The sequence below is a fragment of the Haliotis rufescens genome, unplaced genomic scaffold (assembly GCF_023055435.1).
Source record: "Haliotis rufescens isolate VD_foot unplaced genomic scaffold, xgHalRufe1.0.p SCAF_7, whole genome shotgun sequence".
Taxonomy (NCBI): Eukaryota; Metazoa; Mollusca; class Gastropoda; order Lepetellida; family Haliotidae; genus Haliotis; species Haliotis rufescens.
The window spans coordinates 24,158,906-24,230,994 of record NW_025964361.1 but is presented as its reverse complement, the minus strand read 5'-3'; the positions used below and the strand labels follow the sequence as shown (position 1 = coordinate 24,230,994).

The 72,089-nt window shown below is 39.0% G+C and overlaps 1 protein-coding gene across 1 annotated transcript; it reads left to right on the top strand.

The window, feature by feature from the left end:
• The first annotated feature begins 61,052 nt into the window (after positions 1–61,052).
• LOC124137472 (mannan endo-1,4-beta-mannosidase-like) lies at positions 61,053–71,709 on the top strand. Its single transcript, XM_046503783.2, has 8 exons — positions 61,053–61,153; positions 61,532–61,589; positions 61,973–62,164; positions 63,412–63,671; positions 64,058–64,224; positions 68,364–68,517; positions 68,896–68,967; positions 71,388–71,709. The coding sequence occupies exons 2-8, from the start codon at positions 61,544–61,546 to the stop codon at positions 71,628–71,630; spliced, it is 1,134 nt and encodes a 377-aa protein (XP_046359739.2). The 5' UTR covers positions 61,053–61,153; positions 61,532–61,543; the 3' UTR covers positions 71,631–71,709.
• The last annotated feature ends 380 nt before the right edge of the window (positions 71,710–72,089 follow it).

Here is a 72,089-nt window from a genome sequence, read left to right as displayed (position 1 = left end):
TGTTTGGTAAACAAACGATTCGTGATTTGTACACATCTAACCGGACTTACACGTCATAATGATAAATACCTCGTTTGAAAGCGAATGAAAACTCTGTAATGTGTAAACCGACGTGAGTGGAATCTCTGGTTATAGGGATGTACATTCAACTTGAAGCTGATTAATATTGACTTAGTTTTCTGGAAGCGTGTACCTAAATGGGTTCAACTCCATCGGGAGTTTTCGCTCTGTTAGTAACAGGCAGAGGCTGTACCCATCTGCACCAAATCATCTTCTGGTCAACGCCATTGGATAATCAGCTTTGATCGTCTCATTTTACAAGTAATAAACAGAGATATGAGACAATTTGAACAGGGAAAAGTCGTTAGAACTGACCGAGCGATAATTGTATCTGTCTGGTTTTAAGAATAGACTGCGCATGCGTTCGAAATGGAAATCATTCTGTACAATGAGTGAAAAAGTGCACATTCTTCTGTTGGCGAATATTAATGTTTGATGCTTAAAAGGGATGTGGACTAGCCATGGGTCTAGATTGATAGAGAAATACCCCAAACCTACCCTCTCGGATATAACAGGATTGACAAATGTTTTTGAGATCCTATTTTATAAACAATTCGCCTGCACAATCCCATTTGGCACATGGAAGGGAATATGTGCCACAATTACATGATGATATATGCTGCACACATATATCCACGTCACATTTGCCATTATGTTATAAGGTGTCCTCAGATATCATGTATTTATTAACTTGATCAAACTGATAAAGAAGATCACAGCTTGACCTTATTAAATATCTTAACACTTGTCATGGTTTAAGAAAATGTCTTCTTAAAAAAATGAAGCATGCATCGAGTTATTATTTGAATAATTCTAATCTTTATGACAGCTCTGTTCATTTTTACTGCTTTTTTAATAGCAAACCACATTCCATTGCTCTAAATGTTGTAGCGCACCTACATGACTCGTGTGTAGGATAACGCTGTCCTGATATGTTACCATGCAAATGAAGGGATGCAAAGTCATTTTCAGTCTTTACTCTTTACTTTAATATTAATATTCACATGCCGACTTGATATATCTGTACCATTGGCGTAAATCAACATTTATTGTCTCACCCACAGGACACTAGTGAAGTTAGGAAAGAAGACATATCCGTTATTAGAATGATTAAAAGTTCTTATCCAATTGATATCTGTCTAAGGATATGAATGGTATTATATGAAAATCACTATGAAACAAGACTATAACATTTCAAATCATATTTGAATCAATTAACGGCCCACCGTCCGTTTAGAATATATTTAACATACATAGTATATGCACTGTTGCATGTGTCATATTTTCTATGTCAAACATGCACGTTAACGAAACTCGAAACCGATGTAGAAAGGGTTATTGAATCACGAGTATGATAATACTAAATTGTGTCTCATTTATAATGTAAATTCAAGTAAACTTAAAGGAAGTAGATTTCCCGCTTGAAGACCATTGATGCGCATGTGACATTTGAAAACAGAGCGGTACCAGTTTTAAATGTTGGTCAATACAATGTTCAAAATGTTGAATGACGTAAGAATGAATTAAGCAAAATCCAGTTTCGAATTACAAAAGAGACATGACACATTATATAATTGTGCAACCAACAATACATTCTTGAATAGTTTTTAAGTCTAATTTAGATCTTACATAGCTGTATGGTGTTACTAAGAGACAATCGGAAAACGTTAGTATCGTACATGTAGGATCTATATGTGTTAACTGTGTGGGAAGTGACAAAATATTGTATCGGTGATTTCGACTGAGTGCTTCAACGTTTAGGTGATGCTATTATTTTGTACATACTGATATCTATTCCTGCTTTATACCTTTCCCTCGAGCGATCTTAGCGCTAAGACTTTCGTAAGCCTAGTATGTTAAAGTATGTGAATTACGATCATCTTAGCGCTGAGATCGCTTTGTGCAGTTTGGCCCTGGTTGTTCAATAATAGGAACGTGTTACAGAACGTGGACATGGCAGCTCATGATGCAAAGTCCAGTACTTGTGGCTGCCAAATGTCATCATACTGCTAATCAACATGCAGGTCACAGGTAACATTTGGGTGTAAGAGATTTAGGCAAGAAGTAGGCATCCCTAAGTCTTGACTATAACATTTGTGAAAACGCTGCTCACATGTAAATTGCTACAGGAAACAATGATAATATTGAGCTGCGATCGCAATTTTATGTTTGGAAGAGTTTCATAACAGCGTTACAGAAATGTTACTCACTGATGATACCATGTTGAGCTACAATCTCAATGTTAATTTTAAGAATTTTGTCTTTCATATAAAATCGTTGTCATATTGCTTTGTAATTCATTTCACATAGCCAGAAACGTGTAACTATCTGTAATTAGGTAAAACCCATACTTTCAAAATATCAGTCGACATTAGTAATCATTTATGTTACCAGTTGCACTGCCAGTGTCATAAATGAAGCCTTGCACCACACTGGAAATAGCTTTCATATTCTCTTCCAATACTGAGGTGGCTTTATCCTCATATTCACCTTATCCCATCCCATTAAAACATACTCGTTGTTCTAAGACTTGTGAATGTTTAGCTTGTCAATACTATCCATCGCCAGAATACACAAGGTTAGCCCTTCAGACAACAGACAAACCTATCACCTCAGTTTCACTAATATCATTTCAAATTGTATTTCATACATGATAAACAGCAGGGGGACACATAGAACAGTTGATTTCACTGGCATATTTGAATTATTTGCTAGTTCTTGCGAAGGGAAAAATCCAATTGCAATCTTATTATTTTTCGTCGCTCATACTTGGTTTTGCTATGAATCCCTTGTTGATCTTTAACTTCTATTACAAAAAGCACAGTGTGAAATTATTTCGAACTACTTAATCGATATATTACGGCACATTTGTTATATTTACCCTACAATGGCAGCCTCTGAGGTCAGAAGGTGTTGATCACCTGCACATGAGCCTTGAACAAAAGATTTCTCTTGGAGTTTAACTGTTTGAAGTGGTTATTGACGCGTAGTAGCTCTCAGCAGGCTTGTGCTTTCCCCTTCCAATGATCACTGAAGTGATGTTTATCGACCAGTAGTTCCTGTTATGAAGTTTGTTTGAAGGACATTTGAATAACGTCCTTTTCAAAGTTACAAGAATGTCCAATGTATTTGTGTGTTTTATTGCTTGATTAACATAACGTCAGCAAGGCGGAACACTATCAAATGGTTGATGTAAGTAGACATTATCTATGTACGAGTGCTGGTCAGAAGGTTCTAAGCCTGACTAACCTTCAACTATAGGCCATAACAAAGTAAACTAGCCAGTCTCGTACATTGTTTGAGTAGTTCATTGCAAGTGTGTTTGGTCTGTTGGCATTATATCTCAGTTGGGTAGCACTATAAAATCGGCATTAGTCTAGCACACACACACACACACACACACACACACACACACACACACACACACACCTACACACACACACACACACACACACACACACACACACACACACACACCTACACACACACACACCTACACACACACACACACACACACACACACACACACACACACACACACACACACACACACAAACACACCTGTATGCTATATAAGGGCAATACTCTCTTGGACACGACTTTAAACACCATTTCACCACACCTCCAACACTGATTAGACAGTCAGCTACAGAAGCTACAATGCGTCACGAAGAAAATCCTTCATGTTAAAAGTACCCTCTGTTGTACCAACTCACTTTGGACTTTAGATGACATACTCTCAGACACAATTTCTTCTGTATGATCAGAATGGCTAAGCTTCACTGAGAACGTTGTCCAACCTTTCATTGTTCCACGAAAGATAATGATGCTATCGATCAAACTGTTCAGGGAATTATACATTCGCTTTTGCAAGAAACCGATAATTGCATTCATGATGTTTCCCATGGTACGTGTCGATTCCCAAATTGAAACAAGTTAACAAACAACCAACAAACAGTATACAATCAACAATTGTATTACAAAATTAACTAGGTGTACAAATCAATAGGAAATGATGGCAGTGGTGATAGCTAAACGTTCAGTGATCATATCATTTACCTATCCGCAACAGTGGTCAAGCTTCCGAGATAGGCCTAGGTTGGGAATGCGAAGTGATGAGGCATCTTCACGCAACCACAGGTCTCGATGTTATGTCAGATGAAATGTGAAATGAGACTGGCACGCCCCCGCTCAACTTATATAGTCTAACTAGCTTCCAGCATGTTTTCACACTGTCAGACCAGCCCAGTGTCATTCGAACATCACAGAATATTCAAAATGTTTCTTTGACGCTCGACATCCATCCATGCTATTGCGGAAGTTTACAGATAATTCTAGCATCTGAATGTAATAACTTCCTCGCCACTGCTTACATTAAATAGTACAACTAAAACTTTTCCAGATACAATGCAATAAACGTCCACTGAATCTCAACAGAAAGAATGTAATACAGTTACAATCATTGTTTAACAATTTATTACACCGTCATAAAACACCCAACAGAAACTTCTTCCAAAAATCAAAAGATCACGTGACATCATGTTGCACATGTACAATCATGGGCATATACAATGCAAAAGTTGAATTTTCTCTTCTATTAATATTTAGTTTCCAACATAATAAATAGACTACTTTGAGAATCTTAAATTCGGGTGAAACTGATTTTTTTTTAAATCCACATTTCAACCATGTTTGCTCTTGATCATTAACGTCAAGCAAGACGTGATCAGGCAGCATTACATTTACGCAGACAATCTCCATACCGAGTCCAGCCACGTCCTTCACAGATCGATGCAAGCAGTGACGTACCATCTCCACAGTAACCCGGGAGTAATGAGCCGAGCAAGTACTACACTTACTACAGTCCGGTGAAATTAGATAAACATTCTAAATACCAAGGATTACGTCTTCACACCGTATTATGCTTCAGACTGTTACCGTTACCAAACACAATTACTTTAAACAGCGAAATCGTGTTGACTAAAGTGGTAAATAATATGTGTGAGAGCAGGAAAAGTTCAAAAGTAGATGAAAGGAAATGCTATGGTTGATATCTAATTCGCGGTCACCCAACTGATAACAAATCAATGAATGAGTATTCAAGATACGAAAGGACATGGAGAATCAAGAGCGAATGATTCAATCTTCCGACTTAGATTATAGGTTCCCGTCTCTTATAATCACACGTTTCGTATCACTCTTTCATTCCAGCATGCAGAGTGCACATCAGGTCCTGTGATGGTGCATTGTATGATGGTAATTGTCAATCACCAGCATACATGATGCTATCTAATGTTAGTGCTGGGGGATTAATCAGAGTGCTAAGTGTGATCAGTTTCTGATGTTCTATGTATACTTTTCTTATGACGTGTCAAGTTGTGATGTTATCATTTCACAACTAAGCCACACAGTCACATTGTCCTCATATTTAGACTGCGTGGCGATAACAGGTAGGCGCTATATGTTGACACGAGGTACATATGTATACTGACAAATGATAGACTACATAACTTTACGATTGGCAGACTTTGACTTTTGACAATGATAGACGATAATTGACGACACTTGAGAGACGAATCGCGAGAAATACAGTACGATGAAATATACTCTACAGTGACATCGAATAGGCAAGTGTGATGATAACACATATACATATTGTACGATGACAATCAACAGATGTTATGTGAATATATGTGTAATTACATTGGGGAGTTGCTGCATAACGACATGAGGTATATAAGTAGGTGATATTTGACAATAATTGATAGACGTTGACTGACAACACGCGGAAGACGCTATGATGTGTCTGTGACGATAGATGTACATGTATACTGTGAAGCTAAAATTGAAAGACGATGTATGACAACAATTGGTACACTGAAGCAGAACAATGCGTAGATACTCTGTGACAATGGGTAGACATTGACATGGAGCTACGATAAGTTTAAAGATTTGATTGACTGTTGTACGGCTGTAATATCATGAGCCAAGTTGGTTACATAGAAACTAAGTTACATTACAAGCTATATGCTTCAGACTATAGACCTATTTTCATATTCAAATGCATTTCATTATCCGGAAAGAATCATTTCAAACAAATGTAGCATCTGGGCTTATTTAATCATTAAAAAATATAGAATCCACAGATGGGTGAATATATCATTTTTACAAATTGATTTGGTAAACCGAGGGAGATCTGCTCTAAGATCAGATACATTTGTTGGTGGTGTACTGTGGGAACACTGGAAAGGTATTATACATTTCGGAAATGGACAACGGTTTGCAAAGAAAACACACTAAGTAATTTCGTTTCTTGTAGGCATTATCATGCCAGTAACGCGTCTTATACAGCCGCTGTTTGTCTAAAAGGGCTTCATATATTCAGTACATTATACTAACATCATCAGTCTAAAATGTTCCCCCAGCTGACTAGGTTTATTGAGTACTAAAGCAATAACAGCATTGGTCTAAACTAACCATATCATGCAAGCTTTGTAAAGGGAGTCATTTAAACAAAGTTCCTAAAAGGTACTATAGGTCGATAAATATCATTTCAGCATTCACCGGAAGGAAAACGCTCCGATAACCACTTCAAACTGTTTAGTTCCAACTGAAATATATTGTTCTCATCAACAGGACACAAAGCTGCAGGCGATCTCATCCTTCTAACATTTTATGCTGTCATTGTAAAGTAAATATACCTTATACCTTACGCTATATAGATATATTGATTACAGAAAGGTAATGATTTACATTGAGCTGTTGGTAATAGAGTAAACGATAAACAAAGAAGTGATAGCAATCGTTTCTTATAAGGTTATTAATAAACAAATTCGTTACGCAAAGCGACATTTGTACAGAAAAGCAATTTGACAGCATAAAGCTAACCAACTATAATTAAGAATTAGCGGTAGTTACTAAGTGACTTACTTTTGTCAAATGCCATAGTCAGTAATATTCTAGCTAAATTAGACAGTCCGTATATAATCGCGTCTGGACCAGGCAAACCATTTTCTGAAACCACACAATCAGTCAAGCCACAAAGCTATCATCACCCGATCCAATTAGTGGACTCTTATGACAGGCATGTATTATTGGAGACTTATTCTCCCAATTCTACTAAGTTAAGGTGAAAAGGGTTGGAGGCAGCCAGTCGTTATAACTAACTTTTACATAGGATTAATGAAAACAATCGTCATTGTGGCGATTCGAACACTCAATTGCTTATTCCATGTTCAAAATTAGTACTGGCTTTTTCTAATTATCCTTATTTCCCTTTGTGTCACTTTCATTTGGGACCGGTCGTCTTTTATCAGGCTTACCCAGTCAACTCTGGCGACCAAATTCTACGTGCAGAGTTGCGCCCCTTAGGTGTGTCAGAAACCAAGCTCCTTCCCAGCGCGTGACACCTTCGTTACACTCTCGGTAACGTCGCTGCCACCAGTGTGGGTGCGGCCATTACAAGAATCTTGAATTTTGCCCTCTCACCCAAAATGTAGTCATGTTTATACTTTTGTTTATGTGTTTGGGAATGCCATCATAGTTCATTTTGAAAAGGTTTACGACTGACCATGTTTTCCAGATTAATTTACTTTAATGTTTGTATAATCAGATTGGTTCGAGATTGCAGACTAACGGAAAATCAACCAACTTCTCCCTTACATTCTCACTAAATCAATTACATGATAGTTTTAATGAAATAGAAATTCAAATTGATTAACAAAGAAAGTAATTTAGCATGGGTAAGTGTTTCGGCGTCACGACAGTCGTCACTTGTTTGTAAACATAACGGTCAATCGGTTGCGAGTTCAACTCCAAGCATGGCTGTGGTCATCTATTACTGTGGGGAGTTTTGACTGGTGGCAGCGATAGTATAGAGAGCTCCGCGAACGGATTATCGCTGTGAGGAGCTTGTGTCAGAAACCTGTGATGGAGAGTTCGCATCCGAGTTCGCTTTGATTCAGTTTCTAATTTAGTCAGTAAGATATATTCTATCCCGTGGGTTTCAGTGATGCGTACACCTTAGACCTGCGTCACATCGGGCATTACTCCCACGTCAACCTGACATGCTGTGAGATAATTGAAAAACTGTTCACAGCGGCATTAAACCATACTCACTCACTCCGGGCAATGTTCACGGATAGACTTGATTTGACGACTTTGATGTATTTGATGGATGACATTTCAATGAGACAGTGACATATAAGCTTGTAGGAATAAATGAGAATTGGGAATTATTTATTCTGCTTCCAATGACATATTATCGCAGAAGAGAACCAGGTAGGGGTGTTGCTCGTCTCCTTAATTAGTCACATCTACAATTTCTAAATAAGACGTGACTTGCTTGCATCAGTCTAGACCAACATCATCATCATCATCCTCGTAATCATTCCTCTATGGCTGTGGTAACGGTTTTGTCGCTTTTATTTACAAATTACTCTTACTTCTATTTCCAGACAAACAACATTTTATTCAGTTGTTCAACAAATTGCGCAAGATAAACATTATATTTTTCAACAAATCATGTGAGCTCCATTTAACTCATCGTCATGAAACGCGAGTGACTGCGACACACGCATGCTCACCCCGAAACATCTGGAACGTCATGGAATGTTGCTACACCACCGTTAACTCTTCGAGAAACTGTAATTTTACTGCTAATCCAATTGACATGATGTCAAAGCAGAATTTCCCCGAGCTATTTGCTTCTTATTTTAGCATTACCCAAGGTCAGGTCTCCTTCAGATCCGACAGCTGAAACAGAAATATACCTACCAAATCCATATACACATTTGCGGCAGTTCTTAGAGGGGTTTTTTTCTATTAGAGGATACTATAGCTAGGAACTAAATTATTGATTCCTGATAAAACATCTGTTCACATCAAACCAGATGTCTTTACAGATCTATTCCTGAAACCCCCCGACAAGAAAAAAGCAAATGTCAAATGCCATGTCAAGGTTAACTAACTTTATTCATTTGGCAATCAGCCTCTTCTATACACAATGTAAATACTACCGCTAACTCGAATCTTTCTTGACGTTAATTTCATACGTAAACGTCTGTGCAACTCCTTGCTTCAATTACGTCTTTAGATTTGATTAGTTTTTCGCAGTCAGGGTAAATTTTACAACAGTTCGGAAGTTCAGAACTCAATTAAATATCAAATTCTATTACAAAAATGGCTGTATAAAGTCGATTGAGACGGGTTTGATGCTAGTGAGTTAGCGTGAGTGTAACAGCTTGATTTCAGCCATTATCAAGTTAGGCACAGTCTGAGGAGCCTGGCGCCAAATCTTTAACAATCAAGACATGATTGACGAGTGTCCTTGCAAAGATAAGCTCATTTAGATTTCCGTAGAAACAGGCTAATAAAAAATTAATCAATCCATGAAACTTAAGATTAGCATCATCAACAGTAAAGCATGTATTGTATTATTTTAATCAGCTTCTGAAAAAGAAATGTTATGTTTTATATTAGCACCGTGAATTTAATAAAATATCCAGGGAAAGGTATTGAGTGACGGTAATCGTCCCGAATAGGGCGTGGCCAGACTAGCGGAGTGATTCTATCAGTTTTGGTCATATATGTATTTGAAACTTTAAGTCAATGAGTGAAATGAATTAAAAACAAGCATTACTGTTCTTATGCATTGATAATGCAGGAACAGAATGAGACGTAGATTCGGGGACACCGTGTGTTCAGCGACAGATAATGACTTTTAAGGTTTAAAGGCCTTCATCGATAACAGTCTGTTAGATGACAAGACTGAATGACGCGTGCTTGTGTACGTTAAATATCATAATGGTTTCGAGTCAGAGTTTCTTAACACATAACGTTGTAATTAAAACCTTATATTTGTGTCCCTCAAGTTACGTAATTATTATCATAAATGTATGTATTGGACGGGTAGTCTTACAATGACCAGTGGCCATATGCACTGTTTTGTCCAGAATCTATCATGCATCCACTTTACATGATTTAGCCAATTCTTGCTATTATCTGTTAATAATATATAAATGCGACAAAACACTTTCCATCTTCATAAGAAGTCTGCCAATAGCAGCGTCGAATGTGCGATCCGACTTTATCATGAGCATGTGTTCATGAATCACTTTCTAATAATGACACCAGGTGTTGATAAACACAACCCCATGAGTTTGTGTCAACCTGGCGCCAGGACGATGGTTGTGAATTCGAATCGGAATATTTATGCTGAAAGCTTAGGTCCTATATTCGGGAGCACAGGCTGGCCTGTCGTCTAAGGTTCTGAGTCCCGTTGTCTGTGCGTGCTGGCAAAGGCTGATCTGGGCTGAAATCTCCTACACCTGATTATGAACTTGTCAGTCCCATAGCCCTGCTCGTGGGTTTCTAAAGCTGGTCAACGTCCCTGACCTATATCAACTTGGTATTTCTGTCAACTTCAGGCAGTTATGGTGTGGGTAAAGGGAAATTCGTTACTTTAACCCATTCAACTGACGAATATATGTTTCTGGCTAATAAAATGAACATTGTCAACCACAATGAACTACATTAGAACAAATATATTACGATTGCATGCAATGGACATGACAAATGAACACACTAGAGCCCTCAGATTTTTAAGGGACAGGTGAACGCGTTTCTTAATATACCAACCATTTGATTTTAATGAAAAATAATTAGTTAATTAATAATGAATATCCAGGTTGCGATATAAACTAATGAGAAAGAACGCCTGGCACTGATAAACGGGTTGACAAACACATGATATTTCACACGAGTTTTCAAGAACACTACGAGATTAGTACGTAGTTCCATCAAAACATTGCTGTGTCAGCAGATCACTACATACTATACAAATCACCGAAAATCACTACACAGTCCTATACCACGATGTTTTTAATTGCTTAATGAGAATCGTTTGTAAATTATACGCTGTTCAACAGTATTGTATGGCATGAGTTGATATATGTTTGGAAAAGCCTCAATTACTGCCTAACATGGCGACACAGCAGGACGAAGGGATGATGTTTGTTATCTACTTGAAGAATCACTCTTTCGAGTTATTGGCAAACATCGCGGGCAATTACCTTCAAAGCTTCCATCAAATACCAATTGTTTTACTTTTTGGCTAAAACGCTTAATAAACATTCTCAAAGGGGACAAAAGCACGAAACCGTCGCCATATTTTATACAAGACATGAATCGTCAAATTGTCCAGATAACAACGTTTCCATTAAGCTCTTTTCAAATCCATTCATGCGTTGTAAAAAGTTGATTTTCTCTTGCCATTCACTCCCTGTATGGACATCCAAATGGCGTAGCCGGACGCATTGGGGCGCCAGTGAATGGTCAGGCAGGACGTCTGAGATCGATTGTTTGCGGCCATCACTGCTGGGGTCCAGCTGGCGTTGTATCATTATTGTCTTTTTACATGCAATCATTGTAAATTTAACTTGACATGTGTGATACAGATGTCTTGGTTTTGATCCCAATGGGGAAAGGTACGACACATTTCAGCTAGTTTACCGCTTGTTAACGCCATAACTTGATTTAAGGAACATGACAGAGCCTCGCCTCTACATGTGGGGAGCAGTAATTGTAGGATTGTTGATAGGGAACCAAAGATTGTTATAAAAAAATATCCACCTCATTTTCTTGAATCATTCGGGAAGCGTTCCAAACAGACGCATTGCGGGAACTGACTTTCTCTATTCTGCAGGGTTATGCATGGGTGAAGATCCTGATGCCTTGTTTGGCCAAAAAAAAGAATCGTGATGTTTACACATCTAGTTAGTGAAGATGTTTAGTCACATCGGCAATATTTCATCCATATCTAACTTAACTTACACATCATAATAAATACCTCGTTTGAAGGCGAATGAAAACTCTGTGATGCGTAAACCGATGTGAGTGGAATCTCTGGTTATAGGGATGTACATTCAACATGAAGCCGATTAATATTGACTTAGTTTTCTGGAAGCGTGTACCTAAATGGTTTCAACCCCATCGAGAGTTTTCGCTCTGTTAGTAACAGACAGAGGCTGTACCCATCTGAACCAACTCCTCTTCTGGTCAACGCCGATGGATTATCAGGCTTTGAGCGTCTCATTTTACTGGTAATAAACGGAGATATGGGGATAATTTGAACAATAAAATGTCGTTAGAAGTGAGCCGGCTATAATTATATTTGTCTGGTAGGAGGAGGAGACTGGAAAATGGAAATTATTCTGTACAATGAGTACAAACGTGCATTTTCTTCTGAAGGCGAATGTTTAACGTTAGTGTTCAAACATGCTTGCAAACGGAAACGGACTAGACACGGGTCCAGGTTGATAAAGAAATACTGAAAACATACTGACACAGAGATAAACGCATTCAAGAATGTTTTTTAATTAGTTCCTTCTGTATAAACAAGTAGTCTACGAAATCCCATTTGCCATATGGAAGGGTATGTGTGCCAAATTTACATGATGATATATGCAACTCACATATTTCCGCGTTGTCGAGTGCACTCATATACTTTGTATATATTAAGTTGTTCTAAATGACATTGAAGATCAGTTAGAGATTAGTGTTTACCGAATTAGATAAATTATAATCTAAAACAACTTAAGCGTTCTAAACAGACTTTGCGGGAACTGACGTTTTTATTCTGCAGGGTAATGCATAGGTGAATATCCTGATGCCTTGTTTGGCATAAAAGGAATCGTGATTTTTACACATCTAACGAGTGAACGTGTGAATGAAGGCATAGTCATTATGGCGAATTATTGAACAAATACCTGTTTTAATTGTTACCGAAGTATAGATACGAATTATATAATAATGACTAAGAAATAAAGCTAAAACAGTTCACATTATATTTTAATCGAATACTAATAATGCATGTATATATATCATATACCATGTGCACTGTACATAACTGGCAGTGTGAAGTTGGCAGTCATACATTTTGTGTCAAACATGTCTGTTTACGAAACATGGGTGTTGCGGAAAGAGTTGAATCACGAGTCAGACAATTTTTAATTGTGTTTCATTCACAATTTAAACTAAAAGGAAGTAGATGTCCAGCTTGACAAACACTAATTAGCATGTGACATTTGACAAGAGGGCGGTTTTAGGTGTGAATGTTGGTCAAGACAATGTGAAAGAGGTTGCATAACGGTAGACTGAATTTACCAAATCCAATATCGAAATATGAAAGTGACATGAAACATAATGTAATTGTGCAACACATACGTTCTTGCATAGTTTTATATAGATCTAAAAAATCCTGTATGGTATTATTAAGCGACAATCTGATGAAAGTGATCACAGTACAAGGTCGTGTGAGTAGGATCTCTATTTATTGACGTTATAGTTCGTAATGCAGTATAACCTCGGTGCTTTCGAATCAGTGATTCGTGATTAAAGTGTTGCTATTATTGTGTACTCACTGTGATCTATTCCTGATTTATATAAGCAGGTGGAAGCTTGTTTGCTGACGGTAGACTGATGTTTGAAATAATGTTACAATATCAGAGAACCACACATGATCACATTTATACAAAAGCTACAAAAGAATTTTCCATAATCATATGAAATGGTTGCTTGTATTTATGAATCCCTTTCAGATAGTGATGATACCAGGTGTTAGCGAGTCTATACTGCCACACCAGTGGCCCCTGTCACAACAATATGCAAACGCAAGTCAATTGTTTACGTAAAAAACACGAGAACAAATGACACAAGTCAAAATGGATCTCACACCTAGATAACATCCATCATATACCCTGGTCACATTTATCACACACAGATAACGTTCATCATATACCCTAGTCACATTTATCACACATACAGATAACATTCGTCATATATCCTAGTCACATTTATCACACATACAGATAACGTACACGAATATCACATTCATCTCATATTCGGGTTATATTCATCTCACGTACATATTTTATTCATCACACACCCATTGTTACATTCATCTTACAACCATAACACATACATTTCACACTCAGGTTATATCCATCTCACACACATATCACATTTATCTCGCATCCGCATTCAAATCATCTTACAGCCATATCACATTCAGCAAACACCCATGTCACACTCATCACACACACACAGGTTGCATTCACCACACACACAGCGTTCACAATGCAAATAGACTGTCCATTTCCTGTCTCAAGGGAGTTAATTGATCGGCTAATTACACTGGCATCATCTGTAACGTTTCCCTTGTTGACTTCCAGTTTATAGGGTACAAAGGCAATAACAACATTGGTCTGACCTCAACTGTTTCATGTTATCCAAATGTCCTTCAAACACAATAAAGGGTCTTGCTGATCGATCAGTGATCGCCGGAAGGTCAAAGCACACGCCTGCTAGCCCACAACTACTTCAGACAGTTTACGTTCAACAGATATATATTGTTCTAATCCACAATGCCCATGCCCACAGTCGTATTTCTTACCTTTGATGCTTTCATTTGACGCAACTGTAAACAATACTGATGAAATGATATTGTGGGTAAAGCCTCTTCCCTCCTTACATTTAATGTCAACAGTTGCTCATTTACTGTGTTTGTGAAAAAGGAACGAAGAAAGCTGATGTTCTTTATTTATTTAACAGGATACTGTTAGACATACCATTACAATTACAATTCAAAATTCTAAAATGAAGTTTTCAGTTTTACTTCACAATAACAACCTCTAATATAAACAGAAGATTTGACGGCCGCATCACCACAAAATTTGCTTTTTTTGTCAATCCCTCCACTTTATGGAAATACATATGTTTATGTCACATCAACAAGGCTTCAAAATGTCTAAGTTGTGATTCCAACAATAGTCAAATAATGTGCGGCAATACATTTTAGCACAAATCACAACTTAGAGTAAGGGAGTAATCTCGAAATATAATGAGGACGAAACTGGGATTTCAATCATAGCGTTCTTCCATGTCATCTGGCCGACTCGTTCCCAATATACTGATTTTCAAGTTCACACACACCAAAGACAACTCGCAAACACGACATTGCTATTATAACTCAGTTTTAACCACAGTTATTCCCTCAACGACTTACACGACAGAAGCTATTTTATGTCATGGAAATATACAAAATGTATTTTATTGAGTAAGGCATATTGCATTACCATGCCTTTGATGGTTTAAATTGTTCAAGTTCCTTTCAATTTACAGAATTTACAACTGGATTCAGAAACCAAGAATGTTGGAGGCAACAAAATCCTGTCTACCAACAACTACAACTGGCGACAAAGAAAACTAGAAGAAGCCATTGACATCGGGAGACACAAGACAACCATGAACCGTCACTCGAGAACCTATCTGCCCAGTGCTTGGGACTTATTTGATTATTGTCTGTGCTAATTATCTGTCTGGCTTCCTTTGCCTATTGCCATTTTCCATTGCTAATACCTACCACTTCTAATTAGCCCCTGCCTCCCATTTGCCCATTGCCCAATGACCATTGTCAATCGGTGATACTTTAAGTCATGCTATCACCTATTACCGCTAATTAAATGTTAAAAGTAATGGCTTCCATTTGTCCATTGCTAACCAGCGTCATTTAAGTGTTAGCTTCCCTTACTAAGTTTCCACCGTTATCTTATTACTTTTGTTGTTCTTACACGTACATGTATATGTACTTAATAGCATCAGTTCACCTGATGAAGAGTAAGGATATTTATCATCGTCTTCATATAGCAATTACCAGGTGAGTAGCGTTTTTACAACTGTTATATAAATGTGTCAAATTGATATGTAATTGAGTAACAAAATATCTCCGGGGCATTTTACATCAATCCTTTCTCTGATGAAAGTGTAAATTTGCTGTTTTATCATTAGGTAATTCACGTGTGGAAATTTCACTAACACAGTATTGGTACATAAAATAAAGTCTGAATGTACCCAAACTGGACATTAACAGCATACCTGTGATAACCCAAAGCATAACTAAGACATGATTGCAGGCATTAAAAGAATACATGTTGTTAAACGAGGCAGTCAACAATCTTCAAGCTATAACTGGGCGGAATGTAAATAGTCTGGATCGAGCAAGCCAATGATTGCACCACTGGACCTGTGAACTGTATCCAAAACTAAAACAATGATGCAGCAAAAGGATATTATCAAACTGAAAATAAATGTTTCACAAAATGAATGATTCACTACTTAAGCATCAAGTCATAAACAGGAATTCTCTATGTCTCCCTTTAAACTAATCTTTCAAGCAAACCCTTGCACTAAGAAAAAAGTCTAGTGAATTCTACTAATTTAATTAGTGACAGCGGCAGAAGTTTCGTAACAGTGAATCTACTATCCTGCCTGGTAGATTGCACGAGGCATCGGTGAACAGAAGGGAGACGGGGTATCTCATTTAGAGGGGAATGTCGGAGTAACTGTCCTTTCCTTCAAAATAATTGAGCCGATCTTATATATGTTGTGTTACAGCAGGTTACTATACAGATGTTGATATTTAAAGCAGTTAGAGTAATATTTGAAGAGACAAAATCATGTAAACATAAATATCCATGTTCCGGTCTCAATATTTCCTATAATCCCCGTCAGCATGTGTTTACGACGTGCAAACGATTGATAAAATCCTACTTTTCGGACCCAACGAAATTATGAAGAGCCGTGAACCACGCATTGTATTGATCAGCTTGTGACGGAGCCTGGTGCACATGCAACAGCGACGGAGAACGTATTCCTCGTGCATCACACAAGGGCGACTCAAACAGAATAAAAACAGGCTGCAAAGTTCTGGGTGCCGTTGTAAAAACCAATCTTAGCGTTACGCCTGTCGTAATTCCACGTTAAGGTAAAAGAGTTACGATAACCTTAGCGCTAAGATCGCTTTATACAATATTTTCCACAAGACAGCCTTTCGTCAAAGTGTTAAACTTGGGATGTGTTTCAAGTGGGGTCTCCACTATTTTTCAGGAATGAAGAGAATGAAGTCACAGACGTGTTTTAATTCAGTTTCGGCGTCAAGACCACGTGACATTCCTCACTTTCGCCTTGGTTTGTGCCCGGCTCGCCATTTTGAGACAAGTAGATAAGTAGTAAGGGTGTTTGGTATATGCTATTAGCCTAGTTGTTATTGTATTTTTGTCATCACTGATAGAATGTAGAACTCAATAGCTTGTGCTCAATGAAGAAGCGAGTTTTGTTTAGTTGCCAGTGTAAAACAGCATTTGTTCATTTTATTTACTTGTCAATTACTTTTTAGTAGTATTGTGTAAATAAACTTAAATGCCACTGAAAATCATTAGATGTTATCGTTCACCTGTATTGTTTATGTTATTTACTAGGGGTTTTTTTTGCAGCAAATTGTATTGAAACATGAACAGCTTACGTCAACCAAAACGGAATTTGCATTCGTGAATGTTTTGGGGCAGAAACGTATTCTTGCAATGTGTATGTGGCCTTTATTCATGTTGTTTGATATATAATTAATGTGCTGCCTTCGTAATGACAGGGGCTTGACGTCATATGAAGTTACAAGAATATGACTGCAGCATACAATCGCACTTACATGGATGAAGTATTAATTCTGTTACAAAATACATAATTCATGGCGTATCATTTCTTTCTTCTATCATTACATACTTTTAAACATCACGAGAATACTTATACGAGTACTTAAGCAACAATATTATAATGTGCGCTACACACACAAAGTGTACATGGCGTTTCCGTTTGGGGAAAAGTGTTGGTTTCATTATTAGTTTTTGTTGTTCCACGGTAAACAAACTGTTTTTGGATACCGGGTATAAACAATCTTGATGTACAACATGTATACACACATTTAAGATAGCCATGTGATAAATTACAAAGATCAATGACGAACGTTGTTTATTTCACGATAAATCATTGTTCTATCATGACGTCATTTCTGGAGATTCGAATATGCGTTTGCAACTTGATGACGTCAGATATTGGACGACGTTATTTTTCAGAGGTAACTGTTTAGTGAGTTGTTCCTCCATAGATATAGCTGGTCTACGCATCCAAAAGTGGGAGAGATATGATAATCGGTATTAGGTTCAGATAATCGACGTGAGGATTTCTGAGAATACGCGGGAAATACCAAACTTAATCCACCTGTCCGTAAAATGGACTTGTCTGACATTTCCGAGGTCTGATGCTATTCAAGTTGTCATCATTATTTAACTTTGGGTAAATATTTTTAAAGCTTGTACTGTTATCAACATGTTTAAAGAGGCTGTACATAATGTTGATATCTCAATATAAGAAATAAACGACGAGGGGGGGTGTTTCTTCTTAATTACAGTCCGCGATCAGTGTGGGTAGGCGATGCGACTTGATGTCTCTGATATATACGTTAGATATCAGTTTAGACTGTGTTGGGTTAGATACTCACTTGTAGATACTTGTAGTTTCCATCCATTTAACTCAACAGAAATTTATTGTTCCAATCAACAAGCATCGTTGCTGCAGGTGATCTCATCCTTCTAACCATTAGTGGTAAATATATGAAACAAGACGTACGTATACGAACTATGGCGTTCGAAATTATACAAATTGTAATGTGTGTGTGAAATAAAATAAAGAATCAAAAATAAAAATCAAGCGTGAGCAACAGAAGGTGTGACAGATAAGAGCTGGATACAAACCTTAATGAGAACAGCCATAAAGTAACATCTGCCAGTGATACCAACTGTTTTATGTTTCTATGTGCTTTGAACGATTCATACCTCAAATGAGACAAAAATCATGACATATGAAGCACCAACTCGGTCAGCCCGTCGCTCGACATTTACCCTCCACTCCGCTTATTCAATGAAATCATTTAGTCGAGGACAAGTTGTTATCATGTGCATAATACAATTCGAAGGTTATCAGTGAAAATTACGAGTGAGGTGTCTGGCGATGAATAATACTGACACATTCAATAATCGTTAAATTGAGAACAGCGCGCATGTCTTAACGAAATGGAATACCACAATAATGAGAAATAAGACACAGCAGTCATGAAGTACATTAAGGGAAAATAAAACCGGGCACAGTAGTATGTCAAATGTGATTTCATGGCCTCAGTTTTCAACTTTGCCCTTCTATTGCGATGTGGTGTGTCTTATATAATTGCTGATGCAAAAGATATAACTTTTAAAAAAACATCTTCGATCATAATATCTGTTTATTAAGAAGTAAAGATTTATGAAAGCATTGCCATTTATTTCCTTTTCCCCTAAATATTTTGTTTTGCTAAACCAGAGTTAATTGTATGATGAGAGATTTTCTTAGTGATTAGTGGTTGTTGAGATTTATCGTGTGGATTCTGATACTATTCCACTTGAGCATTAGTGAATTAGTATATGATGTGGTCCATTGTGAGCTTAATGATGTCGGGTTCTGCGCGCACGGTGTTGGGGTCTGCGGATGCCAGGGCCGTAATGAGGGGGTAATGACTGAATATCCCTTTAATCTTGGACTTAAAACCCCTTCTTACAATCTTTTATAATACGTAGTGAGTGAGTGAATATGGATTTATGCTGTATTTTTACAGTCCCAAAGGTAAATGGTAACATCTACCAATTTATTGTCAACACTTTCGTGTCAGTTACACGACTGCGTTATCTCTAAATGACTTGCACAGTATGTCTATGTATCATCTGTAACACGAACGGCTAAATGGCGTTTAAAGGTGGGCCAGTTATGCAGTTCTACGACAAGGTTTACAGGACCGAAAGATGGAGTTTGCGTCATAGCAACGGGGAGCGGATTCGACAGATACATGTGCAAGTGTTTACAAAAGGATTTGAGTTTCTGTTTCGGCACTGTTAGTAGTTGATAACAGGTTTCTTGCAGGCGTGTAATCACTGATCAGATCAGAGTCAGATTTTGCTCCACTTATGCGCTGGTGGTTAAGCATAAGGATCGTGTTCTCAATTCCTGCTCCTATTGGTAACCAGTGTAGGGCTTTTAGACCCGGGGCCTTGTAACTAAGATTAGGTTTTTAGATCTAGGTTGATGTGCTGTCTCCTTCATTGAGGCAAGGGAGATGATACAAGTTGCAGTCTTTTGGAAATCTTTTGCTACTTTCGAATTAGCACAGTGCTGAGGCCAAAGGTGAGGAGACTCTGCACAAGTGTTGGAATCGTCGGTTGGTATCTTGTGGCAGATGTTTCCTATTGCGAGGTGATAAAAGTAGCAGGTCTTGGATAGGGCTTGAACCTGCAGTACCACTGACATTTAGTTCAACATAAACAACAAGAGTCTTCACAGATATTGCATTTGTGCATCTCCCACTGTCTGTTGGCTGTGCTGTTGGATTGTCATTGAGCCTCTGATTACTTCCAGCTACCATAATCTCTGTCTTCTCTTCCTCAACTTGAGCATTTGGGCAGTCATCCAGTGTTTTGGGAAGATGCTGAAATCTCTGAAGGTATGAATTGGTGTACTGACTGAGAATTCAACATGTAAGCATAGTGGCTGATGTCATGATATCAGAAACAAATTTTGTCCGAGAACTCGTGGGACAGTTCCTTTTGAAGTTTCCATTCTCACTGTAACAGATAGAGATCTTCCAGTCAGGTAGGAAATGAACCAGCCAAGTGCAATTCCATCGATTCTCATTTGCTCCTTCAGTTCAGAGAGTAGTGTGTCATGTTCTGAAGTATCAAAGGCTGCACTCAGTCCTAGCATCACATGTGACGCCATCTTATCTTAACCAACTGCATATCTGAGGTCATTTCATATCCTCAGCAGCCCTGGCTGACAGAAATTTGTCAAGAAGTTGATGTTTGGAGAGATGATCTATCAGTCGAATATTGACTGCTCTCTGTCCAGGATGTTTTAAAGAAAGCTTCAATTGGAAACAGACCTGTAGTGTTTAAGATGTTCGTGGTAAAGATTGGATTTCACCAAGTATTGTTTTATGACCGCATTCTTAAACTTATCTGAAATACTAGACTGCCATTTCTTATCTGTTTAATGTCCGGGAGCAAAAAGACGACGGTGTCCTGTATCATCTCGGACGGGACGGGTCCAGCTGAAAGATGGATTCTTGCAGGATTTGAAATCAATTTCTACCCGAGTAAAAGGTTCAAAGCGTTCTAACGTCACACCTTTACAAAGCTTGGACGATTTGTGAAATGGATCAATATCCATGTCCTATGCAACGGATACTATAGATAAACCAGTTCAGATCACATTCAATCACTCTTATTCATAATGAAGAAAAGCGGGATGCATTAGCTTAACCGAAAACGGAAATTGCACTCGTGTATCGTTTTCAACAGAAACGTGATCCAGCAATCTACATGTCGCCATAAATCACTTCGATTGAAGTAATTATTAATGTGGCATTTGCTTATGCCACACTATTACGTCATATCAAGTTACAAGAAATATTACTGTAGGTTACAATCACACCTACGCAGATTGTATTCGTTCGTCAACAAAATACATAATCCATGGCATATCACTTTTCTCTCCCATCAATACTGTTCTCCTCAATGAATGGTGAGAGCACCTCAATTTCACGTCCATATGTAGTTTGTCTCTTGAGATGAAGCGTCTACAAAGCTTGTTTTCTCGGGAAGGAAGAATTATTTCATAATTGTTTTTGCATGTTCAGTGTCCTCGATATAAACCAAATAATTGGCAACATGGGCATTAATGGGTTCTTGTCATGACTTGACACGAGGGTTGGCCAAGTTAGAACATTGAAGGCCTTAATAAAGCTTTCAAAACGTTTTGTGATGAACATGTGGATGGTTTTTCCTAATTTGAAGAATCAGTGACAATACATATGTATGTTGCAACTCTCTGTTTTGATTTGTATCATATTATAGGTGCCACTGATGGGACAGGATACGCTCATCATTTGCTTCTGTTTTCAAAATCCATTGTAAACTTCCGATTGTATCATAAGCATATGTTTGTAAATCACTATCAAAGATTTAAAACACTGTGTGTTTGCGAAAAGGTGAGAGTTTCCTCCCCCACCCGCTGCACCCGTCACCAATGCAAAGTCAAGTAATGATGTGGGATATTTTCAACAAAATTAAAATTTCAAATGTTTTGACATAACTGAAGTTGATTCTTTTCTGATATTGCAAAATTTCAAGCAAACGTTTGTGTTTTAATCGTCGTTTCTGCCACAACGATTTACATAGCAGAAACAGTGTTTGTATGTTATAACATATACAAACTTGATACTTTATCAAGTAGAAATAACAGCTTCAGGACATTTCACATTAATCCTGCCTGATGATGACTTAAATTACAATGTTCTTTACCAGTATGTAGCACTGGATTCATGGGCCCTTACCAAATGTGTGCTTAAAAAGAAATTTTACATCAATACGAAATAGTGGAATTATATTATATTTGTTTTAGATATATCTAATAATGATTAATCACGGTATAAATAGGTCCCCAGTATCTCAAGCATGTCAGACGAGTCACGTTCATTTTCCGGTTGTCAGGTTCGACTGTGTATAATTGTAGTTCTGCACTCCGTTGTGTTGATCATGCTATCAACCACTGTTTTACATTGGCCAGATTCGATTACTTACATGCTGCACCGACAGAGCTTACCTATGCTAACTACAGTGAAACTCAAACAAATAATCAATGAAATCGTCATAATATCATTCGTAAAAATGGCTTCAAAAAGGTCGTCGTGGAGTTATCTCCTTGAATGGGACTTTATTTCGTTCCAGAACAATGTTTGAAGCCCATTTCTGGTGTCCCCCGCCATGACATTGCTGGAATATTGCTAAAAGGGGCGTAAAACCATACTCACTCACTCCACGTTTTTGTCAGGTGAACAGTTGATTTGCCTTTGCATGTCTTTGCATGACGTGTGCTAACGGTGGGACAGGATACGCTCAACTTTTTGCAAACTCCTGGTATCATCACTATTTGATTTTTGCATTCATGATACAGTCGGAATCGTACACTGCTTTTAGAAGAGATATCTGGTGGCCGTGGAAAAGGTTTTGTCGGTTTTATTTACAAATTACTCTTACTTCTATTTATAGTCAAAGACCTAAAATACTTTTCATTTTTTGTGTGCAATACAATGGAATGTTTTTCCATTAGATGATACTAGGAACTGATCCGTTCACATCAAGACAGACAGCCTCCTTGGTCTACTGGTAGAGCGTCCGCCCGGTTCGGTGCCAGGCCGCTTCATACCAAGAGATGTTAAAAGATGGTACTTGTTGTTATCCTGCCTGGCGTTCGGCATTAAGGGGCTAAAACAAGGACGTGTCGACTCCGAGTCAGTATACTGTGTCTGGGTTGGGCATTCATGTTTAACTGCGGCGTGGTATCACAGTGGGCTAGCATCGACACTTGTTCGGACTAGTACAAACAGCCACACACACGTGCATGCATGCACCATAAGTGCAATAATCCTTTACGCGACGATAAACCCCATTTTACCTCACCTCAAACCAAGACCAGATGTCTTCATAGATATATTCGTGAAGCCCCCGACAGACAAACCAAATGTCAAATGTTATGTCAAGGTCAACTACGAGGGCTGGTTATAACGTTCTAAGCCTAACAAACAAAACCAACAATTGTGAAGGTGTTTTGTATTTCATTTTTCAACATTATTTCCCCGCTTTTCAATACACTTCTCATATCGATAGTGAATCTTTTCAATTCGAGCCAGGAAGAACTTTTCTAACGCCACCCCCAAAAGGTTGTTCTCCCAGCTTTAAACATAGCTGCCCAACGTTTAACAGTGGAATATAGCACTTATGCCCATACACTTGTGACACGCGGTCATGATTTTACGGGGTAGTACTTTCCTCTAAAGTAAAAAACCTGATGACTGTTCGGTACTCGTTCTTTTCCATTTCTGTGTCCATTTGGACCCCTATCACGCTCAACTGCCACTAACTCCAATCTCCCTTCACGTCAGTTTCCAACGTAAACGTCTGTGCAAGCCCTTGCTTCAATAATATCTTTAGATTTTATTTGCTTTTTGCAGTCAGGCTAAATTTCATAACAGTTCGGAAGTGAAGCATGTCCTTTTTCAGCAAAACTCAATTAAATCCCAAATGCTTTTAAGAAAACTGGCTGTATAAAGTAGATTGAGAACGATTTGATGCCAGTGAGTTAGCGTGCATGAGTCTAACAGGTTGATTTCAGCCATTATGAAATTAGGCACACCCTGAGGAGCCTGGCGCCAAATCTTTTACCATCAAGACAGGATTGACGAGTGTGCTTGTAAAGATAAGGTAATTCAAAATTCCTAAAAATTGAATCAAACAATGACACTTGTGATTAGCATTATCAACATTAAAGTTATTTTAATATAAAAGTCGACATGCATTGTAGGAATTTAATCAGCTTCTGAAAAGTGATGCGGACAATGGGTTATTATTTTACAAATATTATGTTATATTAGCACCTTGAAGTTGCTAAATATCCAGGGAAAGGTATTGAATGACCCCGTATATCTGGACGATATCGTCTTAAGGAATTACTGCTGAAATTCTGGATCGATAACCGGTGGTGAGGAAGACGTTCACACGGTAATCGTCCCGAATAGGGCGTTCCAAGACAAAAGGTGTTACACTATCAGCTTTGATCATGTATGTATTTGAAACTTTAACTGAATGAGTTCACTGAATTAAAATCAAACATTACTCTTCTTATGCGTTGATTATAAAGGAACAGAATGAGACGTAGATTCGGAGACACTATGTGTTCAGCGACAGCTAATGACTTGATAGGATTGTTAACACAGGTAGTTTAACCATCACCAATGACCATGTGTACTGCTATCTGTCCTGCATCTGTAAAGGCGACAGATCTTTACATATTCATAAGAAATCTCTGCCAAAAGCAGTGTCGATTGTACGATTCCGACTACAACATGAGCATGTGTTTATGAATCACTATCAAATAATGATGACACCAGGTGTTGATAAACACAACTCCAGAGACATTTTGTGATCCTGGCCGCCAGGATGATGGTTGTAAATTCGAATCCAATATGCGCGTTCTTATTATCAACAACTGTGCTGAAAGCTTAGGTCTCAAATTCGGGATCACTAGTGGTCCTGTCGTCAAATGTGTGGAGATTCCGTGGGAGAGCTGGTATCAGCTGATCTGGGATTGTAATCTACTTCTGATTATGAACTTATGTTTTTCAGCCCGATGAATTGGAATTGGAATTTCACAACTGTCGAATTTTGATCAATAATGAATACCAAGCTGGCGATATCAACTAATGATATGAGAAAGAACGTTCAGAAATTTGATCGGGTTGACAAACACATGATACTTCACACCAGTTCTCAAGAACATTACGTTGAATGATACTGTGTCAGCAGATTACTACATGGCTACATAACGACTACCCAATTCTGACATCCTAAACTACGATGCATACTGAGCTTAATGAGAAACCTGTGTGAATGAACCACACGTCAACAGTATCGTATGACATGACTTGAAATATGTTAGGAATAGGCTTACTACTTAACATGGCGACACAGCAGGGCGGGATGATGTTTGTTATCTATTTGTAGAATCTCTCGTTCGAGTTATTGGCAAACATCGCGGGCAATTACCTTCAAAGATTCCATCAAATACCAAGTGTTTTACTTGTTGGCTAAACGTCACATAACTGTTCGGAATAGGGACTAAAACACGAAACCGTCGCCATTATTCATACAATACAGGAATCGTCATATTATCACTATCACAACGATTCCATTAAGCTCTTACCAAAACCATTCATGCGTTGTTTTGAGTCCATTCTCTCTTGCTTTTCAGTCCTTATGTGGACATGCAAATGGCGTAGCCGGACGCATTGAGGCGCCAGTGAATGGTCACTCAGGACGTCTGAGATCGATTGTCTGCGGCCATCACTGCTGGGGTCAAGTTGGCTTTGTATCATTATTGTCTTTTTACATGCAATCGTGGTATATTTAACTTGACATGTGTGGTAAAATGGTTAGGTTTTGATCCCGATGGGGAAAGGTACGACACATTTCAGTTAGTTTACCGCATGTTAACGCCATAACTTGATTTGAGGGACATGACAGAGCCGCGCGTGGACATGCTGAAAACACTTATTGCAGGAACGTTGTTGATACGGAACGAAAGATTGTTATCAAATAATATCACCCTCGCGTGCTTGTATCATAATTCGTTTCAGGAAGCATTTCAAACATACTCGTTGCGGGAACTAAGGCTTTTTAATTTTGCAGATTTATGTATAGCTGAAGAATCAGATGCCTTGTTTGGCAAACAAACGATTCGTGATTGTTTAATACCTAACCGAACTTACACGTCATAATGATAAATACCTCGTTTGAAGGCGAATGAGAAATCTGTGATGTGTAAACCGACGTGAGTGGAATCTCTGATTATAGGGATGTACATTTCAACATGAAGCTGATTAATATTGACTTTGTTTTCTGGAAGCGTGTACCTAAATGGTTTCAACTCCATCGGGAATTTTCGCTCTGTTAGTAACAGACAGAGGTTGTACCCATCTGAACCAAATCATCTTCTGGTCAACGCCATTGGGTCATCAGCTTTGAGCGTCTCATTTTACTGGTAATAAACAGAGATATGGCGATCATGTGAACAGGAAAATGTCGTTAGAACTGCAACAGCGATAATTGTGTCTGTCTGGAAGGAAGAAGAGCCTGCGTTCGAAATGGAAAAGAGGAGACTGGAAAATGGAAATCATTCTGTACAATGAGTATAAAATGCATTTTTCTGTAGGCGAATATTTAAAGTTAGTGTTCATATGTACACATGCTAACAGAAGAAAAGGGAATAGAGACGGGTCTTGGTTGATAGAGAATACTCAAAACCTATTGTCTCAGATACAGACGAACTCAAGAAAGTTTTTGAGATCCTGTTATATAAATAATTAGTCGACGAAATAGCAATTTGATGTGAAGGTACATGGGCCAAAATTACATGATGATAATTATATGCTACTCACATATTTCAACGTTCAATTGTGCTTTGTGCAATAGGATTGATTCATAATACCATGTATTCATTACATTGATAATTGGAATGGACGATCACAAATAAGTGATTGGTATTTACCGGATTAAATATCTTATATTAACAACTGTTGTTTAAGAAAATATATCCACAAAATGTGAAGCATGTGTCGAACTATACTTATCAATTTGACAGAGCTGTGACTATTTTTGCTCCATTTGTAATATCAAAACAAATTCACGTGCTCTAACGGTTGTAGCGCACCTGCATGACTCGTGTGGGTAACGCTGTCTTGATATGTTACCATGTATGTGAAGGGGTGTAAAGTCATTCAGTCTTTACTTTCAATATTCACAGGCGGACTTGATATACCTGTAACATTGTCGATTGACGTGTAAAACAACACTTACTCACTCACCCACGGGAAACGAGTGAAGTTAGGAAAGAAGGCATAACCTATATTTAGAATGATTAAAACTTCTGTTCTTGATATCTGAGGATATGAATTATATTATTAGAAAATCACTACTAAATTAAAAAAAAAATAACATTTCATATCATATTTGAATCGAATACCTGTCCATCGTCCGCACAGAATATGTATAACATATATAGTATATGCACTGTTGGTTATTGATAGTGCTGCGCTGTCAGTCATTCTTCCAGTGTCAAACATGCATGTTTACGAAACACGGATGATGGAGAAAGGGTTTTCGAATCACGGGTATGACAATATTACATTCTGTTTCATTTATAATATCAATTTCAAGTAAACTTAAAGGACGTAGATGTTCAGTTTTGAATGTGTTTTCAATACAATGTGCAAATGTTGAATAACGGTAGACTGAATTTAGTCAAACCCTATCTCGAATTTTGAAAATGACTTGAAACATAATGTAATTGTGCAACACATAGATTTGTGCATAGTTTAGATTGATCTTAAATAACTGCATAGTATTATTAAGCGAATATCTGATAATTAAAAAGTATAGAACATGGTCGTGTGTGAAGGATCTATATCTGTTAACTGTGTGAGAAGTAAAAGAAATATGCATCAGCGATTTCAACTGAATGCTTCAAGATTTAAGTAATGCTATTATTTTGTACTTACTGATATTTATTCCTGCTTTGCATTTTTATGTTCACATTCATCACACAACCACATTACATTCATCTCACAACCAGGTAGCATTCATCACACACTCGGTTATATTCATCTCACACACATATTTCATTCATCACACTCTCATGTCACATTTATCAAACAACTGGGTGGCATACATCACACAACCAGTGTTCACAATGCAAGTAGATTGTACATTTTCTGTCTGAAGGGAGTTAATAGATTGGCAGTTTATACTGACACTGTCTGTAACCTTTCCCTTGTTTACCTACAGTTTATAGAGTACTAAGGCAATAACAACATTGGTCTGGACCTCAACTGTATCTTGTTATCCAAATGTCCTTTAAACACAGTAGATAAAGGGACGTTTTTGGTCCATCAGTGATCGCCTGATGGTAAAAGCACAAGCTTGCCAGTCCAAAACCATTTCGGAGGAGGAATATATTGTTCTGATAGACAAGGTTTGTAACCATAGTCGATCACTTCTTTATGACCTTTGATACTTTCGTTTAGGTTAACTATATACCATATATGTTGTAAATATTTGGATTATGTCACTTCTAAATAATTCACTCTGTGTTGTTTGTAATATCCGAAAAGATAAACAACGTATTGTCAGAACAATCAAGAATAAGCGACATTATATGTAAAAGTTAAGATGCACACAACTACTGTCTAAGTTTGATGGCTGATCCTGAATTTAAATCTAACTTTACAGCTAAAACATAGTGTACAAAACCTTTTGAAGGCTTGTCGTTTCCGAAAACGTCATATATGGCATTGCGTGTACCCTTTGTTGATTGATTTATGTTGGAGGGACACATCAGCAATTATCGACACGAGTCAGCCCTAAGTGCAATAATCTTGGACGCGACGTTAAACCCCATTTCACCTCACCTCACCACCTCACCTCACAGATAGGGCATCAACAGAAATGTTTCTAATTGTGACTACCAGTATTTAACTTTTGAAAATCATTCCATCCTTTGCATGGAAGTTAGGATACTAGAGAAAATATACAACCCATCTAATAGCGTATCATGCAGAAGACCTTATAGAATGTCCACATAAAATCTTCAGATTCGGCTGTTGCAATGCCATAGGGATGTAATGACATAATAATGACGTTGCAGTCATTCTAATAAATAAAAGCAACAAAACCCTTTCCATATTCATAAGAATAATCTACTAGCAATCAACAGATCACCATGCCTCGCGTTGTTTAACGTACCATTATTAATGATGCACTTGTATACAGGAACACTTTCTACGTCATATCAAGTTACAAGAAATATAACTGAAAGGTTCAGTCACACTTCAGTCTCATGGAGGATACATTATCAAGGAATGTTCTCTTCTATCAATATTTATTTGCAAACCTGATGAAGAGACTAGTTTGAGTATCTTAAATTCTGGTCAGACTGTTTTTAACATCAACAATGCATCCTTGTTTGCGCTAGTTGATCATTAACGTTAAGCAAGACGTGATCAGGCAGCATTACATTTGTTGCAGACATTCTTCATACTGAGTCTAGTCACGTCCTTCACAGATCCATGCAAGCAGTGACGTACCATCTCCACAGTGAGCCGGAAGTAATGAGCCGAACAAGTATTATCCTTACTACAGTCCGGTGAAATTGGATAAACATTCTAAATATACACTTCTACCAACGATTACGTCTTCACACCGTTTTATGCTTCAGACTGTTACCGCTACCTAACACAATGACTTTAAACAGCGAAATCGTGTTGACTAAAGAGGTAAATAATGAGTGCGAGAGCAGAAAAAGTCATGATGCAGATGAAGGAAATGCAGTGGTTTCTATCCAATTTTCAGTTACCCAACTGATTACAAATCAATGAATTAGTATTCCAGACGCGGAAGAACATGGAGAATCAAGAGCAAACTTCCGACTTAGATTATAGGTTCCCGTCTCTGATAATCACACGTTTCTTATCACTCTTTCATTACAGCATGCAGGGTGCACATCACGTCCTATGATGGTATGGATTGGTGATGAAGTACATTGTATGATGGTAGTTGTCAACCACCAGAACACATGATGGTCTCTAGTGTTACTATTGGGGGATCAATCAGAGTGCTAATGATCAAGGGTGATTAGTTTGTGATGTTATAGGTATAGTTTCCTTTCTTTGCGTATCAAGTTATCATTTTTAAGGGATGTGAAAATAAGTGAAATTTATCTCACAACAAAGCTACACAGTCACATTGTGCTCAGATTAAGCCTGCATCGTGACAAAGGGTAGACGCTACAACAATGGTTACATATGTACGCTGATAAGTGATAGAATACATCACTTGACAATTGCGTCACGACGAATCTCGACAAAGATAGTACGGTGAAATATAAGACACTCTACAGCGACAATGAACAGACAAGTGTCATGACAATCGATAGATATTATGTGATTTACATGTGTGGGTGTTATATAATTGCATTTAGGAGCTGCTTCATAACGACATTAGGTATATAAGTAGATGGTGTTTGACAATAACTGATAGATGTTGTCTGTCAAAACTGGGAAGACGCTGAAACATGTTTGTCACGCTGGAAATAAACCGTATAGCTGAAATCGTTGGACGATGTATGACAAAAATGAGTGGACACTGAAGCAAATCGATGGGTAGATATTCTGTGACAATGGCAAGACACTGACATGGAGTAACAAATTTAAAGATTTGATTGACTTTCTTACGGATTTAATACCATAATCCAAGTTGGTTCATACCATAATCCAAGTTGGTTCATACCATAGCCCAAATTGGTTCATACCATAACCCAAATTGGTTCAAACTACATTAAAAAATATTTCCAAGCAATGTCCATCATACTATAGGCTAATATATCATTTCCTTGCAACGAATTGAAACAACCAGACTGACGATGGCAGAAATTCAAATGCTTTTCATTATCCGTACAAAATCATTTCAAAGAAAAGTAGCTTCAAAATCATAAGAACCCACAGAAGGGTGAATATATCATTCTTGCAAATTGATTTGGTAAACAGAGGTAGATCTGATTTGAGATCAGATATATCTGTTGGAGGTGTACAATGAGAGCACTGGAACTGCATATATATTGTCATTAAGTAAAAACAAAAGGCATTACACATTTCAGAACTGAACAACGGTTTACAAAGAAAATAATACCAAGTAATTTCGTTTCACGTTGGCACTGTCGAACCAATAACGCGCCTTTCACAGTTCTATTCAATAGCCCGCTGTCTGTCTAAAAGAGGTTGACATATCCAGTTTATTATACTAACATCATCAGTCTAAAATGTTCCCCCAGCTGACTAGGTTTATTGAGTACTAAAGCAATAAGAACATTGGTCTAAACTAAACCATATCTTGCAAGCTTTGTAAAGGAAGTCATTTAAACAAAGTTGCTAAAAGGCATTATTGGTCGATAAACATCACTGCAGCAATCACAGGAAGGGAAAAGTAAAAGCCTGTCGCGTGCCAAGTGAAATCTATTGTTCTAATCAACAAGACACAAAGCTGCAGGCGATCTCATCCTTTTAACATTTAATGCTGTCATTGTAAGGTAAATACACCATAAGCAATACATGTACGGATTACAGAAAGGTAATAATTCACATTGACTTATTTATAATAGAGAAACAAAGAAGTGACAGCAATCGTTTCTTCTAAGGTTATTCACAAATGAATTCGTTACGTAAACCTTTGCACAGAAAAGTAATTTTACTGTAAAACTACCAGACACAAACAACATAAGGTTAACCAATTACTAGAATTATTAAGAAATGGTGTCAGTTACTGAGTGACTACCTGTTGCTAAACGACATAGTCAGTAATAATCTAGCCATATTAGACAGTCAGTACATAATCGCGTCTGGACCAGGTAAACCATTGACTGAAACCGCGAGCAACGACCCAAAACATCCGGGCAAATTACAACGCAATCAGTCTAGTCACACAGCCATCATCATCTGATCCAATAAGTGCACTCTTATAACAGGCATGTGTTACTGGAGACTAATTCTACCAACGTAAGCCGATAAGGGTTAGAGGCAGGTTAGAGACATTGTAAGTAAATATCTAGATGGGATTAATTAACAGAATCGAACTCCCAATAGCTTATTCCATGTTCAAAACTGTTACTAGTTTATATCTAATTATACTTATTTCCCCTTGTGTCTCTTTCATTTGAGACCGGTCGTCTTTTACAAGCCATTGTATGGGGCAGGACTTACCAGTCAGCTCTGTGCAGAGTTGCGCCCCTTAGGCGTATCAGAAACCTGTGTGAAGAGTTCGAAACCCTGTTTGCTTTGTTTCAGTTTCTAGGATTGTCAGTAGCATAGGTTTCAGTGATATATACACCTTAGACCTGCAGCACATTGAACATTACTCCCACACTCACCAGACAGACTGTGAGATAACTGAAATACTGTTCATAGCGGCGTTAAACTATATTCACTCACTCCGGGCAATGTTCACGGATAGACTTCGCTTGACAAATCTGATGTATATGATGACGGGCGCCAAATCTTTTATAATCAAGACATAATTGACAGAAGTGTGCTTGTAAAGAAAAGCTAATTCAGAATTCCGCTGAAAAGGGCTACTAAAAATTATATTAAAGGATAAGACTAAAGATTAGCATCATTAACAGTAAAGTTTAAAAAAAAATTAAATTCAACATGCATTGTGTTATTTAAATCAGTTTCTGAAAAAGAAATGCGGCTATACAGTTAATATTTTGCAAATGTTATGTTTTAAATAAGCACCGTGAAGTTAATAAAATATCCATGGAAAGGTATTGAATGACCTCGTTAATCTGGACGATATCGTATTGAGAAATTACTACTGAAATTCTGGGTTGATAACCGATGGTGAGGATGTCATGAGGATGTACCAAGACAAACGGGGTTACCTCATCAGCTTTGATCACATATGTATTTGAAACTTTAACCTCATGAGTTGAATGAATTAAAAACAAGCATTACTGTTCTAATGCGTTAATAATACAGCAACGGTTGTGTTCAGTGACAGATAATGACTTTATGGGCCTTAATCGGTTATAGTCTGTAGGATGACAAGACTGAATGACGCGTGCCATAATGGTTTCGTGTCAGAGAATTCTTAGTTAATACATAAAGTAGTTATTCAGGCGATATATTTGTGTCCCTTAATGAACGTAATTAAGAGCATGCGTATATGTATTGGAAAGGTAGTCTAACAATCACCAATGGCCATATGGGTCGATTTTACACAATTTAGCTAATTCCCGCTATTCTCTGATAATAATGATAATAAATAAAAGCGACAGAACCCTTCACATATTCATGAGAATCGCTGCCGAAAGCAGAGTCGATTGTACGATGCCTACCATATCATGTGTTTATGAATCACTATCCAATAGTGATGATACCAGGTGTTGATAAACACAACCCCAGTGACTTGTTTTGAAAATCTGGCCGTCAAGACGATGGTTGTAAATTCGAATCCAATATACGCATGCTTGTTATCAACAATTGTGCTTAAGGCCAAGGTCAGACATTCGGGAGCGCTGGTGGCTCTGGTGTCCAAGGTGCGGAGATTCCCTGTGCTTGCTGGCATCAGCAGATCTGGGTTGAAATGTACTCCTGATTATGAGCTCATGTTTGTCAGCCCCATAAACCTGATCGTGAGTTCCTCTAACTGGTAAACGTCTATGACCTATAACTTGGTATTTCTGTCAACATCAGGCTGTCATGGTGTGAGTTAACGGACATTCCTTAATTTTAACAATTTACAGCGAACAAATGTTTGTTTCTGGCTTATAAAATGCACCATGAAATGCGTTAGTCCAGATATGTTCCGTTTGTATGGTAATGGACATGACAAATGAACAAACAACAGACCCTTGATTAGTTAGTTAAATGCACCAACCATGAATTTGTACTTAATGAATCAGAATTAGAATGTCACAACTGTCGAAGTTTGAATAATAGTGAATACCAAGCTGGCAATATCAACTAATGACATGAGAAAGAACGCAGAGCAATGATTATCGGATTGAAAAATCACATGATGTTCACACCTGTTCTCAAGAACACTACGTAGATTAAAACATACTTTTATCAAACCACTACTGTGTCAGCGGATGCCTGCATGACTACATTCCGACTACACAATTCTGATATCCCATTTTACGACGCATACTTAGCTTAAATTGTTTGATAGGCAATACTTAGAAGTTGACGGATGACAAGGTAGACTGTCTTGCTTGATAACGGTATAAGGATCTGTACCGAAACGTCGCTTTTTACAGTATTAAAGAAGTTGTTATCCATAAAATTGTGTCTACCTTGTCATACTTAGCTTAATGAAAAAAATGTGTAAATGAACCACACTTAAACAGTATCGTATAGCATGACTTGATATATGTTATTTTAGGAACATCTATACTGCCTAACATGGCGACACAGCAGGACGAAGGGATGATGTTTGTTATCTATTTGAAGAATCACTCGTTCGAGTTATTGGCAAACATCGCGGACAATTATCTTCAAAGCTTCCATCAAAGATCAACTGTTAGTCTTGTTGGCTAAACGTTAGATAACTATTTCTTTAAGAGCAGTCGTTTAATGTTTAGCCAACAACACTAACTAAAACACGAAACCGTCGCCATAATTCAAACAATACAGGAATCGTCAAATTGTCACGCATTGAGGTACCGTTGAATGGTCAGTCAGGACGTCTGAGATGGATCGATTGTCTGCAGCCATCACTGCGGGGGTCTAGCTGGCGTTATATCATTATTGTCTTCTTACATGCAAACGTAGTAAATTTAACTTGACATGTATAGTAAAAATGGCTAGATTTTCGATCTTGAGGGGGCAAAGTCCGACACATTTCAGATAGTTTACCGCATGTTAACGCCATAACTTGATTAAAAGAACATAACAGAGCCGCGCGTGTACACCCGGGAAACAATCATTGTAGGAACGTTGTTGATACGGAACGAAAGATTGTTATCAAATAATATTCGCCTCATTTGCTTGAATCATAATTCGTTTCAGGAAGCGTTCCAAACATACTCGTTGCGGGAACTGACGTTTTTATTCTTCAGGGTTATGCATAGGTGAAGACTCTGATGCCTTGTTTGGCAAACAAACGAATCCTTATTTTTTCACATCTAACCGAACTTACACGTCAAAATGATAAATACCTTGTTTGAAGGCGAATGAAAACTCTGTGATGTGTAAACCGACGTGAGTGGAATCTCTGGTTATAGGGATGTACATTCAACATGAAGCCGATTAATATTGACTTAGTTTTCTGGAAGCGTGTACCTAAATGGTTTCAACTCCATCTGGAGATTCGCTCTGTTAGTAACAGACAGAGGTTGTGCCTATCGGAACCAAATCCTCTTCTGGTCAACGCCATTTGATCATCAGCTTTGAGCGTCTCATTTTACTGGTAATAAACAGAGATATGGAGATAATTTGAACAGGAAAATGTCGTTGGAACTGAGCCGGTTATAATTGTATCTGTCTGGTAGGAAGAAGAGGCTGCGTTTAAAATGGAAATGTGTCTGTACAATTAGCAAAAAGGTGCACTTTCGTCTGTAGGCTAATGTTTAACGTTAGTGTTTACATGCTTACAGAAGGAAATGGACTAGACACGGTAATAGGTTGATAGAGAAATACTCAAAAACTACTGTTGCAGATTTTAACTGATTCAAGAATGATTTTGAGATATAAACAATTATATAAATAAACAATTCGTCTACGAGCTGGGGTGGGGGAGTGTGGTTTTACGCCGCTTTTAGCAATATTCCAGCAATATCACGGCGGGGGACACCAGAAATGGGCTTCACACATTGAACCCATGTGGGGAGTCGAACCCGGGCCTTCGGCGTGATGACCAAACGCTTTAAACACTAGGCTACCCGACCGCCCCGGATCCTTTAAGTATTTATATTTACTTTAAGTACATTGGTAAGACAACAACCGATTGAGTCCCTGCTCCTTGTTTTACAGAACAGTCTCAGATTTTATGGTTGGTGGGTGTTCTATATCACACTATTTTCTCTTATTTTTTCAGCATGTTCTTTGGATTGGTCGGTTTGGTGGAAAACGATAAATGCAGTATGAAATAAGTGCAGTATGTTTATGATTGTATGCCTCATGAGGATCTGGGTTAGAATTGGTCTTCAGCAACCCATTCTTGTCGTAAGAGGCGACTAACGGGATCGGGTGGTCAGTCTCACTGACTTGGATGATGCATGTCTTTGTATCCCAATTGCATAGATCGATGCTCGTGGTGCCAATCACTAGAATGCCTGTTTCAGACTTAATTACATAAATGTGGAAGGGCACATGTACCAAAATTACATGATGATATATGCTACTCACATTTCCAGGTCACATGCAATACGGTGGTCTCATACATGTATTTATTAAATTGATCTAAATGACATGAAACACCAGATAAAGTTTGGTGTTTACCGGATTAAATATCTAAATAATTGTTATTGTATTAGAATAAAATCTCGACAATAAGTGAAGTATGTTATAATTTGAACTATAATCATCTTTGTGGCAGCAAATGTCTGTGTTTTACTGTTGGTCAATGTAATTGCAAAATGCTGCCTAACAATGGACGGAATATAGCAAAATCCAATATCAAAGTATGAAACATTAGGTAATTGTGCAACACATTTATTGTTCCATAATGTTCAAGTGTCATTTGTATCTTAAAACAGCTGTATGATATCATTACGTGACTTCCTGGTTAAATGTGATGGATCTATATGTATACAATATTTTATCGGCGAGTGAGAGAAACAAGATTACAGTGATGATAATACTGTGTCCCTTAGACCTATTCCTGATCTATAAAAGCAGATAGAGGCTTGTTTACCGACGACTGACTGATGTTTGAGTTACGACATACTGGCACCACTGCAAACATGCAAATGGCGACACTTTTATTGTTTATACGATGCACATATGATCAAATGTAATTTGAACCCTTACATGTGTCAAATACAGTACCCTGAAAAACTGCACTATTGCTCTCTGACGTAACACTGTCAATCATTCATACACTTACAAGTGGCCCCGTGGGGACCCGGGGGTAGATAAGAATGTGTACTCAGCAGCCCATTGGTGGTCGTAAAAGGCGACTGAATTGGGCAAGCCGTTTGCCGTGGGTTGCGCCCCTGTGTCGACGGAGGACGGGATTCTGGTGGTTGAGGGCTCTGGTTCCAGGAACCGCGTTCCTTTGCCAAATACACCACTTCGACCCTGGTCATGCCAAGCCCTAAGCACCATACTTTCATTGCTCTATCAGTATATGGATTGGGTTTTTTATGTTATGGACGTATCTGCTTATGAATATACATACAATGTGAAATATGGAGTTTCATTTTCAAAGCATGTTAAAAATTCGCCTAGATGCTGGTGCCAGAAGGCAATGGCTCATGGGCCAAACTGGTGGATCAAACTACTGGTGTAATATCATCCCTATATCCCTAGTATCTGTCTGTTGGATCCAAACGTACACTAGAACATGATCCTGAGACGATGTAAATCACAGTTCAAAAACAATAAAGTACTGGCCAGGGTTCTTGCTGGTGCCAGAAGGCAATGGCTCATGGGCCAAACTGGTGGATCAAACTACTGGTGTAATATCATCCCTATATCCCTAGTATCTGTCTGTTGGATATCCACATGCATGAAGATACTGTCCGTGTTAGCACTCGGTGGCGGGTGGGGAGTAAGGATGCTGAACCTTTACTCTCACCAACATGGCTTTCAAAACCCCCCTTAAAAGATCCAAACGTACACTAGAACATGATCCTGAGACGATGTAAATCACAGTTCAAAAACAATAAAGTACTGGCCAGGGTTCTTGGTAGTTGACACCCCCGACAAGACCCCCCCCCCTGCCCCCCCCCCCCCCCCCCCCCCCCCTCCCCTTAGATTTAGACCTTTTGCATTTCTTAAGGGCATTTGTGGAATAGCGGGTGACGTTAAAAATATTGAAAGATTGAGAACAGGATCAATATATACTCATTGAATGTGCTAAAAGACAACAAGCAACAAACCTGATGTCAATCAATGAACTTGTTGGAGTCTCAGTAAATGTATCTCCCCACAGAACCCTCAACACTAGATCGTCTCTTCGTCTCTTTGAAGATATGACAGAGCTGAATATAGTTTCTGAAATGAAAGGGCATGGGGTTAAAAATATTTATAAAAATATTTGATAGACTTCAAGGTACCGAAACAATCCCAACAAATATTTACCAACCTGTTTTCCTTTTTCTTCACCAACAAGACCCAAATCAGTAAAATCAGTCTATTGTAAAATTTATGTAGAGTTGCATATCCCAAACCCATTGAGGTCTTCTAAATGTCAGCAATTTGGCCGTTAGATAAATTCATGCAAATACCAAATCACATGTGCACATTGTAGTGAAACATCTCATGTCACAGAGGACTTTAACAGTGATTTCAAAAAGTGCAAAAACTATTAAAAAAACAATAAAATGTAATAGAAACATCATATACACTGAAGCAAGGAAACTTGTACCAAATACAGACAAAAATAAAACCTATGCATCAGTTGCCATCAGTAGTTCAAAAATCAAAAGCATCTATTCAGTGCCAAACTGATTTGACATGGATAACTTCTATCAATCCTGAGCCTCTTCTACCCTCTGAGTCACCCACACCAGCTGCGCAGACTTCTTAACCTTTACCTCCTGTGAAACCTTCTACATCAACCTCAAAATCAAGTTCTCAGCAAGTCTCAGTACCATAAGCACAATCTGGAAGAGATAAAAATGTCAACACGAAATGTACAACAGACTCTACAAAAACACAATTGTAAACCACCAAACGGATCAGATGATCCTGTCAAACGTTTTAATAAATTTGAATCACTTGAAGAGATGGATGTTTCAAAAACCATCCATCGTAAAACAACAAGTTTGTCGCCTTCAAGAAATGGGCGAGGAAGATCTCCAATCAATCCCTCCAAGAAATGAATCATTCCCAAACATTGCATCAGTGGAATTGTAGAGGATTTAGAACTAATTGTATTGATTTACAATTATTGGTCCAGGACTTAAAACCATCAGCATTCTGTCTGCAAGATACACATTTAAAACAAAAAGGATATAAAATTAACCTACGTCAGTACAGCTCTTACCCTTGTGTTTCTCCTTCAGGTGATAGGGCAACTGGAGGCTCTTTTATCTTGGTGAGATAGGGAGTGATCTACAGCCCTGTCTCACTAAACGTCAACCTGCAAGCTGTACTTGTACGCCTTACATTACACGTGGCTTTTACACTGTGTGTTAGTATGTACCACCTTCTTTTAATCTGAAACAGTCTGATCTACAGGCATTGTATGATCAATTACCTAAATCACGTATCGTCATGGGCGATTTAAATGGTCACAACCCGCTCTAGGGTGGTAGACACAGAAACGATAAGGCTAAGGTCCTTGAGGAGTTTATCTCAAATAATGATTTATGCATATCTAATTATGCTTCACACACCTATTTACACCCTGCAACTTGTACATGCTCTTCGCTTGATTTATCACTTACAGATTCCTGTTTGTCAAATGAACTTGAACTGTCAGTTTATGATGACCTGTGTGGAAGTGATCACTTTCCAACTATACTTTCACCAGTTCATCCAGCTGATGTTCCGCCTTCATCACGATTTAATTTTACAGAGGCCAACTGGTCTTTGTTTGAACACTATGCAAAAGCACATTACAAACTGAATTATCCGTCAATACTTCTGACCCTATTCATTTATTACTGATGAATTGCTGATGAATGTATTCCTAAATCCTCTACAAATCCACATATACGGAAGCCATGGTACACTGATGACTGTAAACAAGCTAGAAGGGCTAGGAAGAAGGCTGGAAGGTATTTCCGCAAACACCCCACAGTCTATAATTTGAACGAATTTAAGATATCAAATGCTTTCTTCGCATCTATCGTCGCATCTTCAAGCAAACTTCGTGGCAAACCTATGTATCTAAGATTTACTCAAAAACTCCTATATCCAAAGTTTGGAATATGGTACAAAAAATTAAAGATCTAGTGTTCACTATCTTAAGGAAGGTGATACATTACTAACAAACACATATGATATAGCAAATGAACTCGGAGAATCTTTAGCTAACCATTCTCATCAAATTATACATCCAAATTTCAGAAATTCAACAAAAGAAGAAACTTTTAATTCTGACAATGGTGAGGACTATTATGAACTTTTCTCACTACATCGTAGACAAATATTTTTCTTATATCCTACCAATTTGTGTAACAGCGTAATACAAGTATCGCGGCAATTATATTATCTAATTTTGTGCGAATAAAATAGTAAATTCAAATCGTCTCCATCACACATTTTGCTTCCATGGAAACCAAAATATAAAGATTTATTTTAAGCACTTGGACTTGCATTAATTACTCATTAATTGTGATTGACGCATCGGTTGTTTGCAAAGTCCTTAAATGTTAAAAGCATGTTGACTCATGTCTTTTCATGAAACGATTGCCTGTTTCTTCCCGAATAACACATTCTGATAGAAAGAGATTAACTTTATAGCTAATTATTAGCTTTAAAACGACAAAATGTAAAATAGCAACAAACCTGCATTGTGAAAAACGTTATTATGTTATCTCTTTTTCTTCAGAATTCATTTTCAGGAGAGAAGTTGTTTGAAAAGTTTCATTGCTCGCAATCTTTACATAATGATTGTAAAACTACTGTTTACTGCTCTGTCCCATGCTCTTGGTTACAAATATGTACATTTTTAAAAACTAGTTCAGCTTCTAGTGTAGCAGAGAGAAGCACTGAGGTTTGTTTAATGTGCATCTGATTTTGATGTTCTTTTTGTTTATGCAGTAGAGAAGAAGAATATCTGATATATAGTAACGGAAAAAAGTAACTGTTTTCTCATGTAACGTAGTGTTGCTGATATGTTAATATTTGGTCATTCGACTGATTAATGATTTATAATAACAAATGCATTGACAAAGCTCATACCTGGTAACAGGAGGCAAAGGGACTTGCCCTACGAGAGCGGTGATGTAACAACACAACTAACAATGTCAATTTCGGGTGTGACTACCAGTGAGTGAGTAAGTGAGTTGGGTTTAACGCCGCTTTTAACAGTATTCCAGTTATATCACGGCGTGTCAGCTTAATGTGGGAAGAAAATTTCCAGGTAGGCGATGAAAGTCCCTTGCTAACGTACTCAGTTACAAAGCAAACCGAAAGACGTGCACTGCAGCCATACATGTATATAAAGCTAAGATTCCATTTATGTGGTTTAGGCTGCTGGTGATCCTATACATCCGGTGGCGTAGACGTTTACACACCTATTCCGGGGCTTGGTTACCTATTAAAGTGTATGTACTTCAGCCTACTAGGATCCGGCAGGCCTCTGTCGTGACATGAGTGTCAGCCGTCTGTCACATATGTCTCTGAACATTTCCTAATGTAGCACAGTCACCAGGTCTTTGACATTTTCCGCTTTGGTGCGAGCACGGGCAAGATGCTGATAAACCTTGAAATATGTTCAAGGCGGGTCTGGAATTCAAGCCATAGGATTTCGTGTGTATTCAAAGTCACATTATCCCCCTCTGGTTTGGCAGACAGGATTATGTACAGGCCACAATACAGTGAGCTCGTGGGTTTCACCAAGCAGCCTATAGTCTCTCTCCCACATCAAGTTGGCTTGAAATACCGTTGCATCTCACTTACACACTTCTGTACAACTTCAATGGAAACTATCCACAATGTTGCATCTCAGAATGACCTAACTTTGATGGTTTGGACTAACACTTTTCTTTATACAGGAAATAGCGTTTGCAACAATGATGTAGAATGCATTATGATATACATCAGCTCAACAAAATACAGCCAGTATACTATTCATAGAAGATTTACGAAACATGGAAATAAGACATCCAGATTGGAAAGCTACACCAATATAGATGATAAGTTATATTGCAGCTAATACCCAACTATTTTATGTACAGTGTAGATATCGAAAAGAGAAAATAAAACATATCTTCTACTGATGCGAAAAGACAAATTGAATTTGGCAACGGTCTATCGATAGAAAACAATATCGGATTAAAACTCAGCTTCCCTAAAGAAGACATTACTTTTGGAATTGATGTTCTAAATCCGTGTCTAACATGACAAAATGAATGATTAAATTAACATATATAATCTAGCACTTTACGATAAGATCAGTAACTATCACCATATTAGTTAAGACCTTAACAAAACATACCACATCGAAATATACATGTCCTTCCCCTCGTCCAGAAATTGGCACTGAAAAGAAGAATGATAAACTGTCATAAAAAAATATATGCACACACTCACATTTGTTTATTATCAGAATTTAACATGCCATGACAACATCCTTTAAAATTATTCTTGTGAAGCCAGGAAACATAAATGCGCATTGCCAGACTTTGCCCGTTATATACCTTAAGGTATCCCAAATGTCCAAAGTGTGTAAGTTTGTCTTAAATCTTTGCTTATTTAGACGTTAATTTGGTGTTATCATTATTTTTATTAGCAAATCCCAACACCGTTATTGCTTCTAGCCCAAACATTGCTTTGATCTGGGTGATTTTTCGAGAGGTCAAGATTACAATATTTTACCTCGAAAATAATCGACAATGAAGGTCACAGTCTCGTGTCATGTCATCATATACAAACTGCTACAAATTTTGGAATTATGATCAGCGTACGTGAGATTCGGATTGGTATTCTTTAATATAATACGCAGGCAACATCGAGGTCATTTGAAACTACGAATCACGAATACATGCTTTTATTTTACATGACATACTGAAAATGTTAAATGATCCAAATACAAATTGTTTGGATCAAGACAGTACAATTGCTCCCACAGACATACCCACTACTGCAGACGGGTATAGATTGCAGTCCTCGGTGGTCCTTCCGGATCTTATGAAATCGACCTGTTCAACATGATGGCAGGTTCTATTTAAAAAACGAGTCGTGTACCAACATCATTAAACAATGTTCAGTAACGTTAGAGGACATTTTTCTATCGGACCCATCCCCATGCAGTAATTCTTCCTTTGACACCAAACATACAAAACTGATCCTATTTTGATGACTGATTCTGAATTCAAATCTTACTATACAGCTAATGACTGCACATAACCTATCCTTTGAAACTGAACGCCATACGCGACACTGCATGTGCCCTTTTGGCTTGATTTATGTTGGAGTGACACAACAGAAATTATCGACACGAGTCAGCCAGCACAGATCGGGCATCAACAGAAATATTTCCAATTGATTCTACCAAAATTTTAATTCTGAAATTCACTCCAACCTTTGCATGGAACTTTGGATATTAAAGAAAATGTACGTACCATCCATCAAATAGCCTTACATGTAGTCGAGACCCGGTAAGATGCTCTGGCTTGGTTGATGCATGCCATCGTTGATACGTGATTGCGTTGATCGATGCTCAGGATGTCAATTACCGGATTGTCAGGTCCGATTATTTACATACCGCCGTCATATAGCTGGAATATTGCTGAGTGCGGCGTTAAACAAACAAACAAACATGCAGTCGACCTTATAGAATGTCCAGGGAAAATCATTGACTGTTGTGTAGAACAATGCCATATGGATGAAATGACAAAATAAGAGAGGAAGACATCGACGCAACCATGATCACAAGAAAGGGCGGAAACCAAATGATTTTGAAAGCAAGGCTACTCATTTAAGTCCTATGCGATTCTCATTTTTCAATTTTGAATTTACGTACGTACGATATTGTCAGATAGGGGAAACACGGCGTTCAGCTGTACCCAGATAGTTTAGAGTTATTCATGCTATTGTTTGCTGATGATGTTATACCTGTATCAGATACTGTGACGAGGTTTCAAAACCAGCTAAATACGTGTATACCCAACACCTGGTATCATCACTATATGATAGTGATCCACATTCTCGTGATACAGTCGTCATCGTACAATCGAGTCGAGTGATTTCTTGTGGCCATGGAAAGGGTTTGTTGCGTTTATTCAGCGAACAAAATACATGTATATATTTAAAGTATATTATTCTATATTCTGGAAAATATACGCTTCTTCATTTTTCCTTTTTATTTGTTGTTGCAGGTTTTCCTGGCGTGTGGAATTGCTACAGGTAAGTCTTTGTCCATGAAAAATGATAGAAATGTCATGATGAAATATGTCCATTGCTTGTTTGTGGGAAATATCTAGTAGAAGAGTGGCAATAACAAAGAGAGTTTGTATCCCAGATTCGGTCTGATTAAGATGTCAGATTATGATTGTTAGCACCCTACCCGTGCTCGTTGATGTCACGACACTGGTTTGTTAGCACCCTACCCGTGCTCGTTGATGTCACTATACTGGTTTGTTAGCACCCTACCCGTGCTCGTTGATGTCACTATACTGGTTTGTTAGCACCCTACCCGTGCTCGTTGATGTCACTATACTGGTTTGTTAGCACCCTACCCGTGCTCGTTGATGTCACTATACTGGTTTGTTAGCACCCTACCCGTGCTCGTTGATGTCACTATACTGGTTTGTTAGCACCCTACCCGTGCTCGTTGACTTCACTACATTTGGTTTTTCAGCAACCTTCCCGTGGTCGTTGATGTCACTACATTTGGTTTGTCAGCACCCTTCTGTCCCCACCACAATATGATGCAGTTGGCTGTTAAATAAAGCTGGGGGCAAAGGTTGACCCAGTCGCCGGAGGCGGTGGAATTCACTGTGCAAAATCTTATGGTCGTGGGTTCGAATCCCTGATTAGCCATGATTTTGATTCTAGGTTTGCCAGTACCATACCAGTGCCTGGTGGTTTTCACCAAAGTGGTAAACGTCTGAGACCTGCACCACTTGGGGCTTTCCAACCACTTGTATTTGGTTAACACGCCGTGATATAGCTGAAATACGTTAAATTCTGGGATACCTCAGGGACTCAACTCAACTCAATTCATCTCAACTGAACAGCAAGTTACGGCACCATCGATGTCCTTCTCTTTGTTTGTTTGTTTAACACCACACTCAGCACTGTTCCAGCTGTGGACAGAAGCTAACGACGTACTCCATGATTCACAGAACGGATTCAGACAAAAGAGATCAACTATCGATCACGCCCAAACGCAAACAGCAATTATAGAAATATCTCAGTTTACTGTTAAATGTTTTACATACTCGGTGTTGCTCAAATAAGATAGAGATCAATAAGGAAAAGCCTAAAATTGTCCATTTTAGAAACCCGTCTGTCATACAGTCGAAGCATGTTTTTAATGTCGGAAATATGATTTTAGACAATGCTACTAAGAATAATTATCTTGGTCTACTGTTCACAGACCACTTAGATTTTACTGCAATGGCACGTGCAGCAGCGAAGTCTGCTAATAGGGCTTTGGGCCAAAATTGTACGATTGTACGATAGTATGGTGTGGTCTGTTCTTGACTACGGGCGGCTATCTGAGGTAATTATGACGTGTCAGCAATAAATGCTGTACACCAGAGAGCCATTAGATTTTATTTGGGACTCGGCAAATACGCCCCTAGCGTCGCTATAAATGGGGACATGGGATGGATATCGCCTATTGTCAGACAGTGTAGCAAGACAATGATGTCGCCTTAAGAATATGTCTAGTAGGTTAAACAAATACGTGTTTATTTGGGCTGATAGATACGCTGTAAATGGTTGTAAAAAATGGAATGGTAGGGTAAGAAAGAAGTTTAGTAATATGAATTTAGGACATCTGTTAAACGCAACAGGTTTATAGATACATTTTCTGTTTGTACACAGGTGGAACAATGGTTTATGAATGAATATGTTACCCGTTGGAGTGATATGTTAAGAAAGGAAGAGGAGCGAAATGGGCTTAATAAATTGAGAATGTACCGATGTTACAAGCAAATATATGGGACAGAATACTATGTTTCAAATAAGATGGCCAGAAACTATAGATCAGCACTAGCCAAGTTTAGATGTAGCGTGGCTCCCATTCGAGTGGAAACCGGTCGGTACGAAGGTGTACCTGTCCACAATAGAAAATGTTTTCACTGTGATGACAGCGTAAAAGACGATATCAGGGCAACTCTTTATAATGAAGGTATTGCTAATTCTTATAATGTTTCAGAGATACCTGATATCGACAAACTTTGTTTAAGTTTCAGTGACTCCAGTGTGTTTTTTATACTTGCCAATGTCTGTTTTTTAATCGTAGAAAGCATATTTTATATGGATAACGTTTTACTATATCATCTTTATATCATTTATGTAAAAAAAATTATGATAATTTGTCTCTCATAATTCTTTTGAATGGTTCTGTACATTCTATCTATGTCAAGTTGTACAAAGCTGTTTTATGTATGTACAGAAGTGAGACGAGTGAGTTAATAAACTATTGTCTGCCTGTCTGTCTGTCTGTCTGTCTGTCCAGCAAAATGACAGCGGTCTGTAAACAAAAGACTCCAGTCTGACATCATGAGCTTTGACCTACGCAAATGGTATACGATGACATGCATCCATCAAGTCACCCATCCCGTTAGTAGCCTCTTACAAGCATTATGTTGACTCATGAATAGATGAACTGCTGAAACGGCAACTTCATTAACCGACATTAATAGTTAAAAAGTGTTTTTTTCATCGAAGGGTCTAGCAGGACTTCCGGGTCTCGGTGGCGTGGAGGTGCTGAATGAGCCTGAGGGTTGTTCATGCCTGACGTGGCCATCAGCGACCCCTGCTTCGACACCACCGCTACTATTGGTAGTGCAGCTATTACGGCTACGACTACTGTTTTTACCACAACTGCTGCTACTACTACCTCTCCTACTGTTTATGCTATCACAACAACTGCTACTCATACGACGTATGTACTATTACCGTTCACACCACTGTTGTTGCTGCTACTGCTACTAGAATTAGTGACCCGTGAAGATCCGGGGTAGAATAGGTCTTCAGCAAACCATGCTTGCCGTAAGAGACGACTCTGCTTGTCGTAAGGGCGACGAACGGGATCGGGTGGTCAGGCTCGCTGACTTGGTTGATGCATGTCATCGATCCCAATTGCATGGATCGATGCTCATGATGTCAATCACTGGTTTGTCTGGTCCAGACTCGATTATTTACAGACCGCCGTCATATAGCTGGAATATTGCTGAGTGTTTAAACAACAAACAAACAACTAGCATTAGGACGCACTCAGCGGTTCTCGTGAAACAATCATGTATCTCCGTCATTACAAACTACCCCTGTGAGGATCCTAGAATACATTTAGTCCTGGCAATCAATGACGTTCGTAAGAGGCGACTAGCATCGTTGCTCTTAACATCAATCACTGGTTTGTCTAATCCAGAATCAATTACATACTTGCCTCCGTCATATAGACGGACTATATCTGAATGCATGTGAAACAAGAAATGGCGACTAGAAACATGTTTTTATTGTTTGTGAGTGGAGTTCAGTTGCGGCGACGCGTGTGCGAATGACGTCCAGCTTTGTTTTTATTACGAAAGCCTTTTGGGGCCATTTGTTTTTTTCTGTTTTTTTCGATACTATAATTATCTTGAAATTTCAAGATACTAAGTTGAAATTTCAACATATCATCTTGAAATTTCAAGATATATTGGTTGCAATTCCAAGATTTTAACTTATAATTTCAAGATAATAAGTTGAAATTTCAAGATACAGAAGTTTCAAGGTACTTATGTATCTTGAAATTTCAACTTTGTGTCTTGAAATTTCAACTTAGTAGCTTGAAATTTCAACTTATTCACCTTGAAATTTCAAGTTAGCATCTTGAAATGTCAACTTAGTATCTTGAAATTTGCCCTGAAAGGATTCCGTATTTTATAGCATCAAATAGATTTTCATAACAACAATGTTTTATTGACCGTGTGCATGTGAACCTTAGTCGTGTTGTTTGAATATCACATTTCAAAGGAGAATTTAAAGAATGCATTTCATGGTATGGAAATTACATTAGAACGCTATTACCCTCAAACGTTTTACAGGTTTGAAATATAACACACCTTTATAAATATTGGAGTCTTTAGTAAATATTTCATTGACTGGTCTGGAAAAGTACAGGGTCTTGGCGTCTGATTTATTGTGTGGTAATTAGTACAGAACCCACTTCAAAGCGATACAGCGTCTGTTTGTATGTGAAGGTTGTTCTGCTGTATCGAACGCTACTTTCATAATTACAGCGGGGGCGGCCAGGTGCGAAAGCCGTTAAATCGCTTGAATAGCTATACCCATTAATGTCGTGGAACAATATGTGAAGAATTGGCTCGTTTGTTACTGTCAGTGTGATTTTTATACCAAGGTTGAGCTGCAAGATAGTCCAGTGGTGAAAGTGTTCCCCACATCACGCATAGGACCCGGTTGGATTGTCACTTTGAGTGTTGTTTCATTGTTTAGTAACTATCCAATTACATCACAAAAGAATATCCTTTGATAATTCGGCTTTTTTAGTTTACCCATGGAGCATCAGCTTAGAATAGGTCCCCAGCATTGTAGTACTTGTCGAATAGCCTCTCTGTGGATCGTGTGGTCAGGATCACTGACTTGGTTCATTGAATGTCATCGTACCCTGAATAGGGATGTTGCTCATAATATCAACCACTGGTTTGTCTGGTCCAGATTCGATATTTGCAGGCCACATCAACAGACCGCAAAGAAACATGTGCAATGTGGGTTTTTAATAGTTGCTTGCTATGACAACAAAGATTTGACAGTCTGCAGTTGAAGGGGGCAGGAGGTATCACTGGCTAACAGTCTGCTCATGGTATGTGGGGCGGTCGGGTAGCCCAGTGGTTCAAGGGTTCGCTCGTCACACCGAAGACCCGGGCTCGATTCCCGACATGGGACGGGTAACTCGGTAACTCCTACTCAGTACCCATCCGACCCGGGTACCCACAGGACTACCCGGACCCGTGTCGAGTCACGTGATATATTGTCTAATGATTAAAATTATCTCGAAATCTATGGTTACACTACAAGTCAATGTTCGCTTTTCTTTCTGACTATGCACCCATTCCTTCATATGGTTGAATAAACATATAACTTAAGTCAACTCCAGTGTATGCATGACCAGATTGTTTAATACATGTATCTAAATACGTTTTGCCATTGCTATGCTATGCCCATTCGGACATTTTGAGACATCTCCTGAGACCTAGAGTGTGTACCCCTATTAGCAAGGGTAGGGTAGTAGGGGGCCGGGGAGTAAATTTGGATTCGTCCCAGCCCTAGTACAATGTGTGAAGCCCATTCCTGGTGTCCCCCGCCGTGATATTGCTTGAATATTGCTAAAAGCGGCGTAAAACCATACTCACTCACTCACTCATGGTATGTTTTATTATTCTCTTATGACAAAACAAAAATCACTCCATAAAAACAATTTCTCTAAAGGAAATTTCATTATTTCGTTAATGCACCGATCCGGGATTCGAACCCCCACTCCCAAAGTGAGGCACCTAATCGCCAGCACAAAACGTCAGCGATCTAAAATGAAGGGGGTGGTCGAATTCACCTATTCTGTGAACCCCTTTGACAAGTGTAATCTTGTACGGTTATTGTCAGGGCGCTTCAGACGCCCGGGACGCTTCGCAGAGTTTCGTCCCTTGGTTGTGATCGCATACCAAAACCAATTTTATATATTAAAGCCCAATTTTTTTCTGGATCTATCAGCACCACATCGCCTTATGGGTAAACGTGTGTCCACGATCCGCGGCGCGTTCTGTTTAAAACTCTTATTCGCCGTATCATATACACTAAACTGCTCATTAAAGCAAAAACATTTTCTCAAATTAATATCACCAGAAATTTGAAAATAAATATTTTTAAAAGATACAATATGTAAAAATAAATTACTGTTATATGGTGTACCACAGGTTGGGATCAGCTTCCACTATTGGAATATTTTCATCTAATAATCGCGAAAGATCAAGTAGGTCATCGTAAGGCATTACCTCACTGCAACGTTACTGTTGGCATGGTTACGGTTGCAATGTTTTCGCTGTCAACAATGGTTCTGTCTCTTTAAATTGTGTTTTATATCACATCAAACGAACGGACGACGTAATAGGCAGAAGTAAGAGTCATTAAAACAATCCAAATTCATTCATCATTCATTCAAATTTAAGTTAATGGAATATTTTTTCTTTACCCTATAACCTAGACTTTCATACAAACCCTGAACGAAATATATCCATTGCAGCATATGCAAGTCTATTATATTTAGCCAGTCTAGAATACTACAGTAAAGAGTCTCTGGCTCCATTTTATTATATTTATTATATTTTATATAACTATAATTTAACAACTGATTTTATCTGTAAAATATGTCCATTTCAGAGACTAGTTGTTAGTCTTCCTATATTTAATCCAATAGTTTTCTCGGTTCCTCAACTGGTAAGCTGCAGCCATTATATCTACTGATTTTCTGTTTACCCTCTTTTAAGGTCCGTCAGTTGGCAGGCTGCAGCAATCAAATCTGCTGGCCCCCACACTCTGGTGACAATGGGCAGTTGGAACGCTACGTCTAACGTGAACATGAAGCGGTACTGACGCCTGTCTTATCGAGGCTGGGAGCAAAATAAGGATAAATGACTTACTCATACCTATACAGTATTCTAATATATAACTGAAGTGTTTTATGTTTTATAGAAACAATCATGGTTAAGCCGTGGGGTTTCCTTCGTTTGCGATTTCCCGATGACCTGCATCCTCTGGTCCATGCATCCTCGATTATCCTCGGTGATATATCTAAATCTGTTATGACATGAACCACGGTGGTCTGTTTTATTTGGGAAACAATCGCGGACATTTTAAATTGATTTGCCCACAAACAAACCAAACATAATCTCCCCATAATAATAAAAATGGCAAAGACAACCACGGTGTTAAATAAATGTAAAACGTCAACATCGGAGAATAATCAGTCCCCATTATCTGCAGAGGCTGATTCTATTAGGCGTAAAAGGTAAAATAGCGGTAAAAAATCTGTGAATGGATCAATGACAGTCAGTAATGACACCAGGTGTTTGGGACAAAAATGATACATTTGAATCGGAATATTTGTTTTTAACAACTTCGCTCAAGTAACTGGTGGTCCTAGAAAGTTTGATTCAGGTCATCAGGTCATTGTTAGTCATCTGACTTACATTTAATTATGTCTAATTAATCTAACAATTAATTATTATTTGAGTCACCACATTGTTCAAATCACAGTGTTCTGTCGGGAAGCATCCTCGATTGCCAAGTGCACGTCCATCAGATCCATACTTATGTCGGGCAGGGAAGATTCGATTAAGTTCCCCCATTAAAGGTATGCTTTGTCTATGTTGAGAGGCATGTGTCGCCTAGTCGTCTAAGGCGCAGCAATTTGCTGTACAGAGTTAGACGAACCAACAACCTATGATCCTGAGGTCGTTTCAAGGTTTTGCACCAACATTCCCCTCCTCTTGGATTTCACCAAAGTAGTAAACATCTGCACATCACATCTCAGAATCTCTTCAAGTGTTCCGTCTACATAAATTCTGATATACCATGGTATGACTGACATACTGTTCAAAGCGGCATTAAACCTTATTCACTCATACTCTCTGCCTATATTGAGGTGATCATACGAGCAGGAACACACTGTTTTATCAATGAGTCACGTATATTTCGTCTTAATTGAGTCAAATAGTGTTCGAGTTGTATATTGACTCGCATCAACCACAGGTCCCAGACACTTTTAGTAAACATGACTACATTGTGATAGGTGTTGATTCCCAAATTGAGATGATTAACCCAGAAAGTGGTACGTGCAGAACTACATTGTGTAATCAGTAAATAACCACACAAGATAAATGAACAATCAACAAGTTGTACTGAAATACAGAGGAATTGGTTTGTTTACAAGGCGTCAATACAATGAGTCAAGCATGTGACAGCTGCAATAAAAAATAGGCCCTAATACTAAAGCCAGTGCACTCACGATGCTCCAGAATTTGTCACAGTTGAATGTCTTGAACGAGGTACATGCTCCGTTCGGGAATCCAGAACATGGTGTTGGAAAAGGCAGAACAGTAGGTGTTTTCCTATCGGTATCCCGCCCGCAGTAGAAAGTAGAGCCAAAGCTCGATATTGTACTGTTGCCTCTATCAAATTTGACACACACAATGTATCGAGTTGAAGGAGTTTGAACTGAAGATATATCACTGTAGTGTGAATCCTAGGTACAACATGTACATGATGTCCGTGAAGTTGAAGGGGGGCCATGAGCCAAGGTCTGTTGCCTGTTATCAGTATTGATCTAGACTGGATAGCGTTGTGCCTTGTGGGAACTGAGACATTGTCCCTCACTTAACCCCCGATACAATATATCTATCCACGCACACAGAGTTATCTGTCGGTGTAAATGAGTATCTGTTTATGAATTACTATCACATTGTGATGAAATCGGGTGTTCGCGAAAAGGTGAGCGTATCCTGCCCCACGTCACAAACGCATCCAAAGAGAAGTCAATTTTTTCACCTGAACAAAAACACAGGAACGTAGGGTATAGGTCAAAATAGGGAATTGCATCGGACATCATGGAAATGTTCTCCACATGTCGACCAAAATCTTTTTTGAAAGCTTTACTGAGGCCTTAAAAGTTGTAACCTTGATCAAACAACTTCTGAACAAGAATTTATAACGTTCTTGGAAATCTTGGTGGAAAGAGCATGCTCGATTGTAACTCAAAGGTTGTCGAATGTAGACTCCAAGGGCTGGAGCTGCAAGAATATCGCTCGACATGAAGGGAAAGTTGAAAATTGGAAAGTTGAAGTCATCCATCTTGTCACACAGTCTTTTGGAGAGTGTTTTGTTACTCTGAATCTTTATGCATAGATCTAAATATGAAACAGATGAGGCGGTCTCACTGGTCTTCTTTATTGCTAGTTCAGGTGGGTAAATTAGTGGAAGTGAATTGGATGGAGATGTGATGGTTATTGAACGATATCAGATCATCGACATACCTGAAGCTTAAGTTAAACTTCTTGGCCAGATTACCTTGTTTTGACTTTGCCAATCCCAGCAGAAATTCTGATGTATATGCATAAAGAAACAGATCAGCAAGAAGGGGAGCGCAATTGGTGCCAATGGGAATGGTTTTATGAGATTGAACCATTGAACAGGAACAAAACACAACAATGTTTATAAAAACACTAACACCCCGGTTGGTGATTTACATCCAGCTAATTCTTGTTTTATCCTAGTTTAACCCAGCCTTTTTTCAGGATTACATATTTCGGCAAATGTGCCAACTGCGATGGACAGCACTTGTCGTCATCCAAATCCTGTCCGGTTTTTGAACGTGAAACTAAAATACTAATACTTAAATGTACAAACAACATTTCTTACACAGAAGCAAAAAAAATACTTTTTCCATCCCTGACTCAAACAACAAAACCTTTTCATCTGCTGTTTCTTCCACAAAACCAGCTACCAAAATGTCAAAGGCCTCTACTCAAACTGGCTGACCTCATAAACCTGGGTGACCAGTTATTGACAACTGCTTCCCAAATATTGAGTCTAACCTCATCTACAACTCGGTCTAAGCCATCAGAACCAGACAAAATACGTGAAATTGAAAATGTTCAGGGTGAAGCCCATTTGTCAAAAAGAATAAACGAAAAGGCAATTGAGGGCCAGGGCACTTCAGCACTTGGAGATGCCTTCTCCTGCAAATACCCCTGTGGAGGTTCATAACACCTTTGACGATGGATGTTGTTTCCTCAGTCCAAGTCCCTGGGAATGGGTCTTCCTCTCGCTCACGATCTCCAGTTGAGCCACCATGAATGGCTCTAATAACATTATTCAGTGGAATGATTTACAATTTTAATGATTTACAGTTATTAATACAAGATTTTAAACCATCAGCATTTTGTTTACAGGAAGCTTTTTTAAAGATACCGATCAATTCCAGATTAGACAACATAATTCATAGAAACTACTCTCCTCCAGTACCTAGAGCCACTGGAGGATCTTCAGTATTGGTGAGGCAGGGTGTTATACATAGCCCTGTTCCTCTAAATACACCCCTTCAAGCTGTTGCTGTCCGCTTAACTCTAAACATTGTACTTACATTATGCTCACTTTATGTCCTTCCATCTTCTCCTCTTCAACAAACTGATCTTCAAGCACTCTGTGACCAACTCCCCAAGCCCTGTATCATTATGGGCGACTTAAATGGCCATAACCCCCTTTGGGGAAGTGCTGATTCAAACCGCAAAGGGAAGATACTAGAAGATGCTATTTCTGATAACACTTTATGCATTTTTAAAAATAACTCTCAAACCTATTTACATTTTGGTACAGGCACCTATTCCTCACTTGACTTATCACTTACAACCTCAGATTTGCTAAATGAATTCGACTGGTCAGTCCACGACGACCTCTGTGGAAGTGACTATTTCCCAACTATTCTCCATCATCAAGATGGAATTTCACTGAAGCTAGCTGGTCTTTGTTTGAGTTACTCTGTACGAGCAAATTAAATCCTGATTGTTTTGTTGATGTTCCTGATTCAATAAAAGTGTTCTCTGGTGAACTAAACAAAATAGCTGATGAATGTTTCTCCAAGTCCTCTCCAAATCCATACATTCGAAAACTATGGTTCAATGATACCTGCAAGCAGGCTAGAAAGGCACGGAAGAAAGCTGAACATTATTTCCGTCGCCATCCTATGGTGCATAATTTAAATAAATTCAAAATTCTAAATGCTAAAGCACGGCGTTCATTTAAGCAAAACAAACCAAAGTCTTGGTAAGCGTACGTTTCAAAAATAAATTCACGAACGCCGATGTCCAAGGTATAGAACATGATTAAGGTAAGGGAACTATAACTGGCATTCACCATCTTAAAAACCGGAATGAATTATTAACTCATAAATCTGATATTGCGAATGAACTGGGTGAAACTTTGGCTTCACATTCTTTCTCATCCAACTATGTACCTAAATTCCAAAAATACCAAAAGCAGCAGGAAAAGAAAGCTGTTAATGTTAATTCAGATAATGGGGAAGATTACAATGAAATATATCTATTCTTGAACTACATACTGCCCGTTGACACGCTCACGATACTGCTACAGAAGCTCAACTCCTGAAGTACTTACCAGAATCATGTTTGCAATCGCTGTTGAAATTATTTTTTATCAAAATATGGACGTCAGGACGATTTCCTCCTTCTTGGCGTGATGCAATTGTTGTTCCAATACCTGAAACCAGGACGTGATCACACCGATCCATCAAATTATCGACCAATTTCATTGACAAGCTGCGTTTGCAAAACCATGGAACGCATGATATATAATCGACTAGTTTGGTACTTAGAAACCAATAATCTTATCACAAATATACAATGTGGTTTCCGTGAGAACCGGAGTACTATCGATCATTTAGTACGTATAGAATCATTCGTAAAAAATGCCATAATAAACAAACAACATGCAGTGTCTATCTTTTTGATTTGGAAAAAGCATATGACACTGCATGGAAACATGGTATTTTACAAGATTAACATGATTTTTGGTTTGCGAGGCCGTTTGCCTCATTTTATATCCAGTTTCTTAACAGACAGACAATTTCAAGTCCGCGTGGGTACTACCCTGTCTGATCATTATAATCAGGATCAGGGCGTCCCACAGGGAAGTATTTTATCCGTCACATTATTAAGCATAAAGATCAATAGTTTTTCAAAAGTTTTAAATGATCACTTTTTGTGAATGATTTTAATATTTCCTGTCGTGGTAAAAACATGCATACTATTGAAAGGCAACTCCAGATATGTTTAAATAAAATTCATAAATGGTCACTCGGAAATGGTTTTAAGTTTTCTGAATCAAAAACGAATTGCATTCATTTTTGTAGAAAATATAAACCACATAAGGATCCCGATTTAGTTTTGGATGGAACTCCTATCAAAATAGTAAAAGAGGCCATGTTCCTTGGTATTAAATTTGACCATCACTTGACCTTTCTACCACATATTAATTTCTTAGAAAATAAATGTCTGAAGGCACTTGATCTCTTGAAACTCGTTTCAAATCCGAAGTGGGGAGGAGATCAGAAAACCCTCCTCCAACTGTACAAAGCGCTCATCCGCTCTAGATTGGATTATCATATCCATCATATATAGTGGAGCTTGTAAAAGCATATTTTTTTTAAACTAGATGCTGTTCATCATCAGGGCCTGAGACTTTGCCTTGGAGCTTTTAGTACTTCTCCGTCTTTATGTGGAGGCTAATAAGCCGTCCCTTATGCAACACCGCACTAAATTGTCTTTACAGGATATTTCTAAATTACATTCTTCAAAATCCAATCCAGCGTACAACTGTGTTTTTAATCCACTTTATGAAGAATTTTACAAACGAAAATCATAACTTATTCCACCTCTTGGAATAAGAATACAATCTCATATTTCTGCTGCTAAAATAAATCTTGATAATATAGCCCCCACTCAGCTTTTCTCTTCTCCACCATGGCAGGTAATACAGCCAGAGGTGGACCTAACATTAATTAAACTAAAGAAATCTGACACAAATCAACTAATTTATCAACAGCAATATACTGAATTGCGAAGCAAATATGGCACTTACAAATCTATATTTACAGATTGATTCAAGGATGGTGACACTGTTGCTAGCGCCAGTGCCATTAGATCCAGGACAATCTCATCCAGATTACCTGATAACTCTTCTATTTTCACAGCGGAAGCAAATGCTATTTTAACAGCACTTAAATATTTCAACAGCCAAACTTAACATAAACAGTACATAATTTGTTCAGATCTTCTTTCTTGCCTTCATGCTATTAAAAACGTGTTATGCACATATCCACTTTTAATTGAAATTGTTGAATTGTTTAATAATCTTGCGTTTTCTGTTGGTTACCCAGCCATATAGGTATCATAGATAACATAATGGCCGATGCTGCTGCAAAAACAGCACTCAACAAATCTGTGACACCCTTTCTGATCCCGCACACTGATTATAAACCTGTTATAAGATCCTGCATCAAATATCTTATGCAAAAGAAGTTGGACACCCAAGTAGGTATCAATAAATTACATGAAATTAAACCAACTATCGGTTACACTTACTTGGGTTGTCAGTCCAGATTTTAAGAGGTCATCAGTCGATGATGTCGTATTGGCCACAGCAGACATACACATTAATATTTATTAAAAGGTGAGGATCCTCCATTTTGTATCAATTGTGATGAAAGAATCACGGTCAAGCATGTCCTGCTTGACTGTATTGATTTTGCCATGACAAGAGATAAATATTTCAAATCATCAACTGTCAAGGATCTTTTTAATGGTATAACTTCTCATTTAATTATTGTTTTTTAAAGGAAATTGAATTGTTTGAAAAGTTTTGATTAATTTCTTTTGAAATTGTCTATATGTCATTTTAAAAATGAGTAGATTAAATTTGCAAACTGAGATTGTTAGTGGCTGTATTCTTGAAGGGGGTTGAAGTACTGTAAAAATTATTCTCCCCCTGAAAGAGTACGTAAGTTCCACATCATTCAAAGTACATTTGGGTCTACTCAATTTTTAATCGTAGTATATTTGTTAGTTTTAATTGCAAGCTACTACTGACTTTAATCACCAGCGGCTGAAGGCATGGTATCGTTTTATCGTTTTATCGTTCAATACTAGTTTTAAATATGTCTGTGATACTCTAGTCATTTTACTGTCCTTTGCTGACAGGTATTTCAGAAAGTTTATTAATATTTCGTGTGTATGTTTAAATAGTTGTAGTCACGATATGGCGGAAATACTGCCGATGTAAATTGTAAATTTGTATATTGTTACTCACTCACTGTAAAAAACAGTGATGTGTTGTGGTGTATCGTGTCCAATATGTCTTCTTGTAAAACAGTGATGTGTTGTAGTGTATCGTGTCCAATATGTCTTCTTGTAAAACAGTGATGTGTTGTGGTGTATCTTGTCCAATATCTCTTCTTGTAAAACAGTGATGTGTTGTGGTGTATCTTGTCCAATATCTCTTCTTGTAAAACAGTGATGTGTTGTGGTGTATCTTGTCCAATATCTCTTCTTGTAAAACAGTGATGTGTTGTGGTGTATCGTGTCAAATATCTCTTCTTGTAAAACAGTGATGTGTTGTAGTGTATCTTGTCCAATATCTCTTCTTGTAAAACAGTGATGTGTTGTAGTGTATCTTGTCCAATATCTCTTCTTGTAAAACAGTGATGTGTTGTGGTGTATCTTGTCCAATATCTCTTCTTGTAAAACAGTGATGTGTTGTAGTGTATCGTGTCCAATATCTCTTCTTGTAAAACAGTGATGTGTTGTAGTGTACCGTGTCCAATATCTCTTCTTGTAAAACAGTGATGTGTTGTAGTGTATCGTGTCCAATATCTCTTCTTGTAAAACAGTTATGTGTTGTAGTGTATCGTGTCCAATATCTCTTCTTGTAAAACAGTGATGTGTTGTAGTGTATCGTGTCCAATATCTCTTCTTGTAAAACAGTGATGTGTTGTAGTGTATCTTGTCCAATATCTCTTCTTGTAAAACAGTGATGTGTTGTGGTGTATCTTGTCCAATATCTCTTCTTGTAAAACAGTGATGTGTTGTGGTGTATCTTGTCCAATATCTCTTCTTGTAAAACAGTGATGTGTTGTGGTGTATCTTGTCCAATATCTCTTCTTGTAAAACAGTGATGTGTTGTGGTGTATCTTGTCCAATATCTCTTCTTGTAGTGAGTGAGTGAGTATGGTTTTACGCCGCTTTTAGCAATATTCCAGCAATATCACGGCGGCGAACACCAGAAATGGGCTTCACACATTGTACCCATGTCGGGAATCGAACCCGGGTCTTCGGCGTGACGCGCTTACGCTTTTAACCACTAGGCTACCCCTTCTTGTAAAACAGTTATGTGTTGTGGTGTATCTTGTCCAATATCTCTTTTGTAACAAGTGATGTTGATCCTTCTTGTGTCTCCCTTCCTCCCTGCGGTTTTCTTTAGGAATTCAGTCTATATTACCGACCACAAATAAGATAACTCATGAAATATAGTGAAGGTGTAATGACGATTAATGTAAACTTAATTCTGGCCGTGTAGATAAATATCTAGTGTGTCCACCATGTTGGGCGATACATGCACGACTCCTTGATGACATACTTTTGATCACCTTGTGTATTGTTGACCTTGGTATTGCACGCAATTCCTCCTGAAGAGCTCCCAATGCTGGGCCACGTTGGCGGGTGCATGGTCCCTGGTGTACGATCTCTCTATTAGCGACATATCAGGGACTTAGCGGGCCAGTCCAATGTCCGTATGACTTACCTCGTCACATAAGTTATTGTGACCCTATTCCTCCAACAGAAAACATCAATATCATGCTATGGTCAGTACTCCGTCCTGACTGTTCTCCCATTAAACACGCCTGTGACGTTACTGGCAGATGTGTACGTCAACGACAACATCCACACACCACGCTCAGTGAACTCAGTGTTGCTTTCATTGGTACGTGGAACAACATGAGTCAAGCTGACATTGGTCGACTCATCAGACTCATCAGGTTGCCTCGATGAATCTGATGAGATCGAGAAAGGGCAGACACGAGTAAAATGAGATAAATCTTAAAGTTTAGGTACAATTACAGTAAAGGCAAATATTTCCTGCCATATCTGTCTCCTGGTGTCAATTCCCAAGCCAGCATTTCCAGGTCGCAGACGAGCAAAGTCCTTTGCTAACGTGACAAAGCAAACCGAATAGCCATCCGAACGACGGGGGCTGAAGCGATGCTCGTATATTCCAAGACTTCATTCATGCGGTTATGGCAGAATGGTCTAAAGGTGGTGTGCTTTGGGCTAGCAACTTGAAATGTCTCTTAAGCCTTTCTTCATAAAGGAAATAATTTTAGCAAGAACGGTGTAGAATCTTGTGTGTATACTTTAGCTTAACAGAATACAACCAATATAATATTCATGTAAGAAAAATGGGAAGAAGATCTCAATGAGTATGCCATAAGGAGGTCTCTTGTTTAGCTTCCATCCTAACATCTGACACTGAATAAATACCACCATCATCATACCAACTGCCTCATGTTCTAACCAACAACCCAGTGGCTGGACATTCCATTACCAAGCCCGGCTACAAATGTATCTCAATAATAGAACCAAATAATCTTTGTTTTCAAAATGGAAATGAATACAGAAATTGGCATTTGTCAAGTAATAAATGCAGAAGCCGTGATGTGTTCCGAATCCCATTCAACGCAAATTTAGCCAATTAGCTATCCACACACGCGCGCGCGCTCACAAACGCACACACACACACACACACACACACACACACACACACACACACACATTATTATTATTCGGGTTACGCCAGCAAACATTATCCATATTGCCATACTGGAGTGTTAGTTATATATCTTAAGCTAGCCGAAATATCCAATGCCGTCAGTGTTTAGAAATAGAAAATACATTTCCATTGTCATTCTCATAATTTTGTTTTGTATCTGGGCTCATTCATTCCTTTACACAACATATGTTGCAAACACAAGCATTTGGTTTTATCACTATTTTTATCGTTGTCCTTGACAAGACATTGACCTAGAAATTATTTCAAGACATCTAGATTAAAATATGTTACATCGGATTTAATCGACAATGAAGGTCACTGATGGATGTCATGTAATCACATCCAAACTGCTCTCAATTTTGGAATTTTTGCGTGTCTATATATTCATATATTCATGTCAGTACTGTTTTAATAATACACGCTGATAACACGAGGTTAAGGTCAGTAGATATTGAGGTACACTTTATGTAACCTGTAGCCGCTCCTACAAACGAGATAAATTCCTTCTCGTTTGTTGGACAAACCTTACCATTTAGAGTCGGGTGTGTTTAGGTAAGGAAGCTCTTTTTGCCCCCGTGTTTAATGTTCTTTGTCGATCGTTGGATGTCGTCCATGACTTTGCTGATTGCGTGTCGTCGCTCACTTACGGTGTTTGGTTGCGGTAGCTCTCACGCCGAAGGCCCGGGTTCGATTCCCCGACATGAGTCCTATTAGTGCGGCCCATTTCGTGTGTGCCCTTTTGTGATATTGCGATCAACCACCGATGGGTAGGACTCCATTGTATAGCTGCAGTGTTACCGAGAGTGGCTTAAAACAACATTCACTCACTCGCTTAAATATTGCCCAAGACAGCAGAGCGACTCACTCACTCTATATGATTGCCACATGTTTTGCCAATTCGCTTATTTCCTGAATTGTCTTTCCCAACAGGAGACTTCAATCATGGCCGTTTCTTTGCTGGTTCTCCTAGCGTGTGGTACTGCTGCAGGTATGACGTTGTTCATGAAACATTATATGTTATGATCCAATATATTCAAAGGTGGTTTGTCGGGAACAACAAGAGAGAGGGCGACGACCCCCCTATGCCAACGAAAATATGGACGGAACACTTCTGAATGGTTTGTAGACAGATGTTTACATCGAATCCCAGATTCGCTCTGTTTATGGCCATCACCATACCAGTGCTCGTTGAGTTCACTACAGTGTAAACGTCCAAGACCTGCATCAGCTGAAACTTCCCCCAACCTTTAGCTGACATGCCTCATTATTCTCATTGTTTACGAAGGGGCCGCAGTGGCTGGAGACATGTTCTGTGTCTAGCCACCTCATCCTCCAGTTCCTAACATGACATTTTGTGTGTGTTGTTTTCAGTCCAATGCGACAGACTGTCCGTGCAAGGCGACCATTTTGTTAAAGGCGGACAGAAAGTGTTCCTCTCTGGCGCCAATCTGGCCTGGGTACAATATGCCTATGACTTCGGCAACAACCTGTATAAGGGACGTGTGCAGGGCATACTAGAGGGGTACATCCGGGATCTCAGCAAGGCCGGAGGGAACTCCATGAGTGAGTTAACGTTATAACAGTGAACCTCGTCAACGCGGACTCGAAACATTGTTTTCAAAGACATATAAGTGTTTAATGATTTAAGAAGTGTGGATGCGTACGAAGGTGTTTAATGATTTAAGGAGTGTGGATGCGTACGAAAGTGTTTAATGATTGAAGGAGTGTGTATGTGTACGAAAGTGTTTAATGATTTAAGGAGTGTGGATACGTACATAAGTGTCTAATGATTTAAGAAGTGTGGATTCATACGAAAAGGTTTAATGATTTAAGGAGTGTGTATGTGTACGAAAGGAGTGTGGATGCGTACGTAAGTGTCTAATGATTTAAGAAATGTGGATTCATACGAAAGTGTTTCTTCATCATGATTTAAGAAGAGCGGATTCATACGAAGGTGTTCAATGATTTAGGGAGTGTGGGTGCGTACGTAAGTGTTTCATGATTTAAGAAGAGCGGATTGAAACGAAAAGGTTTAATGATTTAAGAAGTGTGTATGTGTACTAAAGTGTTAAATGATTTAAGGAGTGTGGATGCGTACGAAAGTTTTTAATGATTTAAGGAGTGTATATGTGTACGAAAGTGTTTAATGATTTAAGGAGTGTGGATGCGTACGTAAGTGTCTAATGATTTAAGAAGTGTGTATTCATACGAAAGTGTTTCTTCACCGTGATTTAAGAAGTGTGGATTCATACGAAAGTGTTTAATTATTTAAGAATAGCGGATTGAAACGAAAAGGTTTAATGATTTAAGGAGTGTGTATGTTTACGTAAGTGTCTAATGATTTAAGAAGTGTGGATTCATACGAAAGTGTTTAATGATTTAAGAAGAGCGGATTGAAACGAAAAGGTTTAATGATTTAAGGAGTGTGTATGTGATTTAAGAAGTGTGGATTCATACGAACAAGTTTAATGATTTAAGAAGTTTGGATTCATACGAATGTGTATAATGATTTAAGGAGCGTGGATGCATACGAAAGCAATTATTTAATTATATAAGAAGTGTCATGACATACTTGTAGCTTGAATATTGCTGACTGCTGCATTATACAGCATTTACTCACGAACTAATGCATTTATTTATTGTTTGTTGCACATCTCCACCATCTGGTGTGCCTTCTTCGGCCTGCATACAAAATTCTAAAATGCAGTGCTGCAAAATAATATCTCAGTTTGTGATCGTGACAGATGATTGAAAGCAATTATTGTTGATTTAAGGAGTATGGCTACGTAAAATCCTGCTCATGATTTAAGGAGTGTGGATTCATATGGAAGGAGCGAACACGCCAGAGTTCGACAGCAGTGGTCACGTGATAGGCATGGATAAAGGTGGCACGATGATGGCGGACCTCAAGTCGATGCTGAACTACGCCGCCTCCCACAACGTCCTCATCTTCCTCTGCCTGTGGAACGGCGCCGTTAATCAGGGTTCACACGCTCATCTGGACGGCCTCATCCGCGATACAAACAAACTACAGTCGTATATCAACAAGGCTCTGATCCCCATGGTCAAGGTGGGACATGTGTGATCGTCAGAATTCCGTGATATGAAACACGTGTACATGTAGGTCGCACTGGTGGCCCAGTGGACAAGACGCCGCATTCCGCTCTGTAGAGTTGCGTCCCTTGGGTGGGGGCGAGATCGTAGGTTTGAATCCCCGATTAAGTATGAATATGATCCTTGGTCTAAATTGGTCAATTAAACAAACACCCCGTGTTTCAGTAAAATGACAAACACTCCTGACAACAGTATCAGTCAGCAGAAAGAACAGATACACGTTTTGGTTGTTTTATGTTTATTCAGGGACTCAACTCTTCCCTCGCGTTCCTTGTCCATAGTGACGAATGAGTACACTTCATTTACCTGTTTCATAGTTCAGGAGTGATTTCTTTAATTAAGGGTCTAGCTGGACTTCCGGGTCTCGGTGGCTGGGAGGTGATCAATGAGCCGGAGGGAGTGCTCATGCCTGACGTGGCCAACAGCGACCCCTGCTTCGACACCACCCACCTCAAGAACTCGGGGGCCGGATGGGCGGGGAAACTGTACAAGTATGATGATTTTCTCAGGTGAGTATACCTGCTCCAACTCCTACCATACTGCTACTGCTACTGCTGATACTTTGTTTGTTTGTTGTTTAACGCCGCACTCAGCAATATTCCAGCTATATGGCGGTGGTCTGTAAACAAGACCAGATCATCCAGTGATTGACATTGTGAGCATTGATCCACGCCACTGGGATGAAATGACATGCATCAGTCAAGTCAAAGATCCTGACCACCCGAACCTGTTTGTCGCCTCTTACAACATGCTTATACGTCAACAGCAATACTACTACTCCAACTAGTACTACTTCTACAACAACTACTATTTCTACCACTACTACGTATTTAACTGCTAGTGCTACTGCTACTCAGCGGTTCTCGTGCAACAATCATGTATCTCCGTCATTACCAACCTACCCCTGTGAGGATTCTAGGGTACATTTGGTCCTGGCAATCTGTGGCGTTCGTAAGAGGCGACTAGGGTCACGTGGCCAGGCTCGTTGACCTGCTTGATTGCGTGTCATCGTTCCCCGACGGCGTGAATATAGCTCACAACACCAATCACTGATTTGTCTGATCCAGAATCGATTATATACATACCTCCGTCATATAGCTGGACTGTAGGTGAATGCGGCGTGAAGCAAGTAACAAACAAACCCAGCCAGACAGCCACAGTTCTGCAGTCTTCTTATGGTTATTGTTTGTCAGAAGGGGTTTTACAAGCTGCTTCGGCGCATGCTCTAATGACTTCCGGTTTTGTTTTATATAGCATCAAATTGATTTCCATGAAAACAATCTCTCTTAATGACCATATACATGTGCACCTGCGTCTCCTCCTTTTCATATCACATTTCAAAGGAAAATTTAAAGAATTTATTACATGGTATGGAAACTACATTAGAACGCTATTAACTTCAAAAGTTTTTTCAGGGTTGAAATATAACACACCTTTCTAAATATCAGAGTCTTTAATAATATTTCATTCTCAGGTTTGGAAAAGTAGAGGGCCTTTGCGTCTGATTGTTTGCATGGCAATTAGTACAGAACCCTCTTCAAAGCGATACAGCGTCTTTTTGCGTGTGATGGTTGTTCTGCTGTATCGAACGCTTCTTTAATTTCATAATTACAGCGGGGGCGGCCAGGTGCGAAAGCCGATAAATCGCTTGAATAGTGGTACCCATTGATGTCAAGGAAATAAGTGTGAAGAATTGGCTCTTTGTTACTGTCAGTGTGATTTTACTACTAAGATTTATCTGAAACATTATGCCGACATAGTCCACTGGGAAAAGTGTTCGCCTGTCACACATAGGATCGGGTTTGAATGCCGCTTGGATTGTTGTTTCATTGTTTTTCCACTTCAGAAAAAAATTATAAGTTTAAAAAATTCCCCAGTGCTAATTTCATACATTCCTTTTTTGACAACTTGAATCATTCTACTTTGATAAGAGGAAAAACAAGTCTCACCAGCCAGTGCCAACCCGTCTCCACTGTTCGCGGTTCCAGTGGATAATGTATGGTTATTTTATGGGCGCTTCAAACGCTTAAGACTCTTATGCGGTTTTGGTTTGGTCTCTTAGTCGTGCGAGAATACACTAAGAGTGGCTTTCAAATTCTACATTCGCACGCAGTTATGGGTTTTTTTATCTCTCAGCACCATGCCTGTTGTTTCGTCACGGGGGTAAACGTGTATCTACGATCTGCGGCGCTGTGGGCATACCTTCAACATGTGACACCTGTAACATAATATCTTTCTGAAATTCACATCAATGCTGCATTGTACACCCAACCGATGCCACAAAAACGCTTCCTCTAATTAATATCACTAGAAATGACAAAATAGATCAAGACTAAAAACGTTGCTAAAAGATACAAAAAGTCATAAAAGGTGAAAATATGTAACAAGAAATTACTGTTATTTGATGTACATTTACCACGGATTGGAATCAGCTTCCGCTGGTGGAGTATTTTCGTCTCTAATAATCGCGCAAGAAAAAGGAGATCAGTGTAACGTTATTGTTGGCATGGTTACGTTTACAATGTTTTTGCTGTTGACGATTGCTTTGACTCGACTTCGCAATGTGGTGGATTCAATCACGACTGCACACCTAAATAAACAGAACAATTTAAATGTGCTGGGACTCCGTGCAGATAGCAGATTACAACATGATTCCTATTGAGGCGGTCTAAGTTTGGTTGCTGGCGATCTCGGGCACAAAGTTTATATTGTCGTTGTTTTATATTTCAATTAATGTTCAACACTTTAAAAGGTAATACGTCAAACTGTGTTTCCTCTGTTGAAATAGCGAAACGCAATATTGCGTAAAGACGTGTTTAACGTGTGAGCAATAATTAGTATCTGACTAAAATACCCGTGAAGATCCGGGGTAGAATAGGTCTTCAGCAACCGATGCTTACCGTAAAAGGCGATTATGCTTGTCGTAAGAGGCGACTAACGGGATCGGGTGGTCAGGCTCGCTGACTTGGTTGATGTATGTCATCGTATCCCCATTGCTCGGATCGATGCTCATGATATCAATCACTGGATTGTCTTGTCCTGACTCGATTATTTCCAGACCGGCGGCAAATTGCTGTAATATTGCTAATGCGGCGTTATATAACCAACAAACAAACAAACAAATCTGACCAAAATGAAAAAATCACGAAAACAAATTCATTGTCCACAACAACAACTCTCAGGATGCGATCACAGCCTTGTCCCGTCGACTCATGCTCCCAATAAGTGTCTGGATGGTTGCTTAGGGAAGATTATCCACTCTTCAGTAAGAGCATTGTTCCTGAAGGGTTTCCGGAAGGACAGGGCGTCGTGAGAGGACGACCTGCAGCTCGTTCGACAAATGTTCGATGGGGTTGAGGTGTGGTGACCGGTCTGACCGGTCTCCTGCATCAACGTCCCTGGAGACGAGCCTCACGGAGACGATTATGCTCTGAGTAGAACTGACGTTCCGCAGTTCATTTCTGAGTGTGGTGACAGTCACAAAGTGAAGACGTCTTGCTGTAATCAGGAGAAACCTGTCTTCCCGCTGTGTGGTGGAACGCTATCGCCCAGCTGCATGTCGCTGGGTAGCTGATCCTAACGTTTAAAAATCGATTCAAAAATCGTTTAATGCCCTGCTGATCAAAGTCGTTTGCAACATGACGTTGTGTTGACCCTGTTTCAAGCATGCCTATGCATCTGCCTAATTATTTGGTCGTCAAACGACGTCTTTGACGTTGAGGGGACATAAATTCATTCAGTTGTTGCAATCCTTAGCAGCAAATGCTGTTGTGCTCTCTGATAATGATGTGCAACGATTCTGTCACGATACATCCAAACACAGGTTTTCAAGCACGTCGTGTACATCGTGCCCATGACTGCATTTCCGTTCATCGTGAAATTGAGGTCATATAGAGGTTACCCAATCATTGTGTACCAGGATATTTCAATCTTTAATTGTTTGATGATTTGTTTATACCATCAAACCTGGGTACTTAGGAAATCTTGAGTAATATAGTTTAATCGTATTAATATTCTCCAAGTAGTTTTAAATAGAAATCTGTTAAAACGTAACTGGTTATTTGGTTATATGTCAATATAAGGGTAAAAAATGTTCTGTAGCCGCAGTATGGCATAAATGCAACCGAGGTGACTTCAGTTTGTATTTCATATCGCACCAAACATATTTAAGTTAATTGAATATTCTTCCTTTACCCTCTAATTATCAGTTGACTGTTATCAAATCTACAGATTCTCAACTTACCATATATATTCAGGTTCAACAACTGGAAAGCTGTATCTAATCTACTGAATCTGTATTTACCCTCTATTTATCAAAGTCCATCGACGGGCGGCCTTCAGCCATCAAATCCACTGATTCTGTATTTACCCTCTATTTAATAAGGTTTATCAACTGGCAGTCTGCAGCCATCAAATTCACTGATTCTGGATTTAACCACTATTTACCAAAGTCAGTCAACTGGCAGTATGCAGCCATCAAATCCACTGATTCTGTATTTACCCTCTGTCTATTTAGCTTCATCAACTGGCATGCTGCAGCCATCAAATCCACTGATTCTGTATTTACCCTCTGTCTATTTAGCTTCATCAACGGGCCGCCTACAGCCATCAAATCCACTGATTCTGTATTTACCCTCTGTCTATTTAGGTTCATCAACTGGCAGGCTGCGGCCATCAAATCTGCTGACGCTCACACTCTAGTGACAATGGGCAGTTGGAACGCAAAGTCTAACGTCAACATCAAAGGTTACTACAACCACTACTCTGACGCCTGCCTCATCAAGGCTGGGGGTAAAAAACAGGTACATGATTTATCCATATTCTAATTCCAAGATGCTTCACTGCTAAACTATCAAAGGCGTCCTCGTGCTATAACGGTAATAGTTCAGGGCAAAACTATAATCTTTTGTACAAAACATTGTGGAAGAGTAAAATGGCAACAAAGTAACATAATCATATACGGAGAGGGTGAGGTGAGGTGAAATGGAATGAGGTGGGTGTGTGTGTGTGTGTGTGTGTGTGTGTGTGTGTGTGTGAGAGAGAGAGCGTGCGTTGCGTATGTGCGAGCGTATGTTCATATGGGCGTGCGTACGTGCGAAAATCGATCTGTCTACATCCCTGTTGCGTGGTATTTATAGCAATCAAATGTCAGTGCATGTAAAGTTTTATTTCTATTTCAGGGAGTGCTGGACTTCTTTCAGATCCACAGTTATGACTGGCAGGGGAAATTCGATGAAGTTTCCCCATTCACGGTAAACCTATTTTGAGGGAGCACAGGTGCCGCCATTCGCTATTTAGAGTTGCGTCCCATAGATATGCCAGAACCCTATGATCTCGCATTCGAATTTATACATTTAGGTAATCGGTAGTTCGAGGCAAGGGAAGATCACATATAACAGCACAGATGAAGATTCTGGGGGTAAAAAACGCTGCGTCGTCTTATAATTAAACACACTGATGTATCGAGTTGAAGAAGTGGATGATATTTCACTTGTTTGTGAATCATAGGAACAACACGATGTCCGTGAAGGTGAACAGGGTCTATGCCCCAAGTCACTACTGCTCTGGGCCCACTTGCACAAAGCGATCTTAGCGCTAAGATGACCGTAACTCCCAAACTTAACATAGGCTTACGATAGTCTTAGCGCTAAGATCGCTTTGAGCAAGTGGGCCCTGGACTGTTTAGCTTGTGTGAAACAGACAGTGTGTGTACGAATTAGGTAGATACCCCTCTTCTTCACGCAGAGATGCAATGTAAAAGATCTGATTTTTATGAGATTGTAAAAGCATTTACATTTTTCGCGATGACAATTAAGTTACATCACTGTGTACGACTTGAACGAATAAGACTCGATGATTAACAGACCACCGTCATGCAGCTGCAATGTTGCTGAGTGCAGGCGCTAAACAACAAAGAAACAGAATAGATAGCACATTTATTTAATGGACACTGGTGGGCATCATGTTTTGAGTCCCAGGAGTCAACTCCCATCCTGTAACTCGGGGGAAGGTGGGGTACGGGTGGCCCAGTCGTCTAAGTCGTCGCTGCGATTCGCTGTGCAGAGTTGCGTCCCTTGGGCACGCCAGAAACCTATGATTGTGGGTTCGAATCCCGGTTCACCCCGTTTATGTTTCCAGGTTTGTCAGCACCATACCCGTTTCACTGAAGTGGGAAAAGTCTGACACCTGCATCACTTCGGGCTTTCCTCACACATTAAGCTGACACGCCGTGGTATAACTGGAATAATCCTAAAAACGACATTAAACCCAACTCACTCACTCACCGTAACTCGACCGTGTCTGCCTCATACTAGTACACGTATACAGTTCTGTACATGACAATAAAGTGAAGTAACAGAAAGTACGATGCCGCTGGTTACCGTTAGATTGTAAAATGCTGCATTCTTAATGGACAGAGATATGTATAATACTGTATATACAATTTTATCTGTATGACCATGAATTCGTTGACTTAAACTTTGATAGGGCAGTTACGCTTATTTAATCTATAAGGACGCTAGGACTGGACATCCATGACAGGTGGCATGTCGCTTGGGGCGGCAATCAGCAATACTTAATCACAAATGACGGACACCGTTACAACGGACGGACAGGTCAACCTGTTACCCTTAATCCTCTGTTAGTACTTTTGCATCTTCCCGAGGCAAGAGAGTTAACTGACTTTAAAAGTCCAGTTTCCACCCTTGTCGAACTAGGCTGGAATTCCTGGGCTCGATCGTAGCGCCACCAGTGGCTATTACGAGTTTTGTCCTTTCTATGCCTCTCCTAAGGACCAATCAGATTCAACCCCTCGTATCACTTGCATTTGTTTCAAACAAAACGGTGGCGCCCAATCAAGACGATCTGATCGATAATCAATATCTATATTGTGATAAAACGAGTTTTACATCGCGAAGTGCATCAAATCACGTGAGCACCTTGATTAAAAACATGAAAAGATTTAGAAAATATCTGTTGACAACGAGTTAGCGGTGCGCATGCTTTGCAAACCCTGCAGTCGACCGAAATCTGCATGACACTCTACGAACCGGATTTCGATTTCGGTGCACGATTTTGAATGGACTAGGCATAGACTCGTTAGTCCAGCCAAAATGTAACTCCATAATACCAGCCTAGTTCGGCAAGGGTGGAAACTGGACTTTTATAGTCAGTTAACTCACTTGCCTCGGGAAGATGGTACTTTTGTAGTGTCACGTCGGTGTGCCAATGCGAGACAATTATGTTTTCCTAAGATGGTTTTTATTTTATATTTCTCTATACTTATAAATTATGTCAATCAGTATGGACATGTGGTAAACGTACACACGTAGAAGGAGCTGTATGCCAAAATGGCGAGTCAGCTTGATCTAGGTGGAAAGCCCAAAGTGGCGCAGTCTCAGACATCTGCCATGGTGTTGCTGATAAAGGAAGACTCGTGATAAAACCCACGATCATAGCTTTTGGCACGTCTAAGGAATCGGGGCCAAAATCATAACAGAATGGAGGCATAATACACTGGATACTCGAGGATGGTATAGGGGTTTGTCTCAAAACCTATGGAATTAATTTCTTTTATGCGACAACGTACTTTTCACCTGCTCCCTGACTGAATGTCACTAACTCAGTTTTAGTCAATGGTATTCCACTCTAAATATCATCTTGCTTCGTCTAGATGGCCGCGTCAGCTTACCACATGGACAAGCCGATAGTGATCGGCGAGTTCCGGGAGAGCCAGGGCGCCGGTATGACGATCCAAGAGATGTTCAATCACGCCTACAACACCGGCTACAGCGGTGCTTGGACATGGGCCATCACCGACGACTGGACCCCCAAGGACACATGGGCACACCAGCAAGTTGGGATTACAACAGTGGCGAATAGACATGACCACGGCCTCGTTAAGTTCACCCTGTAATCCACAGACAACTCAGCTTCATAGAAACCTTGTCATTCTGAACCTGTTCGTGTAAATGTAATAAATTGTCATATTGTCATTTGCTTATTTATTTAGGAGTGAGTGAGTGGGCTGTGTTCAACGAGGTTTTGGGCAGTATGTCTGTTCCAGTGGGTGAGTTTAGTTTTATGCCGCGCTGAAAATGTTGGACAGTATTTTTGTTATTTCTCGGCGTGCCAGGTTGATGTGGGAGGAAAGAACGAAGTGATGCAGGTCTTTTGGTGAAACGCACGATCACGAGCGTGGGTAAACAAGAGTAATCAAAAGTAAACAAGAGATTGTCCGGGTTAGGTAGACGGACAGTGTTGTATCTGCACTAATATCTCCTCCTTGTAAAACAGTGATGTGTTGTGGTGTATCTGCACTCATATCTCCTCCTTGTAACACAATGATGTGTTGTGGTGTATCTGCACTCATATC

Bases quoted from the DNA above. Each gene is read 5' to 3' on its own strand.
- LOC124137472 (XM_046503783.2), top strand. From the start codon at position 61,544: ATGGCCGTTTCTTTGCTGGTTCTCCTAGCGTGTGGTACTGCTGCAG. The intron at 68,518-68,895 runs GTACATGATTTA...TTTCTATTTCAG, and splicing joins AGGCTGGGGGTAAAAAACAG to GGAGTGCTGGACTTCTTTCA. The intron at 68,968-71,387 runs GTAAACCTATTT...TGCTTCGTCTAG, and splicing joins ATGAAGTTTCCCCATTCACG to ATGGCCGCGTCAGCTTACCA.